The sequence below is a fragment of the Quercus robur genome, chromosome 2, assembly GCF_932294415.1.
Source record: "Quercus robur chromosome 2, dhQueRobu3.1, whole genome shotgun sequence".
NCBI classification, from domain to species: domain Eukaryota; kingdom Viridiplantae; phylum Streptophyta; class Magnoliopsida; order Fagales; family Fagaceae; genus Quercus; species Quercus robur.
Genome location: NC_065535.1, coordinates 31,267,996 through 31,339,893, shown reverse-complemented (window position 1 = coordinate 31,339,893; position 71,898 = coordinate 31,267,996). Strand labels below are relative to the sequence as shown.

The 71,898-nt window shown below is 34.6% G+C and overlaps 4 protein-coding genes and 1 long non-coding RNA gene across 8 annotated transcripts in view; 3 read left to right on the top strand and 2 right to left on the bottom strand.

The window, feature by feature from the left end:
* The first annotated feature begins 322 nt into the window (after nucleotides 1-322).
* On the top strand, nucleotides 323-12,158 carry LOC126713328 (uncharacterized). 2 transcript variants are annotated; one of them, XM_050413062.1, is made up of 5 exons: nucleotides 329-705; nucleotides 845-962; nucleotides 1,055-1,523; nucleotides 2,806-2,942; nucleotides 11,471-12,158. In XM_050413062.1, the coding sequence occupies exons 2-5, from the start codon at nucleotides 885-887 to the stop codon at nucleotides 11,933-11,935; spliced, it is 1,149 nt and encodes a 382-aa protein (XP_050269019.1). In that variant the 5' UTR covers nucleotides 329-705; nucleotides 845-884; the 3' UTR covers nucleotides 11,936-12,158. The 2 variants fall into 2 exon arrangements, with proteins under 2 accessions (XP_050269020.1, XP_050269019.1); XM_050413063.1 differs by lacking the exon at nucleotides 845-962 and having other exon boundaries at nucleotides 323-705.
* A 23,246-nt stretch (nucleotides 12,159-35,404) lies between these two features.
* LOC126713326 (endoglucanase 6) lies at nucleotides 35,405-41,256 on the top strand. 2 transcript variants are annotated; one of them, XM_050413061.1, is made up of 9 exons: nucleotides 35,405-35,931; nucleotides 36,076-36,288; nucleotides 36,715-36,915; nucleotides 38,731-38,820; nucleotides 39,036-39,200; nucleotides 39,356-39,640; nucleotides 39,803-40,151; nucleotides 40,252-40,332; nucleotides 40,452-41,256. In XM_050413061.1, exons 1-9 carry the CDS (start codon nucleotides 35,728-35,730, stop codon nucleotides 40,745-40,747), a joined length of 1,884 nt encoding a protein of 627 aa, XP_050269018.1. In that variant the 5' UTR covers nucleotides 35,405-35,727; the 3' UTR covers nucleotides 40,748-41,256. The 2 variants fall into 2 exon arrangements, with proteins under 2 accessions (XP_050269018.1, XP_050269017.1); XM_050413060.1 differs by having other exon boundaries at nucleotides 35,406-35,931; nucleotides 40,449-41,256.
* A 939-nt stretch (nucleotides 41,257-42,195) lies between these two features.
* Nucleotides 42,196-42,931, bottom strand: LOC126713327 (uncharacterized). The gene is made up of 2 exons (XR_007651321.1): nucleotides 42,601-42,931; nucleotides 42,196-42,495 (listed from the first exon to the last, which is right to left on the bottom strand). It is a non-coding gene; the product is annotated as an uncharacterized LOC126713327 (long non-coding RNA).
* Nucleotides 42,932-47,317: 4,386 nt separating this feature from the next.
* Nucleotides 47,318-51,213, bottom strand: LOC126713325 (probable protein phosphatase 2C 8). Of its 2 annotated transcripts, none has more exons than XM_050413058.1 (3): nucleotides 50,508-51,213; nucleotides 47,895-48,015; nucleotides 47,318-47,811 (listed from the first exon to the last, which is right to left on the bottom strand). In XM_050413058.1, the coding sequence occupies exons 1-3, from the start codon at nucleotides 51,015-51,017 to the stop codon at nucleotides 47,519-47,521; spliced, it is 924 nt and encodes a 307-aa protein (XP_050269015.1). In that variant the 5' UTR covers nucleotides 51,018-51,213; the 3' UTR covers nucleotides 47,318-47,518. The 2 variants fall into 2 exon arrangements, with proteins under 2 accessions (XP_050269015.1, XP_050269016.1); XM_050413059.1 differs by having other exon boundaries at nucleotides 47,895-48,000; nucleotides 50,508-51,209.
* A 17,902-nt stretch (nucleotides 51,214-69,115) lies between these two features.
* The window catches only part of LOC126713324 (receptor-like protein 31), a 5,268-nt gene continuing 2,485 nt past the window's right edge, over nucleotides 69,116-71,898 (top strand). The window contains exons 1-4 of the mRNA XM_050413057.1: nucleotides 69,116-69,451; nucleotides 70,166-70,320; nucleotides 70,603-70,820; nucleotides 71,384-71,898. The exon at nucleotides 71,384-71,898 is cut by the window's right edge and continues 95 nt beyond it. Coding sequence (XP_050269014.1) covers nucleotides 69,282-69,451; nucleotides 70,166-70,320; nucleotides 70,603-70,820; nucleotides 71,384-71,898 — 1,058 coding nt within the window. The 5' untranslated portion in view covers nucleotides 69,116-69,281. The remainder of the gene's footprint in view (nucleotides 69,452-70,165; nucleotides 70,321-70,602; nucleotides 70,821-71,383) is intronic.

Here is a 71,898-nt window from a genome sequence, read left to right as displayed (position 1 = left end):
TATGTGAAGTCTCTCTTAGATATTTAAATCTCGGCTCTTACCTTCCACACCCTATAAGTATTTATACTTATGGAATGAGTGGTAATATGGCTTAATTTGTTAAACCCCTTTTAAACTTTAAAACTTTAAGGTTGAATCTTATTTGAGAGAGAGAGAGAGAGAGAGAGAGAGAGAGAGAGAGAGAGAGAATAATAAGGACCAAAAAGGCCAAAAAATAAATAAAATTTTGAACATACATATTTTGCCAAATGCCAACCCAATTCGTTTTTCTTTTTGGCCTAAACGATCCTTACGAGAAACTCACAATCACACATAAACATTTTTCTAATGGGAAAAAATAAAAGAAAAAGAAAAAGTAGACAAGTTTGTTGATGTTGATGAATTTTCCATTTCATGATCGCAACATGCCAGCAATTTCTTTGGTGACTGCTACTTTCAATTGGGTACTTTTAGATTCATTGGTGAGAGTCATGCTGAAAGTCTGAAACGCAACGTTTCGGCAACGGTATTTATTTATTTAAAAAAATGGTAAAATAAATACTGGGTTTTTTGGCTTCTTGCCTTGGTAACACAGCCATCTCTCTCCCACCATGTATGAGTTCAGACTTCTCTGTTACAAAGCTGAGTCTATGTCCATGACAAGCATAGCTCTTTAGCACTGAGCTTATGCCAAAGTACACGCAAAGAAACGGTTTTGTCTTTCAGGTTAGCAATCTCACGTTGTCCCTTCAGTTCATATGTGTGTGTGTGTTTAAAGATTACATTTTTATGCTATAACAAAAACACAATTTATGATGTCTCACTTTTAGTTTGAACATTTGGGGTTCAATTTATTTGAAAATAGGGTCATCCTGTAGTGCAAACAAGTGGGTTTGACTTCAAATATGGATTCAAGTTTTGTTCTTTTAGTGGGGTTCATTGTGATCCTACTATTTATGGATTGTTCTTCTGCTGATTCGAAGGTAAAAAATGAAGAAAGAAAGTTAATTTGATTCTGTATTGTTTCAATTGTTTAAAGGGCTAGTGTTGGTTTAATTGTAGATTTTGGATATAGGTGAATGAAGGTGCAAACAATGGTTTGGGTTCTGTAATTCCTGTACCTTTGAACAAAAAGGATGGTTTGGAAGATGAAAAAAAAGATGGGTCGAACTTGGTTTCGAATCCCACTGTAGTTGACAAGGTAAAGGGAGACCAAGTGGGTGGATCAAAGGAGGATCTTGGTGCTAAGACTGAGATAGATAAGAGCAGTTCAATTAGCCAATCTGAGTTGGGAGAAGTTGGTAGTGTGCAAAAGGGTGAGGGCAGTTCGAGGAAGGAATTGAAAGGAAAGGGGAGTGGTGATGAAAAGCAGAAGTTGGGAGATGGGGCAGAATCTAAGGATGTGCCTAAGGATGTGGGCAATGAAGGGGATGGGGACTCTTCAAAGACAGAGAGGAATGAGGGTCGGGGTGAAGAATGTGATTCATCTAATATGTGCAAAGTTGAGAAGAAGTTTGTTGCATGTTTGAGAGTTCCAGGGGATGGTATGTATTGACATTTTGTTCTGAGATTGTTTCTGCAAGTTAATTGCTAATCTTACTCAACTTAGTTGTTTGATTGTGACATTTAATGTTATCCTCTCACATTTACATTTGAAGTTAACTCCATAATCTGGTCAAACTTAAAATACCTTGGAAGCACGGATATGGGTACGGGTATGACACAGTGGCACTACAATTTTTGAAAAATTAGGACCTGACACAGTGGGGATACGCATATATTTTAATTACTAAATATAAATTTGTCTATATTTTTTAGCATTTATTTATTTTTCATATAATGTTAAACATATATCAATTTAAGAGCAATAATGGATAATAAGTGAGTTCAAGACTAATAAATGATGTTTAGAAATTAGAATACAAACCAAGGATAAGATCCAAAAGGGTAAATAAAAGATTATAATTGGATAAGTGTTCAAGATTGAAACTAAAAAGAAATAAAAGATAAGTTCCTCTTCCATATCCTGCAGTTTTTCAAAAGAAAAAAAGGACATGGCTGGGACATGTGTGCATAAGTGTCCTGTGTCCGATAGAGGTACAACACCTCAAATGAAGTGTCTATACTTCTTAGTAAAATACTCATTATGTTAGATTGTTTTTGTTTTTTTACTAAATTCACAAGTTTCAACTATTGGACAGAATGTGCTGATCACAAGTTGTGGTCATGTGAAAGAAAATATTATTCCATGGTTGCCAGGTGTTGTTCAATCTTTCAAGGATGTAATTTTTGAAAAATGCCTTACTCTGGTACATTACCATCTAATGAACATGGGTTAGGACATGGTGGTAAATCCATAATCCCATATTTAAACACAATGAGATTCTTTTCAACCATTGCATTACCTCTGGACTGTGGCATCAATCTGTATTTTAGTAATTTATTCCAGAAAATTTTGTAATGTAGGAAAGAGAGTTTTTGTCTGTAATAAATTCAACTCCTAATTTGAACCATCTGTCCTTGGTATAAAAATCAAAATGAGGTGTCAATTAGCAACGAATTAGATGTCAAATCCTGGGTCAATTCCTTATTTGTGGACTGGATAATTTTAAATTTGTAGAGCCTTCTAAATCTAAGTCGGTCTGATTTATAATTCCATTCAAAATGATCATGCTGAATCATCTAATGAAAAATGTTTTCAATATATCATTCATATACGCTACTGTTTGGTCTGACATGCAGAATTACATTTGCAATTTCTTTAACTTTATACTTTTTGAAATTCTTATTAACAATCTGAATGTAATGATGCTTGCATTTCTTCAGAATCTCCAGATCTTTTACTTTTAATTCAGAACAAGGGAGAAAGCGCCCTCTCTGTTACCATTTCTGCTCCTGATTCTGTTCGGCTAGCGGAAAAAGAAGTTCAAATTCAAGAGAAAGAAGTCAAAGAACACATAAAGGTACTAATGAAGTCACTAATTTTGTTTTCAGTTTCAATCACAAATGAGCTTTCATTTAATAAGTTCCTAGACCTTATGGATATAAGGCATGCTAATACCTTTTTCAAAGGTTTTCCCTTTTTGTCCTAATCCGAATAAATCAAGACAGGGAGTGATCATAATGAGCCTTTTCCCTCTTCAAAATATTTTATTATTTAAAAATACATATATATATATATATATATATATGAAAAAAGACAATAATTGATTATGATGATATATTGCTTTCTGTGCTTTGACTTCTCCAAAGAAGTTGGAAGGCTGATTTTGGTTTTAATGATTGTCAATTTCTGATAAAAGCAGATTAAATTTGACATCCAGATAAAACAAAACATTTTTCAACTAACAACTGAACTTGGATATGTCAAGTTCCTTTCTTTCTGTTATGAGTTTCTCCTTAAATAGTTTTAGCTTTAGTTAGCTTCCCCATTCAATGGATTTGTATTGCATTTGATGTTGCTGCATGCCTTCTGGAAGTCTAATGGCCTTGGAGCAATTGGATGCTGGCATATGAATAGCAAAAAGAAATAGGGGAATAAATCCGACCATCAGCCACTAAGGAAGCTTAGTCTGTTAAATGGATGATTCAAATTGGTTTTATTATGACATTGAGAAAAATTCCAATGCCCCTTAAGGCCTTAATTATATGCATTTTCTGCAATATCTTAGTTATCCAAGAGCATGTTTACTAAGCACAATGAATTGGAAAAGAAAATTGAAGTTCTCTGTTTAGATAGTTGATAGGCCTTTAACTATGCTATCCTTGTTTCTAGTCTGGATTTGATAGTTTTGGTGTTGTATTGTTAGTCTTGATGATTTGTAAGCTAGCAATTTTAGTTAGGTGGCCTTTGAAGGACTCTTTGTGTGTATCAGTGTGGCTGTACTCTGCTGGCCGTGTGCATTTGCTCTTTGTTTGTACTGTGTTTGTTCATCAATAAAATGTCTAAATGATCAAAACAAGAAAAGAAAAGATAGTTGATAGGGACCTCCAATCAAAGCTGTTTGCAGAAGTAACCGAAAAATAACACTAACTGCAGTTTACATCTAAGTAGCATGGAAATAGAGGAAAGAAGATTCATTTAGAGTTTGTGTCTAGGGAAATCAAGACATTAATCCAAAAAAAAGAAGAAGCACCAGATGATACAGAATCTTTAAGATTTTAGGACTAAATTAAATTTATTGATGAGCTCTTGAAGGGTTCTTAATAGGGTCTGATATTTAAGTGGTTATTTAGGTTTAAGTAACAAAAATATTGCATCTTGAATGTGTTTGATAGCTGTTTGGTATTGAAACTGTAAATAGATCAAGATTCTCAAAAAAAAAAAAAAAAAAAAAGCAAATAGAACAAAAATAAAGAAAGATAAACACTAGGATATCACACCTAAGTTTTCTTAAGCAATCACACTTAGCTAGGAGAAGAAATCACACTCTCAAAGCTTACAATGAGCTGTCGGAATTTTATTAAACAATCTCATATCTATGTTATGAATGTTATTGACCACAATAGTTGCTTTTGTATAGGCTATTGCTAAATCATTTCTTGGAAGACTAGGACTCTAAATTTCCTATTCCTAGAAAGATTAGTTCTACTAATAACCAAAAAAAAAAAAAAGTACTTTGTTGGGAAATTTAGACCTCAGTTGATAAAATTAACAAGTTTTAAACCCAAGTTGCTAATTAGATTTATTATGAATAAATCTTGTTAAAACAAACATACATCAATATCATGTACAATGGAATAGTAAATAAGACAAGATATGATGATCTAGGAAAACCAATGAAATAAACTAGTTTCACAGTAAAAAACCTAGGTGGAAACCTTCCCGAAAAGTAATTCACTATAGTAAAAAGAAGTTTCAGATCTAGTACAAAACTTTTGTCCCTAGACTTTACAATCCCTATAGATGAACTTACATCAGAAACCTTCTATCGCTTCAGAACCTCTGAACTCTTCAATATATGAATGCTACCATTTTACACGGGTCCCAGTACGTAACTAACTCCAGCAACTTGAAAATGTTAGCTGCAAAGTTCTTCACTTCATCAACAATGAAGATCAAGAAGTACTTGGTTACAAAACCTTAAAGCGCAAAAGACGCAATAACTTCTTGTAGAGAGAATAAGGCACTAGGTCACAGTTTACATATGTTCTCTATGTATAATGGCCTTTAAAATAAGCCTTATATATGTCTAGGATTGTGAGAAAAGAAACATTACACATACATGTCAGCATGAGCTGAAAATCAGATTTGAAAATTCTGATTTCATAGATCTCGACAGATTCAGCTTCTGTCGAGCTTCGTTCTTAAGTCTTGATAGATAATGTTTTTGTTGAGGTATTTGTCGAGCTTTAATGAACAGCTTTTCTTCACTTGTTTCTTGGTCCAATCTTCATGGCTTTAATACTTGGCTTGAACAACATGTTTCTTGAAGTATTAAATCCATCCTAAATTTACCCAATTACAAGTAAAGTGCATTTTGTTAAAGGATTAGCCAATTACATAAAATATGTCCGTAACATACTTAATAACTTATAAACCAAAAAGGAAAAGGAATAAAAACCTCAAAATAAGACTTATGGGCATTTGTTACAGCTAAGGACAGCACATTGTATAAAATCTTGAATTTACCAAAGTGCCCTATTCTAATAAAACTTCATTAAAATGATCCAGCAGCCAACAAAAAATAAAATAAGACTCAATTCAACTTAAAATAACTAATCAAGGTCCCAAGAGAGCTCTCCATCATCCCAAACATCCCAAATTAATGCATGAGCACTAGAACTAGCTTTTCCTCATCTCATATAAGTCTTTCAACAGGCCTGCCAGATATGTTCCCCATCATCTCTCCTCAACTCCTCGATGCTGGTATTAAAAAAAAATGGTAGTGTTCATGAAGGTCATGATTGATATGTTGAAACTCATCAGGAATAATCCAAGTACACTTTGAAAGAGGAAAATTCTTCCACTTAGGCTGTGTTTGTTTTGGCTTCAAATCACTTTTGGAAATGCTTTTCCGTAAATGCGGGTGTTTAGGTATGCAAGGAAAATTGGGTCAAACGGAAAATCATTTCCATTGACCGTAAAATATGCCCTCTGACCCTGTAAAACCATTTCCGTTTGTATTTTACCTTCAAATCAATTCTGCCCCAAGAAAACAGAAGAGAGAGAGAAACAGCAAGGAAGAGAGATCGCACACCAGCACCGGCGAGCTCGCGCCACCTGAAGCACCACGAAGATCGCACACCAGCACCGGCTCGTCGCACCCTAGCACCGGTGAGATCGCACACCAACACCGGCTCGTCGCACCCTAGCACTGGCGAGATCGCACACCACCATGAGCTCCGATCCACATCCAAGCTACCCAGAGAAACATAACCCAATCCCCATTTCGGCAAACCCACACCCACCTTGTCCGATCCACACCCACCCGATCTTGTGCCGCCTGAAGCACTACCGAGATCGCACCCTAGCACTGGCGAGATCGCACCCATGACCCACCCATGCTTGATCTCTCTCTTTCTCGATCTACCTCTCCTTTTCCCTCACTTGTCGATCACTCTCTCTTCCTCCTTCTCTCCGTTTGACTGTGTTTTTGAATTGTGGAAATGTTTTGTTTTGATTTTTGTTTGGTTTTGTTTTTATTTTTGTTTGTTTTAAGTTTATATATTGAAATTTTCTATTATAAAAATTGTTTGGTAACTGAGAAAATGGGTGAGAAAATGTGAGAAATAGTAGGAAAATAGCATTTTCATAATGCAACCAAACACATGAAAACATTTTCTAGAACAATTTTCATAATGCAGCCAAACACTTGAAAATATATTCCTTTCCCGAAAATAGCATTTTCGGAAAATATTTATTTTCCGGAAAATATTTATTTTCCGGAAAATATTTTACATGATCCAAACACAGCCTTAATCAAATACTTGTACCCACCATCTCTTGTTGACACAATTTGATCGACAGGACATCTTTGATTTCTTCCATTATGTTAAGGGTTGGGGGCAATCAAACAATAGCGGGTGCCTCATGTTCATCAAGATTTTAATGACCTGGATACACTGTTAAATCTTTGATGTAAACACGTTACTAATGCCCATGTCTGACGGTAACTCAAAGACAAGCATTGGGGCCTATCTTCGTCACAATCTTGTTGGGACCAACATTCTTGGAATGTAGTTTCTTGTAATCTTCTTAAGAAATTGCTTAGGTTGAATACAAACCATAACCGTATGACTAGCAAAGGTTTCAAATTTGGCACTTGATCTTGCACTTGGAGGCAAAGTAATCCAATTAATGGGCTTTCTAGGTTGCAAACCAGTAACAATCTCAAGGGTTATATGACCAATAGTTCGATTAACAAAACTATTGTAAGCAAATTCTGCAATAAGAAGTGAGTGGTCCCAATTAGTAACATGATCACCCAAACTCCGATTTACATCTATTTGGATGTGGAAAGATTATAAAAAAGAAAAACCTCAAGCTTTCTATTCAGAATCCTCCATAAAGTCTTCCAAAAATAGCTCATAAACTTGGCATCTCGATCCAACACAATAGTCGTAGGCAGCTCATGTGATGCAAGGAGGACAATTAACTTTATTTCAGAATTTATTATTCTCTAGATTTCATTTTTGAATTTTGAATTTATTTAATGCTCTTGAGGAATTCATGGGATGTTATGGAATGTATTTTACTTGATTGAGACTGTCCTTTTGATGATATTTTTCGTTTCCCTTATTTCTAATTGTCCACCCTTTGTTCTGTGTCACCATGTAAACTAACAACTTATTGAAAGAAAATTTTAGCTATGTGGACCACATTTGATGTCTTTGAACATGGAATAAAATGTGCCTTTTTTGAGAATTTATCAACCACCTCAAATGTGGCATCATGGCCCGTAAAATTTCTTGGAAGTCTTTGGACAAAGTTCATACTAAGATCTTCCCAAGGAACATGGGTATTGGTATGGGTGTGTAAAGACTAAAGACCCGTATTCTTCTTCCTTCCCTTGGCTAGCTGACAAATGTGACAATGGGAGATAGCCTTTGCAACATCATGCTTTAAACGAGGCTAATAAAAACCAATCTTTGACCATATTGTCTTATCATGCCCAAGAAGATGGCATGCTGCCCCTCCAGCATGCAATTCTCATATCACTTGTCCTATAAGAGAAGTGCTGGGTATAAATAAGCAAGTTCGCTTGGAGGGGTAACCATAGTGTATAGAAAAACCCAAGTATTGTGCTTGCTGCCCACTCAATAACTCGGTGTATATTATGCTGAAATCTTTACAAGAAGGGTAGTCTTTACTCTTCAATGAGTTTATCAAATCCAATCACTTGTACTGCCAAAGAAGTAAGGATATAGATCACCCGACATAATGCATATGTTGTGCTTTTGTGCTTAAAAAAAAGGTGTATATTGCACAAAGCAAACTCACTTCCAATTTCAACCTCTTTTGAGAGTTTATATATTTTCATTGATTGAGTTTCCTTGTAATTGAGATGATTGTGTCAATAACAAAGAGTTCTTAAATAGGAGAGCGAAAGTTGGTTCTAGTCGTCATAATGCTAATTTGGCTCTGATACCAATTTTGATGTAGGATCTATAAGAATTCAGCACTTAATTTGATTTCTTGATGAGTTCTTAGATAGGGTTTGATGTTTAAGGGGTTATGTAGGTTTAGTTATTGTTATTATTCAAAAAAAAAAAAAAAATCATCTTGAATATGTTTGAACTATAGGCAATCACACCTAGGTTTTCTCTCGCCTCTTATAAGCCTTCACAGGAGGCTGCTGGTTATGTTCCACATTACTAACCTGTAAGAAAATAGTAGTAATAACATATTTTTAACTTATACATTTTGCTTTTCTATGGGGGTTAAGGCTTTCTTGTGGCTTATTTATACGCAGTCGTTTCTATGAAATGCATCCATAATAACTAATAATTTTATAGCAGACTGTTCTTCTTACTGAGATGTCAAGAGTCCTTTCTATCTTCTGTTCTTGATTTTCCCTCTTCCGTCAGTAGTTTATATGTATTTATGGCACTAGTGCAAGCTATTGCCTGCAAAATATCTTGATCAGATCCAAGTTATCTACTTGTTACCAGGGAATTAGCCACATACAACCTGACTCTCTCCCTCTCTCTCCCTCTCTCTCTCTCTCTCTCTCTCTCTCTCTCTCTCTCTTTTGTTGAGCTTGAGCACTAAACAACCTGTGGTATTATATGACATGATATAGATGCTTCAAGCAAGAGAAGAGATACAAGCATTTTATTAGCATTTGTTTAGAATATCTTGAAAATTCTAATTTTGACCCCAACTAGCAAAATTACCAGACTAACAGATTAAGCACTACTTAAGGCTGCGCTTGTTACAACATGTTTTCCACATTTTTGGGTGTTTGACCCAATTGAAAATGCTTGTCAAACCAAAAATCAATTTCGGTTTGATTCACAAAATATTTCATCAGGCATAAAACGTTTTACACCCCACAGCAAACCTAACCCTCCACTACAACCCTGCATCTGTCTTGCCGGAGAGAACCCACCACTGTCACCACCATTGCTCCTCCCACTGCTGCTGCCTTAGTCTGCTGACCCAGCCATCGCTCGCCTCTCTCTCTCATTAATCTGTAAGCCACCGCCCCCTCCACGCAAGAAATAATCCCTCTGGCAACAAACCTAAAACCAAATAGGGTCCAGTGACCAACGTGTGACCCCCCTAAGGTCATCCCAGCCCCCAAAAAGATTCGCTAGTCTATAGATCTTCAACTTTTTTTGTAGTTTTTTACTTGTAATATTTTTATTAGATCAATTTTTTTATCTGTCAAAATCAATTTGATCTGGTGTTTGATTTTGTTTTCATTATGTTATGTTTTGTGAGATTATACTATATTAAATGTTGGTATGGTGAATTTTGTGTTTACTAAGTTATATTTTGTAAAATTCTTGTGGATTTGTGTTCATTATGTTAGATTTTGTGAGTTTGTACTATGTTAAATGTTGGTACGTTGAATTTTGTTTTCATTATGAACAAAAATTGTTATTTCTTTTATCAAAAAAAAAAAATGTTATTTTTATTTGAATATAAAAGACAGGAATTTTTATTATTTATTTTCCATAAAAGCCATATGCTTGAAAATGTTTTCCAAAGCATTTTCATGAATGCAAAAAATAAAAAAAAAATAAAAAAAATAAAATAAAAAAACTGTTTTTCCTGAAATTTTCAACTTAAAAAATTTTTCATCAAAATTTTTTTACGTTGAAACAAACCCAAACTGGGTCCAAAACAATATATCAGTTAAAACATCACAGTAAATATCACCACAATCCAAAAGAAATAAACAATAGGAAAAAGAACACAAGGATTTTGTGATGAAGTGGAAAAATTATGAAGAATTCTTCAAAAGATAAACCGCTGCCTCATCCAAAAAAAAAAGAAAAAAAAGACAAACCACTCCGTTAAGTAACCTACCCACTAGGAGAATCTATCTGTCACCTCACAAACGACCAACTCACCTCCCACGGCAGTGTCCTAGGCTCTCGGCTTTTCCATAAATATACTCATCTGCAACCACCAGAACTCTAGTAACTCACTGATAGATTAGAGGGTAACAAAATTTTGAGGTTTGAATGAGAAACTCTGGAAGGAACTTACAAGGAGAACAACTGAACGAGAGGATCAAATTTGGTTCTCAAGGTATAAAAACTTAGGGAAGGATTTCTCAGTTTTGGCTTAAGAAAGAAGATACTCTTAGATTTTCTCGATTATTGGATTTTTCAGTAGAATTAGGATTGTAGAATTCGTGATCTTGCTCAAGCAAAGATCGAGCGAGGCCTAAGTTTGCTCAAGTGAGCCTTAAGAACTTCAACATCTTCAAACAATTCTTTATTAATGAAAACTTTGTCTAGCTAAAAATGACAGTTATTACGACCCTTATTGATACATGGATTTTGCGAAGCTAAATCCTAACACATTTGTTATGCTTCTTATCAGCTTTAGAATAGTGTATAAAATTGTTATGTGAATCATTCAGTGTATGCTCCTGGTGCAGCACCCATTTTTGGATGATAGCATTCAAATGCATATATCAAATTAGTGTTACTTTCTTTGTGCATGAAAATTTTGACATAAAGGGTTAATATTCATCTTGTCCTTTTAAAAATTTTTGTTGGCATGTTGTAACATTTAAGACAAGACACTTGATTCCTTTATGCACATTGCCGACCTAAATGCTTGAAATTTCAGAGATGAATGGCTACTATGGTTAGCAGACACGCTGACATGGAACATTTATTTGGTTGTGAACCTGAGGAGCATAGCATTTTAACTGGAAAGAGAGCTAATTCGCTTATAATACTGATGGGCTTGCTTGGCACCTTTTGCTCTGTTATCACCCATGTCATTTAGTACTTGAGAGCTATGACAAGGAGTATTATCAATGACTTATAGAGTGAGTTGTAACTTGATATCTAAATTGTGCAGGTGACGGTTTTAAACGTAGATGGAGGAACTGACAGTTTGATCACCTTAACGGCAGGAAATGACAAGTGCAGCCTTGATTTTAGGGATCTGATTGCACACAGTTCCCAGAAAGAGTTTGACAATACCCCCAAGTCCTTGTTCATAAGCTCCCTAACAAAAAGACCTGCTGTTGCACTTATCTTCCTTGGTCCACTACTGATACTTGTATCAGCTTGGATATGCATAAGCTTTAGGCGGAGGCGTTTATCAGGAAATGGCTCTAAATACCAAAAGCTAGACATGGAGCTTCCAGTTTCCAGTGTGGCAAAATCAGAGTTGGACACTAATGATGGATGGGATGAAAATTGGGGTGATAGTTGGGACGATGAGGAGGCACCAAAGACACCCTCAATGCCTGTTACTCCAAACCTCTCATCTAAAGGTTTAGCCTCGCGACGGTTGAACAAAGATGGGTGGAAAGATTAGTTGCATTAGGGTTGCCAGCAAACACTCATATAGAAGAAAAAGGAAGAGATGATAAACTTACTTTTGTTCTTTATCACACTATCCACTTTTCCTTCATAGTTAGCTTACAGTAATTCTAGTACTGCAAAAAAAAAAGTCACAACTTTTATCATAATTATTTTACGTGGCAAATTATAACTAACTACCTGTCATTTTTACATGAACTTATCATTTTTTTCTACTACTCATAGTCTGCCATGTGGATATTGTGGTTCTAGAATTTTTGGTTAGGTTATTGATTTTTGTTACCCAGCTGAAACAGTCAACAAGTTTTTATATTTTATGCTTGCACCAAGTGGCTTCTGGGTATTATCCTCTCAACATATATCCTTAGTAATTTTTTACAAAATTATTATATTATATTTTATTAATAGTTAGAAGTGAAAGATTTGAATCTTAGATGTCTCTTTAATGCATTAAGAGGTGTCAACTAATTAAGTTATAAGGTTCTTGGTAAATCTTTTTTATTTTTATTTTAATTTGCTAGAAGTTGGTAGTTATACTTATACCTAAAAAGGAAGTGGATGGGTTTCAGATAGTTTAACTGGTAAAGTCTATAATATTGAATAAGAGATCTGGGGTTCAAACTCTGTTTATACCAAAAACTGATTAGTGTCTTGATTTGATAATATAGAGTTATCATCAATAGTGGATATTATAAGTTGAAACTTTTTTTTTATAAAAAAAGTGGGGTTTTAAAAAAATTGTATGTAATTTAAAAAAAAAAAGAAAAAAAAGAAATAGCTATTGGTAAACGCACACTTAAGACATTTAGGGTCTGTTTGTGTAGCGGCTGCAGCTGCGTTTTTTTAGATTGGTTTTTTTTGGGCTGGTCATGGTACTGTTCATGGACAAGCTTAGTGATGAAAATGCATGAACAATAATTTGCAATAATAAAAATATTTTGCTATAGTGTTTTCAGTAATAAATTTTTAATTTTCAGCAAAATAAGCAATATTTAAACATACACTTAGTATGAATTTGAAGAGGTAAAAAATTTGAAAGAGTATTGATCTAGGTGATAATGGGTTAAAGACTTTATGTAACTACTAACTAGGCGCAATTCTTTGCAGGAAGCCCAATAACCCACTATAGAGTAGTAGGGACTGAGATGTTTATGAGCTTAACAAAATCCTCCACTTTCGGTTTCAATTTCAACTAGCTTTGGGTGAACTCATGTCACGCTCAACAGGGATTTTATTGGGTTGGGCCTGGAATGGCTTCACATATGCTAGGTTGGACCCCAGCTCTGTTATTTATTTTCTTATTGGGGCTCTAGGGTCTAATCCAAAGTCCAAACTATACTCTTCCAATTTGTGATAATAGTACTGAATTCTTCACAATTGATGAATTGGCTATTTAACCGTGGCGTTACTAGCATTTGTTTATCAATGTATTGCATCGATCCTAACCCATCTATTGCGTCAATAATTATTTTATGTATCGAGTATTTACGTCTTTTTTCTTTTCTTTTTTTTACGATATAGGTGGTTCACACACAATATATGGGTAGAGAAGTTTCAATTGTTAATTTTTTTTTTTGGAGGAATTAATCTCTTATGCTCTCTTCTATATGGATTCATGGAAAACTAGTAAAAGATCAACTCATTCATCTTTTAGAATTACAGATAAAATAACTTTGATCCTTGTCAAACTTCTTGAATTAATGGGAAAAAACGAAAGCAAAAACTAACAACTAGCTAGCTAGTTTGTAGGGTTCATAGCCTCCACAAATTTTAATTTATAAATAATAAAAAAAAAAACCATGAAAAAATATTTCCATAACCGTATTGATCATGATGATGAAAGCTTTAATAGCACAGCCATGTTCTTCCTATACATGTAAAAATAAAAAAATAAACACACAAATACAAAAGAAGGCTATGTATAGTATAATAAAACAAAATTGATTAGATAAAACTCGAAATTTTGCCGTCCTTTTGGTTTTATTGGACCGTCTACATGCGTAATGCATGTGTGCTTCTAAAATCTACTAGGCACGCAGATCGCGCTGACCATAGGATTAAATTTCTTTATTTGAATTTTTTTTAAGGCTATATGCTACATTATTATTATTATTATAATTATAAAGTTACTTGTTTATGGTAACACACTCTTTCCTCATGTCAAACATACAAATCCCATTTGATTCACCTTATTTATTCAGTTTACACGAGACAAAATGTTTTATCCCTAAATCACTTTCCTTCCAATTCTTTTATTTCTCTATGTTGTCCATTTTCCTAGTTAAGTTTAGTAGGTAGAGCAGAAGGTGAAATTCGAATCACAAACAGGGTATAATCACTTGAACCCTCTAGTGGTATAATTTTTTTTTTTTTTTATAGATATATTAGAACTTAATTCAAATTGGGTCAAGGGAAAATAAAACTTGTCCCACCCCTCTCTAAAATCTTGCTATTTCCTTCATATATCAGCTCAAATAATATCACAAATCCCAAACAACTAGTTTACAAATCACCAATCCAAACAATCACTTCAGCCCCCTTAACTTGAAATCATGGTTTTGTCCCAAATATAATTTCTAATCTTTGACATAAATAATCATTTACTAGTATCATAGACATATATATATATATATATATATATATTATATGTTAGGTGATATCTTGTGTATCAAATGCATATAATATTAATTTCACAGTCCATCCTACATGTAGTAAGACTAAGACCCATTTGCACCTATAAACCTATTACCTATGGAACTTATCAAACTAAACAGTAAAAAAACAGTTGTGGAAATTTGTGTATTTCTATAATAAGTTTTCTATTTTTACATATACAGCCAAATACCCTGGCAGTTAGGAGCCATGTGAAGCCGTAGCATCAAGTCAACCACGTGTTCCATTCCTATTGGACCACATTGACGGAGGCACGTGCAGTCTCTCTCTCCCTTTTTGGCTGCATGAGATGTCTGGGTTTTGAGACATCACGTGGTAGGCCCCACACAAATATTGTCAGGTCGCACGTGCACTCACATGAGCCTAAGATTTGTTGCCCTCTTGGGATCACGACACGTGTCCCTCATTGTCCCCGGATTCATCGGCCACAGTATCACCGTTGATTGCGATTGCAGAGAGAGCACCGTGGGCCCTCCGATTTGACGTGAATTGCGGAGGTATTGACGGCTATGATCTGTTAACATTACATTCTTATCGTATCCTCCTCGTCTTCAATTTGTCAATTCTTATTTCACTTTACTCTTTAGACTTAGTTCAAAGCTCCGCCGACGTAATACGACAAAGTTTTCTATAGCTATAATTTGATATGATTTAGACATTAAATTACTTAAAAAAAAAGATTTAGATATTAAATTATAAGTTTATATACAATGTAAATTGTTTGGAGAGATATATTATATTTTATTTTGTCTCTTGAATTATCAAAACCATTCCCAAATCGAAATTTCGTGACACTTAATTCTCTGTAGTCTGTTTTGATATTAATTTTAACAAAATTTAGAATAAAAAAATTAATTTACCAATCTATTATTTCTTTTTACAATATTTTTACAAAATGTTGATGTGGTCAACTTCTTACTGGTTTTTATTTAAACCTATCATTAATATTACTTTTTTCATTTATCAATAATTACACACCACATTAGCAATTTATAAAATTTTTTGTAAAATAGTTTATATTTCTAGCATTATTCTTGTTTTGGACAAAGTGTAAAATAAGATATAGTTTAAAGTAAAAAAAAAAATTGTAATTTTTCAAATTAAAAAAAATGTTTTTATGACAATAATTATATGATTGATTATTATTATATAATTTTCCAATACTTCTACGTTTTATAACTTACATCAAATGTCGTCATGAGGTGTTAATTGAGTTACAAAAACTTTTACCTGACTTATTTAACTTATTAATTCATAAACAACTTTTTAAAATTTATTCCATTTTAAAAAAAAAAATTTAAAGTCTACTTCTTGTTTATGTCGTTGACAAAGTCCCCACTCTTATTATTACTTTATTAGTAAAATAGTGTGCTTTTTCTATTTTTTTTAAATATAATTTTCAAGGATCTTATAACTTAATTGACATATTCTCATGCACAAAATGCTTGGGTCTAAAGAAAAAATATTCGAATTGCGAGATTAACAGTGTGTTCAAATATGGTATTCTAATTTCTAATTACGCACGATATACATCATTTTCATGTTCAGCAGAAACTTTTACGTTTTAATAGGTACAGTAATATTTTAAATCCAATAAGTTTTTAATATAGAAAGAAATCACCTCAAATCTCATGAGATAAGCTTTTAACGCAGATGAAAATTGAAACTCAAAAATCTTGTTCAGCTAAAAGAAAAACTTCACCGGTTAAAATATCTGGCATCTACTCTCCAATAGCAACCTTGGACACGCATAAAAGAGGCAGACTGCACGCAAGACATCAATGTCTAGTTGCAGAAAATCACAAAAGATTGGGCCCTAAAATCCATTACAGTTAGTGGGGACGTTAAGGACGTTGGTGTCGGCTTTTGAGCTTCACTTTATTAGTCTAGAAATCGCTTTAATCTGAATTTATTTAAATTCTAATATTAAAAAAAAAAAATGTAATCTAGCAAATCTCATTCAAAATGTTTTTTTTTTTTTTTTTTTAATCTTCGTTATACATTTTTTCAGTGGCCGCATGGCCCGCATGCATGAAGATCATAAACTATGAACTAATTTGGGATACTGTGCTCTTGGGGGGCTGAGCTTTAATTTATATGTGGATCTCTCTCTCTCTCTTAAACACTTTTTGAATTTCGATATTCATATACTATTAGTAAGTTTCTCATGCACTTTCCTCTTTCTTATCTGTTTGGGATTTGGTATATGAAATGGAAGTGCATGCCTCTTTCTTTTTTGTCGGAAGGTGCAACATTTAAGGCCATTTTTAGAGGTGTAGCTTTCTAATTTCTCTCTCTTAGTATTTCGTTTTCCTTCTCAAGCTCAACAAAGATGACAATTTAAATACCTAAACGTTATCCCCTTGTCACCTCAGTCCATATTCAGAGCAATCAATCAACAAAGATGAAAATTTGATTTTGAATATCAAAAAGTTAATTGGATTGATGGTTGCAGCCAAAGTCTATTTCTTTCCATTTTCTTTTTATTTTTTTTTTTGTAAGTGGGTTTTTGGCTGTGAATTTTTATTAGCAAAACGTACACTTAGAATTTTAGTTTAATGAAGACATTTACAATTTGGAAAATAAAGGAAGAAACTAGCAACCAAATGAACTGGTATGAGAAGAATGGAGTCCCTTGATATGGTGATCCCTTAATTTTAGCACTTGGCCACACCAAGGTTCCCAATCAATTGAGAAGTGGTCCTTAAAAGTTAAAAGTGACATGCCATGTTCGACCACAATTACTCTTTTGCTATGAAGTATGAATAGGCCAATGAAGTTGTTTAACATTATATATTTTTAGTTAGGAGGTCAGTGGTCACCAATTTTGTGGGTGCTGCATCCATCTATTAGAGCGGTAAAACAAGATTGAAATGGAAATCATTTTCATGGTGAAGTGATTTTCTTGAGTATATAAATGAAGTGGAAGGACCACCTTAGAGACACAGCTTGTTTCTTTTGTTGGTATAGCTCCAATGTCGTGCATTTTTTTTGCCTTTAAATCCCAAAGTGGAATCTTCGGCTCAGAAGTTGAGCGCATAGTTTTATGGAAGATCTTCATGGGTACTTTTCCTATATGCAAATTTTATTGGGCCCTGTTTGACAATAACAATCACACCAATGAATTAATTCCCGCTTGAAGTTACAAACACTTGCTACCAAAGATCATTGAGATTTAGAGAACTTATTGCCATAGTGAGATCATTACAAAGATCATTGTAATTTAGTTTCTAATAAGAGAATTTTTTTTTGTAGTTTATAGGGCTTACTAAAGATATTATGCTTGTAAGAGCATTCGTATCTGGTTTCTACAAAAAATTTCATTTTATCATCTTAAAAACTACTTTATCATTTATACCATATCATTTTACAACACATCTAATATTCCAACTTTTTTATTTTCCTATACAATACATTAAAATAATATATCATCCCAATAAAATATATAACCCAAAAGTGATTCAGGCAGAGAGAGAGAGGGAGAAGAAATTAATAAAATATGGAGTTCAAATTTTACAAGTTGCTACAATATCGTCTTATATGTAAGACGGTACTGTAATACTATTGCAATTTTTTTTGCAATTAGCAGTGTGAATAAAGCATGTCTTTTGCACTTTGATGGTAAAATATCTCAACATATGCAATATAGAAGTGCGAATGCGAATGCTCTAAGTGTTTCCTTGTGACTTTGTAATTTATTTTAATCATTGTTATTGAAGTTTGATTCAAGTTCTTCGTTGTTTGTCGCATTTGATTTGAAATAAGTTTACTTCTAATCAATTTAATGTTAGTATGATAATATAAGTTTAGATAAGTTTTTTGTAAACCTTCGAATCAGTAATTGTTTAGATGAATTAAGTTTTAAAAATTGGTTTGTTTGCTTCCCTAAGATCCAATGGGTTTAGAAGAAATTTAGAATTCAATCCTAGTACTTGATAACTTAGAATTTCCCTTTACATGCTTTCATTTTTCATTGTTAGTTGTATTTTTCACTAAATAAATAAAAGTCTCATTAGTATGGCATTTTAGAACTCCATCCATAAATCTATGGATAAAATAATTCACTAGAAAAAAAATTTAGTACTATAAATTATTATACAATTTCTTTGTTACAATTATGATGTAAGTCATGTAACAGAGTGTGAGTAAAAAAAAAAAAAAAAGTAAGTAATAGGCAACTATCAACGATTTGCGCATCAAAATTGTAATAAAAAGTTATGGAATAATTTGCGGTGTGATTTGAAATTAGACATTGTAGGACCTCTAACTAATACAATCGGTACTCACACTTGGAAAAATGGTTCATTCTGCACACTTCTTTTAATTTAGTTGTCAAACATGGTGACTACAATCGGTACTCACACTTGGAAAAATGGTTCATTCTGCACACTTCTTTTAATTGAGTTGTCAAACATGGTGACTACAATCGGTATTCACACTTGGAAAAATGGTTCATTCTGCACACTTCTTTTAATTGAGTTGTCAAACATGGAAGTCACCGACACAAATTATTCTGCAAGTTCTAATCATTTTGCAGTAAAAAGTAGTACTAGGTAAATCATTTTCACTCATATGGTTACAATGCCTTTTGACAAAATGAAAAAGACACAAAATGTAGGTTGATGTTCAGTAACAAGATGATTGAAAGTTGAAACTCATTTACTTAATTTTTTTTTTCCTTCTATCAAAATTCAAAAGGATATTTGATTGGATGGGATTTTATGTTGTGTGGGGTTACGGACAAGTACTAATTTTAATGTTTAAAAAGCTTGTTGCAAATCTAGTAGGTTTTAATTTTAATATTAGAAATTGGACCACACAGTGGGGAAGAGAAGACATTAATGTGATTTTCCATGATGACAGCTATTATGAAATTATGAAAATACAATGATAGTTTTTAACCAAAAAAAAGAAAAAAGAAACTACAATGATAGTTTTGATTGTGATTTGTGACTATTAGTCTAACATTTCATCATATGGTTTCTAGACAACCTAGAAACATGCACAAGACTGAATGACTTCCAGTATGTTTTTACTAGTTCAGTACACTTGCTTTTACCTAATTTAAGGTAACCATTTGTAATTTCACTTTTATCAACATGGAGCTGCATGTATTAGTCTGTTCACTACAACGTAGAGGCCACATCCAATCTTGTCTTTAAATTCTCAACTCAAACATAAGAAGACATAATGGGTTCTAGTTGACCGTATATTTATCTATGATAATTCAATTAATTTTATTGATAAAGTTTATTATCATCTAATAAAGGATCTATGGTTGAATTTAATCTGCACAAAAACAAAAACCTATTAGTATTTTTTTTATGAAAAAAACCTATTAGTATTTAGGATTAATAACAAAACAATAATTATAGAGCTAACACTATTGATTTAAATCTTACATATGTAACTAAAAAAGAAATACAAGACATTTTTGTTCTAATCGGCCCATTTTAACGCTTCATTTGTTTCAATGGAAAACTTTGTGTGAAAAGAGTTTTTTGTATTTTTCAGTATTTGGTTGTATCAGAAAAAATGAGTCAAAGGAAAACTATATTTAGTCAACATTTTTCTCAAAAAAAAAAAAAATAGTCAACATAAAAAGTATGGTTTATTTTTAGACATTATTTTCCACTAAATTTAATTATAAAAAAAAAAAAAAAAACAACTTTTTCACACGATAAGCTAAATAAAGGAAGTTCCAATTCATTTATGGTCGCTATTAAATATATGTATATATATATATATATATATAAGAGATTGTTTTAATGTTTTATAATAAAAAAAACAAATTTGTCACACGATAAGCTAAATAAGAGAAGTTCCAACTCATTTATGGTTGCTATCAAATATAAAAAAGAAAAAGAAAAAAAAGAGATTGTTTTAATGTTTTATAAAAAAATACATTTTGAAAAATGATTCATTTTCTAGAAAACATTAATGACAAAACAAATAGAGCATAAACTAAGGAATGAGAGTATGACCTTTTGTTTCAACCAATTCAGCCCCAAATCCAATTATTGTTGCTACAATCACGTATTGAATTTGTTTTTTTAATATGTATTTTGACAAATTATATTATAGACTAAGAATTTAAATATGAGAAAATTTAATCATCATTATCAGTACACAGTACCCCTGTTCAAGCATGGATATTGGCAGATTTTGCACTCAAAAAAGATCCAAAATACTACAAATTAAGAAGCTAGAAGCATGAGAGCACTCAGGTAATGGAGGTATTAAGTATTAACAATAATTTGCACCAGAGAATAGTGCTAATAATGGAAAGTGATAACATGATAAACAATTATTATATATGTGCACTGAATAATGGTTTGCAAGCTGGTACAGACTTAAAACAAGAAAAATTAAAAGTCACTAAGAAAAAGTGTGAAGCCCCTCGCAAGTCGCAACACATTTCTCCTTGATTAGCTCACTCCGTAATCCGTATGACCCGGCCTGTACCATATATGAGTATGCCTTGATTTGCGCTTGGTGTAAACTTTATGGATAGAGTCAATTGTTTCAATGTTAGTCTTGTTTGAGTTGTTTCTTCCATGTCTACTTGTTAATTGTCATAAGCAAAAAGAACAAGAAAACAAAACAAAAGTCTCAGTAGACAAAATAATATGGAAGATCCTTTTAATAATAAAAAGAAATAATAAGTTGAGGTATGTACTTTTCTTTTGGTGGGCAACATTGTATTTAACCATCAATTCAGCTTGTCCATGAGGTTTTCATTGTCATCACATGTAAACTTTTCAATGGAAATGCATAAAATGGTGAGGCATAAGGACAGAGTTACTTACCAAATTGTGGAGGTGATGTCAAAATTCAACTTGCCTTCTGATTTAACAAAATATAGTGGTATTAAAATGTGACTGTTTTTCCTCCAAAAGTGTTTGGGTTATGCGAAGTTTGGTTTGTGTTCAATCTTATTTGTGACCTGACTCTACTTGGAAGCATTACAGTATCACCAGTAGCTTATTTAAATTTTTGTAATGTTTGGACAGTGAACAGTGATATTTAATTTTTACCTACCTATTTTTTCAAATACACTTTCCAACAGATTCTCTATCATTTTCTCCATCTTATTTAAATATTATTTCTTTATTAATTCTTTATTCTTTTTTTAACAAGTACACATCTTCCAACATTTTTTTATTCAATAGCTGACTATTAGAATAGAAAAAAACATTTGCAATGTGAACAGTAAACTCTACAGTGTTCTCTACTTGTAGAGAAGCACTGTAGTAATTCTAATCTAAAAAATTGAGATGGAGAAGCTATTGGAGTGGGTTTTAGGGGTGTTTTCTATCTAAAATTGGCTTTAAAGAAGCCATTGGAGATGCTCTTACGGTTTTAAATGAGTGACTTTCTAAAGCTTGAGCCTACAATTTTTTGGCCAATTTTGTATCCACTATATGGTATATATATGTATTTGTAAAATGTATAGTAGCAGTGTATTTACCCTCTCCTTCCCTGATATAGTGAAATTGCTGCAATTCCATGAAAGTTAGCACATTACTGAACCATGTACATCTTATATTGTGGGATTGATTTTTTTTTTTTTGTTGCAATTTTTTCTTTATTTTTCTCATCTCATATATTTTTGGAATTAGGATAAATTCCTATCAAAAAGGCGGGAGAGAGAGAAAAACTAGCAATAGAATTTAAGGGCAAATTGTTGAATGAGACATTTTATTTGTTTGTGACTATAAGAATTTAAATGGAACGGAGCATTTTCATTCAAGGACAAAATGAAGGTGACTATCACAAATGCATAAACCATCTTTTACCAAGAAAATAGACTAAAAAATTTTCATTTCAAAACAAATAGAAAGATTTCATAGTATATTTCCTAGTCCCACAACTTTTATGATACCATTGAACTAGTCGGTTGGAAGAAGAGCAAAGGGAGAGATAAGGGGTCCCTCACACCAGTAAATCTCCCAAACTCATTTGTCAGTCTCACTAGGAGACATGCACATATCATATAAGATCTAAATTGGGACGTGTGTCTCTCAAATAATCACAGTCTAATTCGCACGTGTAATGGGCTTCGATTCAAAAGTTATCGGAGTTGTTGTTGATGATATTAAAGCACCGCGTGCATGAAGAGGGAACCACATGATGCACTCCTCTTTTTTCTTCCCCTTTTGTGTGTTAATGTGAAAAAAAGGTTCGGTTTCTATTGCATGCGGATAAGATGCCTACGGACCTAGTTAGTCCATTTACAATTACACCAAGCCACCACAATTATGAGGAGGATCAAATAATGTGAGCCATCTTGCTTTAAAGGCAAGAAAAGTTTCTATTATTATAGAAGTGAAAAGTGATTTTGGAAGCACAAAGTAAACGACATTACTTTTTGTGTTTCTTTGGATTTAACTTTGAGTCTAGTGTTCTAGTATATTGTGCAAGCGTGCATGGATTTGACTTTTGTTAACGAGTAGACTTATACTCATTCAAGAGGCTTTAAAAGTGTTTCACTTACATTGATAAATAGTAAAAGCTAATAAAATATGGATTTTAAGTTGAATGTGACTTTGCTCTCTATAATAAAGGAATTGATTGCATTATAAAATTCTACCTTAACAAATGCATAAAGGCACCCATTAACAAAAACCATTGATTATTCAACGTAGCACAAATATAATTTGTGTTTAGAAAATGTCACGTTTACTTCTGAATTGCTGAAGCACTAAATGGAAACTTCACTCCTTCTCTTCCCTAGTATAGTTGTACCTAAGCAATTTGGGATAAATTTCATCGCTTGTGGTTGTGGTCCTTGTGGATGGTCTTGATGGGATTTCATAGGAAGATGCTTTTGGAAATTATTCATCTAGGGCAAAGATAATTTTTCCAAATGGTATATTATTTTAAGCAATTTTGTACCTGCCTAATCTTACCATTTGTATAATACTTCCAAAGATGCCTGCTTCAATTTTTTCCCCTCTCTTTTCAGGATTTCTTTTTTTCTTTTTCTTTTTTTTTTGGGGGGGGGGGGGTTGGTTAAAAGAAACACAAAAGGAACAAAACAATAAATTATTTGAAATGATAGCTTTCTAATTCGGACTCACTAACAAAATAGTGAAATTTGAAATAATGGAAAATAGTACATACTTGATTCTTTTCTTACACAATTAATAACCATCCACTTGCATGATCTAAACTAGTATAGGGTATCATTCAGCCAAAATAACAAACAAACAAACCAACTAACGTGGCAAGCCCTTCTATCAAAATAATAATAATGTGGAAAACCCTTATCTGAATATTGAATAGAAGAAGAATAAAAGATTAACATGTTAATTAATATATATATACACACACTCCTACAGTCCTACTATATGGTACAAGTATTAAAAATCTACTTACAAGAGATATATATAATCACTTCTAAACCACCCGTGCCTTTTTGACATAATGAATGGAAGGCCAAACCCGTGATGTAGCTATGATTCTTAATTAACCCACACAACCAAGCTGCAGAGAGCAATTCGATTACCAACAACATCAATTTGTGAGAGTACCTATTTATTTAGAACTTTCACAAGGGTGGCCCATAATTAAGAGCGTCACCTGCAAATCTCAACCACCATAATCTAGTCTTGTAAGAACTCTGGAGCGAAAGAGATAGCAAATATGTTTCCAACCTTAAATTAAATACCATACCTAATTCCAAGTGATGCATTATACAAACTCTATGTCAAGTGATTCTGAGGAGATAAGATTGCACATTTTTGAAGCTTGAAGATTAATTAAGCGGTCAAAGAGTTTTAGACATTTTGTTGTTAAAAAACAAGCACAAAACTCCTTATGATTTTCTCATAAAACACAATACTCCTGAGACTGTGTGATATACTAGTAATATTTAACCATCCTATGATATTGTTTAATTAATAACAAAAAACTCTTTGGCAAACTAAGCATTAAATAACTAACGGTTTACACATAAAACAATATCGCAAAGGATTTAAGTATTACACTCAAAACTTCAAGGGTTTCATGTTTTACATGAAAATAACAGTGTTTTTGTATATTTTTCCAAAAAAGAAAAGTGTTTCCAGCCAAATAACTTTATGATCTCCATCAAGCAAAATATCCCCTATTTTTCATCTCTCATATTACAATTATAATTGAAAGCTAGGAGAAATAATAAATTGAGAGCTGGGCATTTTAGCAAATAAAGTTCAACCACATCTAGTTTCAATCCTTACCACTTCAAGGGTAAAGACAGGACTAAGGCACCATAGGGACACTTTAGGTGTCCTATAATAGTGTTGCTACTTGCTAGTCACTGTTGAAATGAACTTTCCGAATGTGATTCCACAAATCTAATGCATTGGAAAAAATAGTGTCTATCAAAGCCTGTGTGGTTTTATTCCTTTCACATTTAAAGATATTAACTTGTTGTGAACGTTTAGAATCTTGCTTTGAAGAATTTTAAAGCCACTTGGTACACTGGTCCTTCTGAAGAAACAAGAAAGAGACTCTGGCTAAAGTAAATGAAACACATTTTATGCCAAAGCACATGCTACCAGTCATTTTATAAGTCATTATATATCGTTTTCTTTACATGAGCTTAAATTGTATGGTTATGTCCTTATTGTGAGTGCCACCCCCTTCTTACTCTTTAACTTTTTATCCCCACCTTGATTCATTGTAATTTGTTGGTAAAGTGAAATACGTACTTTTCAACTTTTGATTGGGAATTGCATGCATCCACATATAAAGATATAATCTCCAAGTTGGCAATGACCCATAGAGATAAACTTAAAGAAGCAAAAACTTTCTTGAGCAGTAAGATTAGAATACTTAAGCATTTTAGATTCCTAAATCCTAGCCTAAGTTTTCAAGCCTAACTCATATGGTCAATGACTCAATGTTTGGCAGCTTATCCTATTTGTGCAACACACTTAGGGTGCAAATAAATCTAACAAGGGCAAGAACAACATTTTCTATTCAATGGAACCTGCTAAATTAGCTAGCTGTCCTCTAATATAGTTCGTTATCAACCAATATGAGTATTTAGACTTTGAAGTTTGAAATTTGTAGGCTTTAATCCACTAAACCTCATGCATATCCATATAAAAAAGTCGTAGAAATGTGTAATAGAAATTGCTAAATTAGTCAACTGTCATCTAAATTGTAGTTTATTATTAACCAAGATGTACAATTTGAATTTGAATTTTATAAGCTCTAATCCACTAGGCCTCATGCATATTGCGAAGTGGATTGCATTTGAAACTTTGAATTTAACATTACCCAATATGAATGCTCGAAATTTCAAAAGAGAACCTAACTCAAGGAAAAGCAATAAAGAGAGAGATATGAAAGTAATGTTTTGGGGGACAATGTTGGGGTCTGAACCAACAAAACTTCCACTATGAAAGCCCGGAAGACTTTTGTTTTTTTTTTCCTTTCCCATTGTTGGCGTCCCAAGTAGTAGCGATATTGTTTATCTAATTCCACTACCAAATTGAAAATATGCATTCACTCTTATTTGTTACTCCAACGTTTGTCCTCAAACTTAACTTTGCCTAAATCAACTTTGCAACATTCTTTCTTTATCATATGGGCCCATCCTAATGGGCTCTCATGCTGACATGACAATATGTGATTGATCGACAAGTTACAGAGCCAAAGCAGAGAAACAAAATTTTTCATAATTTCTTTCAGTGTGTTAAGATAATAAATTTTAAATGGAGTACCATAATTTTGCATCAATGAGTTCAAAGATACATTGTGGGCTATTTGGTTAGAGTGTTTTGAGCAATAGTTTTCAGTTTTTAAACAATATTATACGTATTTTCACAGACTTTTTCACTAACATGTATTTCTAAAAAATACAAATAATTTTACTAGAACAATATTACCAAGCGGCCCCACAATTTTTCACAACTATATTTGATATTTTAATAAATGTAATACTTAATAAAAGTAATGTCAGTAAATGAAAGTAATGTTATTTAAACACAAGTCACAATTGGTGTTAGTAGTTGTAAAAATATTATGTCATTAGTATTATTCTTTCAAGTTGAATTAATCTAGTACTCTAGATATACAACAAATTTCACATTTTTTTTCATAATTGTTAAGGAGTGGGTTTTGATTGGTCCACAATAAAAGTTATGTTAGTTGTGATTTAATGTGAAAGTGATATTGTACTCATCACAAATTACTACATGAAATATTAAATATAGTGAAATATAAAATGGACAATTTTGGCTACAAACTTGGTTGTAGCTTAAGACTACAAGTTCACTTAATATCTTTTTATTGAATATGAATTTAGACAAATCCACTATCAAATTACATTTTCTTTTTATATCCTTCATGCTTGCATAATTTCCAGAAAATCAAAGATTAGTAGCTATGTTATCAATTAATTGTTTAAATTACAAGTTTTTGTAGTCTAAAATTATATATAAAAAATAAGTTTTAAAATCATACATTAAATAACATCTGATTGGCACAAATGACATGTGTGTTAAGAACGTAAAGAACATACAATCTGACGATTATATTTTCAAAATACGTAACAATATTAAATTTTTTAAAATTAAATTATAGTTTAAGATTATAATCAAATTTGTAACTAAACTTTATTTATAATAAAAAGTTGTGAGATTTGTCGGTTTGAAACATTGTTGTTACTCATTCCATAATTACTCCTACAAAGTCCGTAATTATGGAAAACAAAAATAGTATTAAATTTATTGTTCAAGAGTAAATACCGGTCAGCCTTTTTTGGTGAAGGTGGTTAGTGGAGCGATTAAAATAACCTCCGACAACCGGTGACTGCAGTAGTGAGAAAACTGGGATGTGTTGCCGTAGCCGTAACAGAACCGGCGCCAGCCAGTTATTGCGGAGCCTTGCCTGTTTGACGTGTCAGGAGTTTCTGTTTTTTTACTTTATTTGTTTTTAATTTTTTTACTTTTCAAAAGTACTATTAAATTTTTTATTTTTAAAAAATACTATAAATTTTTTATCTTTTTCGGCGGAGACCGTTGATTGCGGTTGAGAATAAAGCACTCTGACATGGGACCGACCTTTTTGACCATATTTTCATTTGTTATTTACCTCTTCCTCTTTTTCTTTTTCTTTTTTCTTTTTTAATCTTTGTTTAGTCGTGGACTATTAAAAGATTTTTATAAATAAATTGAAAGCACACTGACCACTATTTAGGAAAAATTAGAGGAAAAAAAAAATTATATACAATGCTTTATTATTATTTTTTGAGAAGAGAGAACCATGCAAATATGCAATTTGATTTGACCTCTCTGTAACTTTTTTTTTTTACTTTTTTGGCTTTTAACCCGGTATTGTCGGTGCACATTGAAAATGAATTCCAGATAGGAAAATTAAATGGTGGTGAGTGTGGTTGGTCGGGTTGTCGGGTTTTCGAATCCTTGTTGCAGGTCAATCTTCTGTGAACTGTTATCATCTTCCAGGAACCAGGTTAACCACACTGCCATGTTTCTCTTTGTACCTCCCCTACTTGGCTACTTGATTGTCAACTTTCACATTTCTTATTGTGGTTAAGGATAAATTTCACTTTCTACTTTACTTATGGTATTTACAATTTCAAAGTAAGTATTTTCATAAGGTGAGAAAAAGTAATGACTTAATATGAAAGTGATTATCTATAGTCCATAGTTAACAAAGTTTAAATTGTAAAAAAACTTATGATATTACAAACTTAAATAATATTATTTAACAACTATGGATAATAAACAATTTGCTTCCCTTTTTAAATACATCATCAAATTTAACAAAATTCAAATTTATATAATCGCATATTTCTTGAAGAAAAAAAAAAACATTTTTGTTAAACTTGACTGAATTCTAATGATAATAATATTACTTAATTTTGAAGTTTTCATTGGAAGAAAGAAAAATGGTTTTATTTTAATTTTTAAAAAGGGAGGATAAAAATAGTGAAAGGATAAAAAAGTAAGAAAATAAAAAAAAATATTTGTGTTTTTCTTTTTGTAGAGATGATGGAAGAGTGGAAGGATTGAAAGAGTGAGAGTGAATTACCATTATTATTAAAAGTGGAATGATGAAAAAGTAGAAGAATGATGAAAAAGTAGAAGAATAATTTTGTAATTTTTTCTTAGAACTTTTCTCTCCCCATTTTCTTTCCAACATGTGAGAGAGGTGTTAAAATTATGTTTAAATGATTAAATTCATTATTTTCTAATAATTTAAGTTTTTTGGAGAATTTGTAATTAAACATGGGTTCAACCGTTCAAGTGATAGTCAAGTGATGATGAAAACCTTTATAGTACCCTATGTTTATAGGTTAGACCTCACTGAACCATTTCATGAGATACCTCCTCCCCGAGGAGATGCGTGAAAACAATGTCTTCCAATTGTGAGCAACCTCTCTAAGCAAGAGCATTGGTATACGCTAGAAATATTGAGGCATAAATAATGCTAGGGCCCCTTTACATTTAAAATTTTAAAGAACAAATGCTTAAGCAATTTGTGATACCAAGTCTGGCAACTGGCTTCGTAAGGTTTTAATTGAGGGGCCGGGACATTAGATGAGACTTGAGACAATAGAAGTAGAACTACTTTTTTTTAATGACCTTAACACTTTGTGGTAAGTTTCTTGAAACTTTATGCTTTGTAGCTATTGATTAGTTAGATCTGAATAACCTTATTAATACATTTGCTTTAATATTTTTTGTGAAGCTCTTACAATAAATCCCACGTTTTTTTTAAAGGGAATGTTTTGATAAAATGGGTAGAAGTAGAACCTTCTTGCTAAACTTAAAACAATTATTGGGATGTAACAAAAAAAAAAAAAAAAAACATAATTATTTGTTTTATTTTAAATTCATTTAATAAGAAATTATTTAAATTATGCAAACAAATTTAGCCAGACCACATGGGTTCAGCCAGCAGGCTCATAATTTTCATGATTGATGGACAGGGAAAATAAAAATATTTTATGTCTCAATGGAATTATTTGAATGAAGCTTCAAACACAGATATGTAACTGTAATAAAAGCTTTTACATGGGGTACCAAAAGATTGATGCGCATTATAGGAACATGAAGCATTTACTAGACGAAAAAGAGATGTTCTTCCAAGTACTATTGTTTCTGGACACTGGTCCATTGATGATAAAACCACCTTCTTCACATGTTGATGTTATATATAACATTGCCACATGCCTTTCACAGTCTCAATCACTCATAACAGGTACATGTACTACGATCACCTTGAAAACTTTTTGGACAGTAAAATTAGTAAATTCATTCTTGGTAGATGAAGGGGGTTGGGTATTTGAAAGTTGAAACAGTGACTATTGAACATTAGAAATTTGGAATTAGATGCATTTATGCCCCTCCTAATATAGACCAATTTTATTATTTTTAGGAGCACTAAGTGCTTGTTTGATTAAGCTTTCTTTTCTTTTTCTTTTTCCTTTTTAAAAAAGAGCTGTACACTTTTTAAGATTTAATCTATTTACGGGTATATTATATTTTTACCTAATCTATTGTGTTAAGTAAAATAAACCGTTAAATCTGTAGGTTCTAATTAGTTTAACTTACAAAACCTTTGATGGTTGAATAAAAGATTTAGATTTTAATTCCTGCCTACACCAAAAACAAATTGGTGTTTTGGTTTGACGATAAAGAATGCAATCATAAAAAACAGACGTCATAGGTTGAAACTCTATTAAAAAAACAAAAAAAAAAAACCATTAAACCTAAGCTATACCAAACCAATACTAATTAGTTTAGTTCGGTACCCAAGAATCCCTTCAAATTAGCAAGAATTCTCATGTTTGGTTGCGGATAGTTTAAGTGAATCTGGATTCCCATTTTTTGAGACCTATATATGGATTCCCTTTTAAAATGTGATTATCCAAGTTGTCATGATTTGGGAAGGTTCATTTAAATTGACACTTATTCTCCCAAATTAATACCATTTAGCTAATTAGAATATAATTTGATAAAATGTTTATATGTGTGTCAATATATATATATATAGCCTAAACACTTTACCATTTATGAATTTTTTTTGGATTTTTTTTCTACTTTATGTATTTTTATTTTTATTTAGAATTTTTAAGTCTTTTAAGAAAATACATATTTTTTTACCCATTAGGCATTATTTTCTAATAAATCATAAAATTATCAATTATTTTGGTATTGTATGGGTTAATGTAATACTACTATTTTAGTAAATTGGACTAAATTCACAATTTAAATTATTTTTATTAATTTATTAATAGAAAAACCATATAAATAATACATGATACATTTGACATTATATTTATAGCTCTTAGAATACTTCTGAAAAATAATAATTTCTATAAAATTTCCAGAGATAAACAAAACATGGGAATCTCACAATCCTGAAAATCTTATATTCCGAGGCATCTAGGTTTACAAGTATAGTTCATTTCTAGAAATCTAATTATCATAAGGCATATTGGATTTCCTAAAGGTTTTTAATGAGTGGGTAGTGAATCAATATTAAAAAGAATAGTAGAAGAGTAGTGAATCAATATAAAAAAGAATAGCAGAATCCAAAGCCATGCATCTAAGTAATTTACCTTAAATAACTTGGAATGAAATCTCTCCTCTTAGAGGAAAAAAATTATTTTTCCCCTTAAGATTGAGAAAAAAGAAGAAGTTAAAAGGTCATATACAAGACTAATACATAAAAGGAAAAATGATAGCTACTACTTACACAATTTGTTTCCCCTTGATTTTTTGTTGTACAAATGGAGAAGAGGTGAAGAACTCTAAGGTTATGTTACTTTCTAGATAGTTTTAAGAAATTACGGGGAAAAATTGCAAACTAACACCATTCCTCAAACAATTTCATTAGTTAACAACGTTTCCCAACTATATAGGAAACTAGCATCTCGAGTCTTTAAGGTTCGAGATCATTGTAGCAAATCGAGTCGTTTACAATCGAGTTCGATGTGGAACTCAAGTCTATAAGACTCAAGTTTCTTCAAACCCATTTCCCACCGCAGACCAATCCAAAGAACACAACACAGGAAAAAAAAAAAAAAAAAAATCAGAAAACACAACCCAGAGAACAGACCAAAAAACACAACCCAGATCAACAAACCTTTGGTGCCGAGATCAACAAATCCAAGCTTTGGTGCCGAGATCGTCAAACCCAAGCTGCTTTGGTGCCAAGATCGTCAAACCCAAGCTAAGATCGTCAAACTCAAGCAACTCCAGTGCCAAGATCATCAAACCCAAGGCTGAGATTGTGATTTTTGGGTTTGGGTTTTTCTGCTTCGATTTTGAGATCGTTATTTTAAGGGTTTGGGTGTGGGTTTTTGCTTCGCTCATGAGATCATTATTTTAAGGGAAGAACTATCTTGAGTTTTAAGGGCTTGATTTTTGGGTTGGGTGTCTGGGTTGGGGAAGAAAGACTCGAGTTCCACTTGAAATTGAGTTGTTTATACTAGATGTAGCACTCCAAAATCGAGCCTTACACAATTGAGATGTTAGTTTCCTAAATAATTTGGAAACGATGCTAACTAACGAAATTGTTTAGAGATTAGTATTAGTTTGCAATTTTTCCTGAAATTATGTGTTGTGAGTTCCAGTTTGTTAAATTAGTAAAGTTAATTGTCGTCAAATAAAAGTATAGAGTTCAAATCTTATGTACACTAAAAACCTATTGGTGTTTTGACCTAATTATAAAGAGAAATCATTATGGAGTGTTACCATAGATTAGAATTTTTTCGTGTCTATAAAAAATTAAACAATTATATGTGTTATGTGTGAAAGCAAAACTTCACGATTATCACATACTTGACAATATAGAAAATATGTGAATAATAGAGGTGTGTTATTCTAATCACATATAGTTTCAAATTTTCAATATACACATTTCATGTAAATAACAGAACAGTTATATATATATATATAAATGTATACATTCTGTTATGTCTCGTGTTTTTTCAAAACTAAAACGATCAATTTGCATGAATATAACAATTGATAGAGACTAGTTTAATTAACAGGCTCAAGCATTGGTGTACGTGATTTGGAGTAAACATGTGCATAATATATAATAATAATAATAATAATAATTATTATTATTATTATTATTAGTAAGTGATAATAATTTGTAAACGAAGAACTTTTTATATATAAAATTGTAAAATGTGGGACTTTTATAGGAAGCCAGCAATTTACTCGTACAGGGGAGTGCGCAAATATGAAATCAATCTTACTATTTGAGTTTTCATATTCTACTAAATGCAATTATACTTTTTGTGAAATTTCTTTCAAAACTATTTTTAACTAGGTGTCAAAAGCTTTATAATTTAACTGGTTGACACTTCATTTGAAATCAATAAAAAAAACTATATATATAGCTAATCTTAGCCAAAATATCAAAGGTAGAAAATGGATTTTTTTTCCAATAAAGATGCAAAATCAATATCAATACTTTCAGGACCACACATTTTCTCACACTCTTCCACAATTATTCTATGTAGTTGATTGTGAATCTGTGATAGATAAAGAGTAATAGATTCATATGAAAATGATGAACAACCAATTATAATTTGTCATGTAAAATAGTTAACAAAATTATGTTGTGTTCTTTGAACAACTCAACTAATATAACATATAATATTCACTTATCTCTATTCTATAATCTTTGATACATCTACTAGTTGCACCAGAAAATAATTTTGAAACATGAAAAAGCAAATAGAAAAAAGACAAAGTGGAAGATGTAGAACACCCAAAATCTCTGTACATGGATCTTTTACCGGCTTTACTTAGCTAGTTCTCTTCACATCAAAGGTACAGGTTTGTACATATGTGAGGGGAGACGAAATTTCAAAGTGGTACCTTCCAAGTTATGTACAAACTTGTTTGGGGAGGAAAGATTCCCAAAGATTGTAGGAAGGGAGGGGGAAAATTTCACATTTGGGGCACATCAGATACAGTTGAGTTCACGGACGCATTCACCACCCAATGCATTGTTTGGAGAACTAACATGGAATTTCAAGAGTTTAATCATAGCATAGGAATCATACAAAATCATTGGATTACTCATTCATGGTCAAACTTTTTTCTTTTTCTTTTTCTTTCATACTACTAATATAACCATCTTGGGTTAGGCTTAGGTCCAGGATCTAATAGTATTGAACCCGTTAAGATGATGACATGTGTCAACTTTTAGACACATGTCACCATCTGATCAGGTCCAGTGTACTGGACCTAAGCCAAGTCCACTATCTTGTTTCAGCCTTGCTAGTCAATTCGAGTTCACCTATAATTGAACTAATTTATCATATTTTTTTTAGTTTTAACCTATGATGTTCGTTTCTGATGATTGTGCTTATTATCATTAGATTAAGACACCAATTAGTTTTTAGTGTAAACGGAAGTTGAACCCCAGATCTCATATTCAATTATCAGAAACTTTACCTATTAATTAGAAATTATTACCAATTTACAAAAGAGAGAGAAAGAGAGAGAGAGATGGACTCACAATTTCATAAATGACAAGGCAATGCAAATTGCCAAAGGCACCAAGCAAATCAACAAACAAGGCTTTCGAAAAAAACGTAAATTACAATTAATATACTTTCGATAGTTCCAAACTGAACCCTAAAGTTTAAAATTATCTCTAATTTAACTTTAATTATTTCATTACTTTCAATCTGAACACTAGACTTTTTAAAAGTGCCTAGTAAATCCAAAAATCTAACACAAAACTTCAAGTTTTAAAATGTTGGAGTACGATTTTCAAAGTTCACAGTTCTATACGTTTCTATTTGAAAGTAGTGAAACTATAAAATTTAATTCATAACATTTTTAAACTCTTAGAATTCCCTTTTGAAATTATCCCTAAAACACAATTTTAAAATGTGATTTACCAAAAAGAGAATAAGGGGCATTATGGACAAACTGAAATGGGAACCCAACCCAAACTAAAGATTTTTTTTTTTTGGGAAGAAGAATCAAAACTAAAGTCTAAAGTCTGTATCTGAAACTTTTATTGACTCTTCTACCGCTGATTACTTTCCGCTTTTCTTCTTTAGGTAATTCTCCAATCCAACTTACCCAAATAAAATAATGTCTAAAACCTCAGACAACCATTAAACCCATAAAAAGTTTCCATCAATCTTTATGATTAATTACAATATTAAAAAGTTCAAAAACTTATTTACTTATTTTACTTTCTTGTTCCTTTATGAGTCCACATCTTCATTTTCATTCTTCCTACTCCACTATATACTTTCATTCTTCCTACTCCACTATATACTCTACAAATAAAAATATGTTACATTCACATATCCATCTATTTTATTAAATGCTAAATTTATGCCTTCTGTTATTTTAATTATCTAAATATGATGGTTTATTTATTTTAAGAAATTGAAATAATAGAAAACCTAAATTTAACATTTAGTAAAACAAATGGATATGTGGAATGTTTTATTTGTGGAGTATATAATGAAGCAAAAAAAATGGGATTTAAGATTTTGACCCTATCCTTTATTGTGGTAGCAGTAACTAGTAAATTAATTTTTTTTTTCTTTTTAACCAAAAATACATTAAATCCACACCGACCTGAACTGTATACAACCAGGGACACCCACATGACCCTGTCCTTTCTCAACCGTTTCCAGCACTCTAAAAGAGAAATATTTGATGAAAGAATTAAATTATTTAAAAAAAGTTTTGATTTTTATTATTATTATTATTATTTTTCTCTTTGCTGGTATTTCGGGTCTCGGTTCCTCAATATATAGACCCTTCAGCACCTCCCATTGAGCTCTACCCCTTCTCTCACTCTTCCCCTCTGTCTATCAAAGTTTCTTCCTATAGGAGCCTCTCTATTTGGTTGCTTTATCAGAAATTTTAACTGATAAACCATACCAACATTGCCATTTTTTCTCTAATTAAACCACATTTCTGTGGGGAGGCCAGCGAAGAGCTAAAGGTTTCTCCTTTTTTCTGTTATAGGAACTTGAAAAAGAGGAAAAACAATCCCATATTTTAGCAATTTATATAGCATTTGTTACTGAACGGAGCTGTCTCTGCATTTGGGTTCATTTTTCTTGAAATCTCTTTTGTGTTAATTGTCCATATGGAGAGTTTTGTGAGACTCATTTCCATGGTTCCTCTGTTTTTGCTTCTTGGGCTTCCTTTTGCTTTAGCTGGCCATGACTATGGTCAAGCTCTGAGCAAAAGCATTCTCTTTTTTGAAGCTCAGAGATCTGGTGAGCTTCCCCACAACCAAAGAGTCACATGGAGAGCTAATTCTGGTCTGCAAGATGGCAAAGCTAGTGGAGTAAGCTCATTTCCCACATTAAAAACAGAGTCCTTACATTTCCTTATTACAATTCAATGGGCTTGCAATACAAAGTTTGAAACTTTACTGTTGAAAACGTGTAACAAGTTGTTGTATAGTACTAATATGTATCAAAATGTGCAGGTGGATCTAGTTGGAGGGTACTATGATGCAGGGGACAATGTTAAGTTTGGTTTGCCAATGGCATTTACAATAACAATGATGTCATGGAGCATAATTGAGTATGGGAAGCAAATGGCTTCAAGTGGAGAGCTAAGCCATGCTATAGATGCTGTGAAGTGGGGTACTGACTATCTCATTAAAGCACACCCAGAACCTTATGTTCTCTATGGAGAGGTACCTTTCACTTTCAAAGACCTCTCTTTCTTCTTCACTGTTTCTCTCACACACAAAACCCAACTTCCCAACTTTATCAAACATTATTTATTCTATTCCAACAGTTCCCTCTTAACCCCTCACTTTTTTGCTCAACTTGTTAGCATCACTTTAAATCGATATAGTGGTTGATGGTAGCTTTCCTAATTAAAAGAAAAATGAATTGTCCAAAAATTGGATTTTTTTTGATTGGTATAATGGCATCAACGCCCAGCCCGTTTTGACCAATAATAATAAAATATAATTACTCCCTGATCACTAGAACTGCATCACAAAATTGACATTTTTTTAGTACCTTTTTACAATTCGGACCGGAACCCAACAATTTTGTGATGGTATTTACTATTTACTTTAGTTTTAAAATTAACTTTTTAATGTTATGGTTAGGTGGGAGATGGAAACAGTGATCACTACTGTTGGCAAAGGCCAGAGGACATGACCACCGACCGCCATGCCTACAAGATTGACCCAAGCAATCCCGGGTCGGATCTTGCCGGTGAAACCGCTGCCGCCATGGCCGCCGCCTCCCTCGTCTTCCGCCACTCCAACCCTGCCTATGCCAATGAGCTCCTAAGCCATGCCCACCAGGTTTAAACCCACTCTTTATTTTGATATTGCTTTTTCATAACAAGTTAGAATATGTTGCTCATACATTCAAATGGGTCTTAATAATAATTTATTTGTTCATTAATACATAACACACATTTAATAAACACATTTTTCTTAGAATTGATAAGTTATGCACGCATCCAATAACAATAAACTTTGACCTTATATCATATTCACTCAGAACTCGTTGGCTTGTTATGGTTTCTTAAAGAAGAAGAAAATTTGGTGCAAAGAAGAAAGGAAATTACGCTAAAACTTTGTGTGTAGACTTTAGCTTATTAGCTCTCCAACAAAAGAAAAGAAAAGAAAAGAAAAGAAACTGAGTGTGGACCACAATGGGTTAGCACATACGTTTTGTGCGCTGCGCCCAATGTTTTAGCTAGGTGGGCTATGGTGAGCATAACTGACTGACGCAAATTTCAGTTTCAAAGCCTTTTTGCTTGACCGCACATGAAAATGGTTAGTCATAGTTAATGAGGCAGTTACACTTGGTAACTTTTGTCAGAGCGGTCGTTGCCTTTGCCTATTGCTGCCATTTATTGTGGAATCTGGAGAATCAACCAGCTTTTTACTTGTCTTGTAACCTTAATTGTTGACCCCTATTAATTATTGCGCAAATTACGAGACAGGATGGGAAATTTCAACACCTTAACTTGACAGTCTTTTTTTTTTTTTTTTTTTTTTTTGAGAAAACCCTAACTTGACAGTCGGTTTCAATTTTCAATTCTTTTTTATTAAAGAAAATATATATGTGAGAGAAATTGAATCCCAAAACTTAATTTAATTGAAAAAAAAAAAAAACAAAAAACTTAATTTTCAATAGCTCATTCTATATACATGTTTTGTTTACTCCAAAAAAAAAAAAAAAGTCTATACATGTTTTGCAAGTTGTTTCTTGTATCCTATAAAAAAAAAAAAAAAAATTGTTTCTTGTAAAAAGATTTTAAGACTATTCCTTTAAGCTATAACATTAAATCATTAAATAATAAGAAGTGTTCAATTTTTTTTTTTTTTTTTTTTTTTTTATGCTTATAACAAATAGGGAGGAAATTTGAATCGAAATTATCTTTCATAATAGAAGTGTGAAATACCACAAAGTTGATATCCCATTTTTATATGTTGTGAAAGGTAAAATTAAAATTTCAAAGCAAGGTGAATTAGTTTAAGTGAGTATTAACACTTAACAGTAAACAGTCATGTGATATCCCATATATGAAATTAAGAATGGGGGTTAGGCTGTTGAGTCTCAATCCAACTACTTACTTAGAGTCTCATTTAATGTCACGTTGCAACTAGTTGTCTAGAAAAGGAAAGAATAAAAAAGATAAGGTAAGGTAACCTTTTGAAGAAGAGTTAGCTTCACTCACTTAACAATAAAATGTAGATGCACAATAAATTACACACCACTATTAGAAGAAGAAGAAGAAGAAGAAACTGGACCCCTACCAATACATGTCGTTTCTGCATTAAAATTTAATGCATTTTCGGCGCACATTTTGGATCGTGGAAGTGGGAGCTTTTGCCCGTCTATCACGGGCAGTGTCGGCTGACCGTACAGATCTACGTACTTTCAGATCTGAACCGTCCAGTTGTAACGATCCGAAAAGGTCGCGATAGTGATGGTCTTGTCTTGTCACGTGAGAACTCTGTCGGTGCTCTTGTAAAAGTCACTTATCCCCAAAACAACCTCACACTTCTCCTGATATTACATTGCATGCATTACCTTTACCATAGTATTTTTATTTTTATATTTTCTTATTCATAATTCTTTCTTCTTTTTTTTTTGGTCTTCAGCTATTTGATTTTGCCGACAAATACAGAGGCAAATATGATAGCAGTATCTCTGTGGCCCAAAAGTACTACCAATCCATCAGTGGTTACAATGTAAGTTTTTTATTTTTCACATAAACCATGTTTGGTGTCACAGAATTTTTAATTTTTAATAGCGTGACATTAAATACACTTTAAATTGGTAATATCTAATCTGAACCATATATTGGATTGATAAGAGAGGTTTTGAATTAATTTTGAAGACTTGCTAAATCTATTATAGTGTATTAGTAGCATGTTTATATTGATTTGATTTTTTTGGTGTGTAGGATGAGTTGCTATGGGCTGCTGCATGGTTGTACCAAGCAACTGACAACCAGTACTACTTGAACTACCTTGGCAAAAATGGTGATAATCTTGGTGGAACTGGATGGAGCATGAGTGAGTTCAGTTGGGATGTGAAGTATGCTGGGGTTCAGACACTTGTGGCCAAAGTAAATAATTCATGAACTGAACAACTTGATTTGCTTCTTCAAAAATATGTTGCATGTCAATAAGGACTTCATTGTATGACAATTTGTTAATCAAATCCTCAACCATGTAACAGTAGTGAAAAATTTGAATAAATGGTTTTTCTATTCTCTTGCAGTTCCTAATGCAAGGAAAAGCTGGTGGCTATGCATCAGTTTTTGAAAAGTACCAGGAGAAGGCAGAATCCTTCATGTGCAATTCCCTTGGAAAGGGCAGTAAGAATGTTCAAAAGACTCCCGGTGGCCTTATCTTCCGCCAAAGGTGGAACAACATGCAATTTGTGACTAGTGCATCTTTTCTGACTGCTGTCTACTCTGATTATCTTTCTTCTGCTGGAAAAAATATGAATTGTGCTTCTGGCAATGTTTCACCAACTGAGCTTATCTCCTTCTCCAAACAACAGGTAATTCAATCATATTGTGCAAATTCTACATTGTTTTTGTTGAATTGGGGCTTTGATTATATCACAAGTAATAAAGATTTGCACAAGTTAACACTACACAAAAACGTGTTATCAAGTTATGTGAAGCATATAATTGATGTTATGCAATGTTAAAACTCTCAGGTGGACTACCTTCTTGGGGACAATCCAAGAGCCACAAGTTACATGGTGGGATATGGGAACAACTACCCACAACAAGTTCACCACAGGGCTTCCTCAATTGTTTCCATCAAGGTTAACCCTTCATTTGTCACTTGCCGAGGAGGTTATGCCACTTGGTTCAGCAAAAAAGCAAGCGATCCCAATCTCCTTGTTGGTGCAGTCGTTGGTGGACCTGATGCCTATGACAACTTTGCTGATCAAAGAGACAATTATGAGCAAACTGAGCCTGCTACCTACAACAATGCTCCTCTTTTCGGTTTATTGGCACGACTAAGTGGTGGTCATGGCGGGTATAACCAACTCCTTCCAGGTAAATGCACTATAACATGATCATCTCTAAAATTCACTTTCTCACATTGCCTTATTATGAGCATTTAATCATGATATTTGATGGATAAATTTTCTTACAGCGGTTGCCCCAGCACCTAAGCCTAAGCCTGCTGTTACCCAACCAAAGCCAACTCCACAACCCAAAGTTACTCCAGCTCCAGGTACACTTTGACCTCTCATGGGCCTTGGAATTTACCAAATTTGTTTAGAGATGAGCTTAACTTCTTTTTAAGTGTGTATTGGAAAATATGGTCTAACTGAGGATTATGTTTTGCAGCAGCATCTTCTGGCCCAATTGCCATAGAACAGAAGTTGACAACTTCATGGATTGCAAATGGGAAGAATTTCTACAGATATTCCACTATTGTGACAAACAAGTCTGCTAAGACACTGACAGATCTCAAGCTTTCAATATCCAAGCTTTATGGTCCTATGTGGGGACTTACAAAGTCCGGTGATTCCTATGTTTTTCCATCATGGCTCAACTCTTTAGCTGCTGGAAAGAGTCTTGAGTTTGTCTACATTCATTCTTCTTCTCCAGCAGACGTATCTGTCTCAAGCTACACTTTGGCCTAAGAAACAAACTAAGATACACAAAGAAGGTTCACACAGTTATGGGAAGGTTCACACAGTTTCTGGGGTTGTAATGTAAGAATTGTGCAGCTATACAAATGCAGTCCAGAAAGGTCTTTTTCTTTTTCTTTTAAAATTTTCATCTTTACTTGTTGATTTGGGATCTTAGTAGGGTTTTAGATGAAAGTAGGATAAATAAGTCTGTAGCTTGGAGGGAGAAAGGAGCGAAGGGACGGTTTAAAAAGTGTGCTCATCCTCTTTCTTCTCCACTTCATTACTTATATAGAGTGATCTGAGAGAGGGGCAGTGAAAGAGTGACGATTGAGAAGTAAAGAAAATGACTTCTCAATATATTTCGAGTTTTTACTTTCTTTACTTCAAAGAAACTTTGGGTGTCAGTTTTTGTTGTGTGATGTTGTAAGCTTTGCAACATTTCTCGTTTCCTATATGTTGTAAGCTTTGCAACAATTCTTGTTTCCCATATGAATATAGTTTGAGTAACATTATCTCCATTTACTTGTGTAATTGACAAATTGTGATGACTTCTGTTAATGGCTTCATTTTGATTTCTTATGGTCTTATGGAGTTCATGAATTATCAATAGAGATAGTTACCAGGATATTGCTGATACCATGTTTCAAAATTAATTGCTCCTTTAGTAGTCCAATAATACAAGAATCCAACTTTTAGAAAATGTATTGTTGGGTGCCTCTTCTGTGGAGCTGATTAGCTCAACAAAGACAATTTACAGATAACTACTCAATTAGCAACATGCCAATGCGATAATTACTTTTTCATGTGTGTATGCTGATTCATAAATTGCTGATACCAACGGGGAAAACTGAAAAGTTACATGTTGGGGTTCCATGCCAAACTTGATGAAAGAAGTAATTGTCTACATGAATAGGACAGATGGTATAACACATGTATTGCTCCTATATCAACACACTTGGAACTGCAAAGTGTGTTTATCCTTAAGATGACAGAAATCACTTAAATTCCCAAACAGTCGGAAATAATTACCTTGAATTTGTGCTAAAACATTTTGGGTAAAAACTAATAAGTTACATGTTGGGGTTCTATACCAAACTTGATGAAACAAGTAATTGTCTGATTGAACAGGATAGACAGTATAAACACATATATTGCTCCTATATCAACGCACTTGGAAGTTGGAACTGCAAGGTGTGTTTATCCTTGAGATGACAGAAATCACTTAAATTTAAAAAACAATCAGAAATAATAATCTTGAATTCGTGCTAAAACATTTTTCTTCTGGTCATGAGGCATGTGGGTATTTATAAGGTGAAAATACACTTTTTGTCCCTATATTTTGGGTCGATTCTCAATTTGGTCTATAAATTGATTTCACTCTTAGATCAGTCCCTGATTTCAGAAAATTGTTTTTATTTTGATTCCTGCCGTTAACCCAGTAATAGAAAATGAATACGTGACAAACGAAATACACTGTTGGTTGACGTAGCTAATAAAATAATGGCAAAAATACAAAACTGACCCTCTGTCTTTCATAATTTTTCATTTCATTCTTCTAACTTTCATTTTTGCCAATTCAGTCTTCTAACTTTCAATTTTTTGTCAATTCAAGATTCCGTTACTACTCAGTTACTACTGCCGTAAGAACTGAAAAATCTGAAAAAAAAGAAAACATTAAGGGGAGTTGTCGTTCCCCTTCCCCTGAAATCAAAAGAAAGATATACTACGAACCTCATCTTCATCATCAAGCTCAACTTCTATGGCAAAAGAAAGAAAGTAACAAAATCAACATTGGCAAATGCTTTGTATAAATTATTTGTCAGAAACTAAAAATCAAACAGGAATTGAGCGTGAAATTGTACCGGGACTGTATCCAAAGTCCTTGAGGCGAAGTTCGAGTTCGGTGAGATCGGACTGGTTCTTCTTGTAGACCTCATTGCAGTAACCTAAGAGCTCTTCGAAAGAGACGGTGCCGAAGAGGTTGAGATCGTCGGTTGCGATTGATACGCGGCGTGCTGGATTGCTTGAGAGCGTCGCAACTGGACTCGACGTGGTTGCAGAATGAACTTAAGCTTCCACAAAAGCTTCAGATCGACTCCTCCATTCTCTCTCTCCCGAGCCAAATCTTTGGGTGATTTTTAATTCTCAGGGATTTCTTTCTTTTGATTTCAGGGGAAGGGGGAATGACGTCGTCGTTCCCCTTAATGGTTTTTTTTTTTTTTTTTTTTTTTAAACCACAAGCAAAAACGGCGTAGTTTTAAACGGCAAAAGTAGCTGAACAGTAACGGATCCTTGAATTGACAAAAAATTGAAAGTTAGAGGACTGAAATGAAAAACGGTGAAAATTAGAGGGTCAGTTTTGTATTTTTGCCTAAAATAATAATATAAAAATTATATTTAATATTTTTTAAATGCCACGTCAGCATTTAAATTAATAAAAAAAGCCAACTCAGAAAATTAAAAAAAAAAGAGTAAATTAAATTATAAAAAACCTTAAATCTAATTTAAACTAAAATCATTTCTTAAAAAATCAAAAATCATTATCTTTTTAATTCTTTAACCTCATCAGCTTAAAAAAAAAATCCCTACGCTATGAATGATTAATCTCAAATTCTCTCTCTCTTCACGCTCAATGGATAGAGTCTCTCACTCTCCACTATCCATGGCCAAACCTCACTCAACCTTCTTTCTCCACCACGCGCTGGAGCTCACAAGCAAACCAACGGCGAGCAGATCAAGCTTCTTCTCCCTCTCTCTTTCTACAAAAATCTGGTCTGAAGCTCTCTCTCTCTTTCAGCTTTCTCTCTCTTTCGGCTTTCTTTTTGGGATTAGGGTTTGATTTGGGTTTAGAGAGAGATGGGCCGAGATTGATGGTAGTTGATGTTGATACAACGGAACCCCCATCAAAGGAGACTGAGACAACGACGGAGGATGTTGAATTTGAATCGGAATTGGAGTCGAAGTCAGCTTCTTAACGTCACATTAGATCCAATCAAAGAGTCAAGACGATTGAAGAAAATCCACGACAAAGTCAGGGTTCCATTAGAGAAACGGAGATTCCCGTGGTTAAGCTCCATGTAACGGCGACCCCAGGCATCAATGAGCGTCGACGTGGCGTCCTCTCTCCAACAATCTTCGTGGACAGGTAATGGACGCGAGGATTGCGGAGTAGCAACGTTAGGTGCAGTTAAAGCTAGGGTTGGAAGCGGAGGAGTCGTTGACGGCATCAAAGTGTCCGTTAAGTCGCCCATGGTGGTGGTGGCGGCGAGATATGGATGAATCTATGTTGGTAGTGGTGGTGGTGTGTACGGGGTTTTTGTGGTATTGAGGAGAAAAAGGAGAAAAGAGAAAAAGGAGAGATAAGTATTGATGCGGCAATGAGGTGTGATTAGTGTTTGGTTTGAAAGAAAATCTTGATTTTCTGGGGAAAATGTTGATGATTTTCTGGGTTTGTGTGTGTTTGTTTCATAAGAAAATTTCTGGTTTTGAGTGGAAAGAAAATGCTGTGATGAAAATCTTAGGCATCGGCTTTTCAGATGTGAATTTTTTCAATGTTTGGTGAAATTTTCTGGGAAAGATGTTGAATGCCCAGAAATTTTGTGTTCTTGCGTTCTTGTGATCTGGGATCATGTTCTTGAGTTCTTGTGTATTCACGTTCAAATCTGAAACTATGTATTTTTATGTTTTTAATTTTGTTTTTATCTTTTTATAATTTTTTTCAAATTGATAAATTATTATTATTTTTAAATTAGACGATGACATGGCATGCTGATGTAGTTTTTTATTTTATTTTATTAGCCACGTCAGCATCTAATATGCCAACAATACATTCTGTTTGCCACGTATGTATTTTCTGTTACTGGGTTGACGGTAGGGATCAAAATAAAAATGATTTTCTGAAATCAGGGACTGACCTATGAGTGAAATCAATTTAAGGACCAAATTGAGAACCGACCCAAAATGTAGGGACTAAAAGTGCATTTTCGCCTATTTATAATATACTCTTTAACGGGTGAGGATCAAAGCAATGGGCAGGCACTGGATTTGTGGCTTGTGTCAATCAATATTGTAATACCCAAAAAAAAAAAAAAAAAAAAAAAAAAAAAAAAAAAAAGATTAGAAGGAAGGGTATTTAAGTAAATCTTTGCACTGGATTTGTGGCTTGTGTCAATCAATACTGTAATACCCGGAAAAAAAAAAAAAAAAAAAAAAAAAAAAAAAAAAAAAAAAAAAAAAAAAAAAAAGATTAGAAGGAAGGGTATTTAAGTAAATCTTTTGTGGGGTCAATTTGATAATTTATAATTATAAGGGAGTTTTTTTTAGAAAATAATATAGAGAGAGATTTTGAGAGAGGAGGCTACTCAAAGGACTGAAGTAGAGAATGATTGACTACACAATTGAGGTAAGAGCCAATAAATCTCTTTGTTGTCAAATCTAAGCTTTACTTGGATTTAGAGTATATTTTATGTTGGTATTTTTGGCTAGTAGCGGAATTATGTAAAAAAAAATTTCTATGGGTTTTACGACATAAGTGTAAATAGAGAAGGGTTGGAATTGGGCGATAAAATCCTTTTTTTTTTTCATTGCACGTGTTTCTTTGTAATATCGTTAATTCTAGTGCTTTGTTGGGCATGGAGTTGCTTTGGGTGCATATTACTCTTTTTGTGAATATTTATTATAAGAAGCAGTGGACTATTGGTTAGACCACCATTAGTCCAATAGCCTATTAGACTTTAGAGTCTATGGAGATAAGAGACAAAGGTTGTTTGTTAGAGATTGTACTCAGCTTTACAAAGTATTCAATCCTTATGAATGCTTTTAAGTTTTAGCCTAAAGAATTGTGTAAGGAGAGTCTCATGTTACACAGTGCTTGGGATTTTGTGTGAAACAAATTTCAAATGGAGTTAATACAAATGATAGAATGTGGAATATAGCCATAGAGAAACTGTAGGAGAGTTAATAGTAAGAAATTATTGGAGACTTTAGAAGTTTCTCATTTGGTCAAGTAACTTGTAGGTTATTCTTATTATTTGATTATTGAGTAAATGGTGCTTTAAAATTGTTAGGTGATATCTAAAGATTTTAGAGACAGTGTTAGGGAGAAGTTCTTGTGGTGAGCTAGCTGAGGTAAGTAACCTTATCCTAATTGGTTTTATTAGAAACTATGATTTCATATATATGATTATGAACAATCTGACTATGAATTGATTCTAATACCCAAACCAATGGAGGTTATTCATTAGTACTCTGATACCCAGTCAATAGGGGTTATTCATTGATACTCTGATACCCAAACCAATGTGGGTTATTCATTGGTACACTGATACCCAGCCAATGGGGGTTATTCATTGGTATTCTGATACTCAAACCAATAGGGGTTATTCATTGGTATTCTGATACCCAGCCAATGAGGGTTATTCATTGGTACTCCGATGCTTAGTCACGGGGATATAGCGTGATCATAGTCATAAGATTGTTAAGAATATGAATTACATTTGAATATTTGAATATCTTGAGTCCTTAAAACTACGTATGTGATTTTTGAAATGTTTGAGTATTTGAACTATTTTGTGTCACTAGAAATGCTTATGTGTTTTTGGAATCTATTGTAAGTTATAACTTTTGATATATGGAAAACTGACCATTTTCTAAACCGTCTATTATATATTTGTAAGATTAAAGTATGTGACCTTTGTGCGACTTATTATTTTGAGACTATGAAACTTCTTCAGTTATTTTGAAAACACATAGTATATTATAACTTTTGAAAACACATATTACATCTCATATTTTACAAATCTATTGCTTGATAGAACTTATTAGGACTTTGGTTACTTATTGATTTGTCAACTCACCCCCTTTTTTTTCCTCTAGTTTCAGATTGTGAAAAATAGCAAGTTTTGGGAGTTTTGATGTTGTGTTGTGAGTAGGAAAAGAAGCTTAGTGATTTTGGGATTGGATGGTTTTCTAATAGTTTTATATTTATTGGCCAATTGGCATTATGTTCATGAGGTTTGGATTTTGTTCCTATTAAATTATTGGAGATTTACTCATAAGAAAATTGTTGAGATATTTTGAATTTATTTGGTTTAATTTTTAGGATAAATTTTAGTTGCTAAGAAGGCCTTGCACACTTGTAGGGTGCTTACTTTATAAGCGTGTGGCAGTTGTCACGTGTCTATCTTTATACTTGGGTTCGGGGTGTGACAAATACCATTGCACCCAACAGGCTGGTATCAAGAATTGTGAATGTGATTTTGGTGTCATTTGCTGCAAAAGCATCCTATATAAGGCCATCGGCTGTAAAGAAAATTATTTACAGAGCCACCAAAACTTGTCCAGAGCTTCAGGCTTTAAAGGAAGGTTGTTGAGGAGAGGTATGATCAAATTTGCAACCGTTTGATGACTGTATACAATGGGAATCTCTCAATATTGCATCATTCTTCTTTGATCTTGTTGAACCTTCTAAGATCATTCGTATGGATTAGGCTTTCCATACATGCACCACTTGTTGAGAAGATAACAAGTGAGAAGCCTTCAATTTAGACCAAAGTTTAAGCCTAAAAATTTAAGTTTTAGTTTATAATTTAATTCAAAAGTTCTTTATTTTTACTCACGTGTATACCCAAACAGCCCTGTACATTCATTTAACAACTCTAGGCTCTCTAGCAGTACAACATTGAAGTTTACCAGAAAAAGAGATCAATGATATCATATCTATATTAACAAGAATTGCAGTAGCTCTACTTCTTCAACTCCACTACTATGACATTGATATTGTCACTTCTTCAACTCCACTACTATGACACTGATATTGTCATTGCTCCCCCGAGACATTGCCAGCTCTGCTAGAATTGCTGCAGCATCTCCAGCAGTAGTTTCACTCGACACCTCTGAAATCCTCCGCTTGATTTGGCCATCAAGACATCTTCTTACGACCTCGCAGGCAAACTTGTTTGAGACAACATCCCATAGACCATCACTGGCTATTACAAGGAAGTCATCTAACTCAGTTCGCTCTGTGACAGTGACCTCTGGTTCGGATATCACATATGGCCTCAAATAGTGATCTCCTGCATCATATCAAAGTCAAAACTATAATCAAACATATGAATATAGGAGGTGGAACAAGTGCATACGTAACTTGTGCACATACCTATAGATCTTGAAGTAGCAAGTACACCAAGGACACGAGAGCCATTCCAGTTTAAGATCCTTCCTCCTGCTGCTTCCACTCTCTCCATTTCATCAGCTCTGTCCGGCTGCACAAGAAGTAACTGTGATTCCCATTAGTTTTCCTAAGAAGGTTTCAAGTGAAATGGTTCAAGATAAAGTTCCGAGTTGCAACTCTGTGCAACGATAGGATTCTACAAATTTTGTCGGTATAACTCTGACAAGGGTGTTTTCAAAAAGAAGAAAAATTCGTTACATACGAGGAAGCCGATGGCTCCATTTAGCCCGTTAGCTTCACATGCATATACGGAAGTACGAAAGTGACAATGCCATTGGCCGCTGACCCAACTTCAATACCCGACGACATCTACACGAAACGACGGAACGAGAGGCCGACTGGAAGAAAGAGGCCGATGGGAATAAAGAAGCCAAAGGGAATAAAAGAGCGTGACAGGTCCAGCGTGGCTTTGCTTGGCCTCTACAAATATCTATGCAAGGAAATATCTTGTACCCCATAGTTAACCCTAGTCAAGGGAATCCCTATAAGAAAAGGATCCCGTAAAATATATGCATTAATGAAGATCTTCCTTACAAGAAAAAAACCCTCTCTACCAAAAAACGAATGTCAGCTCTACGTCACTTTAAAAACCCCAAAACCCTTTCAAACCGAAGTCCGCATAATTTATCACAGTTCTAGCACTCTAGAGTTGTGAAAGTTCTCTAACATAACTTTCAGAGGGTATTTGGCCGGTACCACACCGGTATTCTTTGCAAGGTCTTTTTTGTTTCTGTTTCGTAAATTCTGTCTAGAGCACGTGAGAACCGTGTGACTCACTGACAATTTTTGGCATCATCAACCTCTTTGCACTAGTTACCTTTAATTTTAGTTGCATACAGGTTGTATGCAAGCCTATGCACAGACCATGCGTCAAGGGAGTAGGGGTCTATTGTCCGTCCCATCTCACCCCCTTTCTTGATATGTCTCTTTAAAAGATTTATGCGAAACTTTTGTGTAAAGCACAATTCACTTGTTATAGCATTATGTTGCAACAAATCAATACCACCTTAAGTTACTGAATAAGAAAACTAAGGTTATACCACATAGTACTATACTTGGTCTACTTCTATATATTGGTTCACCACATCATCTTGACATCACAACATGCAAAAGAAAACTGCAGAATGATTCATATTGTGATACTGCTACATTCAATTCCAGTGAAATTGTAATCTGCTATGTGGATTTATAAAAGCTACTTAACACACACACACTTGTCTCCATCAATGCAGACTCAAACAATGAATTATAGCGTTGCATAACAAACAATTACTGCGACAATGACCAATTCAAAGAAGAAAAAAAGTGAGAAAAGAAGAATTTTAACACTTATAGGGACATTGTCATTGGAATAAGCTCCATATAGCACACACCTTTTGGTTTTCCAATATTTTAGGTTACTAAAACCTATAGTCATGCTCTGAATTCTGAAATGCTGACAAAATTTTCCCATTATGTATCCTAGCATCTTACAGTGTAAAGGTGTTGACTTCTAAGCTACTATCAGCTAAAAATATAAGGCTATTAGATACAGTCTAATGCTTGATGAAGTTCAAAATTGTGATGGTTGCATTATCTGGAACTGAAAATTTGCAATGACAAGCCACTTTGTGGGTGTGAAATGGTAATCCCTGTAGATTGGCAAACTCAACTAGAGACCCAATATCGACCCTAGTTTTAAACGGCTCCCTCAACCATCTTTTTTATTTTTTTTTTAGAGAAATAATTACAACATGTTGCTAATTCTGCAGTTCGAACTCTTTCCCCTCTAGACCCCAAACATTTTGTGCATGGGAAGGTGCCAATTCAACTACAAAGTCTTTGACTTTTTTTTTCTTTTTTAAATCATTGCAGTTCACCTGAACTCTATCTATATATATATATATATATATATATGGTCCATACCGATACCTTGATAGAAATTACCATCCGAAATCAAATTCAAACAGTTTTTCCCCCCTAAAATTTATATCGGAATCAAATTAATATTAAATAAATATATAAGTTATTACCTTAATTTTTTTTCGTTCTTATACCCATATTAATTAAATCTATCGTCACAACAAATTTCACTTCTTCTTTTCTTTTCTTTTCTTTTTTCCCCCAAACGATTAAGGTGACAAATTAAAATTATTATAAAAGTAATAATCTCATATGATAGTGACGTATTAATTACAATAAATATCATAATACAGATTCAACATTTTTTAACAAAAAAATTTCACAATTGTTAAAATAGTAGTGACCTAAGTAATGAGTCTATGAATGTGAACGATTTCAACTATTGTCAAGTTCATTATAAAGAAAGTTATATCCGTGACATTACTAAATTACCGATCCGTTTGGATGAGGAGGACTAGGAGAGTAGAGTAAACTCAGTAAAATTGTCCCAAATATAATTTATTTTTAGCTAACTTTACTTTCCTCCTCGCTCTCTAATCCAAACGGACCCAACAATTTGCCACGTAGGTTAAAATTTGAAAAGAAAGAATATGACATTTGTTTTCTATAGCATTTCACACATAGGAGCCACTTCACCTTATGATCACGTGACAGTGGCACGGCGACACCGCCGCGACACAGCACAGCTCTCGAGTCTCCACAATTAGCCACCACTACCTCCTCCTTCCCAACCACCACTACCACCGCCGTGGACCCCACCATCTCCACCTTCGCCCCACCACTACCGCAACCACCTCCAGTCCTCACCTCCTCATCCATCTTCCAAAAGCACGACCTCATCACCTTCTCCCACTCCACCACCACTCCCCCTCCCTCCACCACCACCTCCTTCTCCAGCAGCGCGTGCATCCTCTCCTTACACGCGCTCGCCACCCTGGCCCCACCGTGCCCATCGTACACTCCGAAAAAATGGTACGGGTTTCCCGCCACGGAAACAAACTCGTGCACCACCTTCACCGCGTCCTCCATCACTCTCTGCCTTCCGATCACCGATATCGAACCCGAAAACAACTCCGAGTTGAGCTTTACGACCCCGTTTTTGGCCTTCGCTTCTCTCTTTCTTCTCTTGTGTATAAATCCATCCATTTTCACATTGTGACCGCCTTGGGTGTGGATTCAAATTTAAAGAGGAAGGTAATGAGGGAAATCTGAGCCGTTGGATGCGCGCCACCTGTTGTCGTTAGACGGCGGTCTTTTAACGGGTGAGGTTGGATTTTTTTTGGGGTTTAAGGAAGACGTGGACGAAAGTGATTGTTTCGGAGTGTACACGTGGCATGATATCGAGTGCATGTGATTGGGGATTTTTGGCGGGAGATATGATTTTGGGTGATCTCGTATGGACGTACTTGTGGTTTTTAGAACGATAACGTGGCGTTTCGGAATTAGATGCGGTGCAGTAGCCAGTGGTCATTACTGCCGCACTGCGTGCCACGGAAACATCTCAAAAGAAGAGAAATGCTGGGGACTACAGGTACGCTGTATTTTTGCAGCAAAAGTAACAGGATACAAGGTGCCGGCAATTCTTAACAAATTCGAGAATTATTTTAAGGAAATTTGTATGAAAAAAAAAATAGTGTTTAAATAGTTTTTTTTTTTTTTTTTTTTTTAAATGTATTAATTTTTTTTTTTAAATGGTTTATTAAGAACAGCCGTAAACATAACATTTGCTAATAACCTATTTTAAAAAAAAATTTAACACCATTTTCATTGAAAATATAAAAATCTATCAAAATAATTATTTTACTTTTTAAAATTAAATTAATTAATTTATTTATTTACTATTTTAAAAAATAAATTATAAATTTTTTTTAGAAAAAATAATAATATTTTTTTTCCCGTAAAAAGTTTGTAAAAATATTCTACACCAATGCATCTGGAGTATTGGTTAACTTTTCTCAAAAGTGGTGGCTTAAATGAGAACCCATAATAAGAGATTATGGGCTAAAATTTGTTATAAAAATATTGTAAATAAAAGTCAATAATATATTGTCATTTAAAATTTGTTGTGAATATAGAGCATTCCTTTGAAAAGAATCTTAAAAATATTGACAAGGTTTTGTGTTATGCGTAATGTTTAATCTACAAAGTTTTCATAACAAATTTTAAGTGGTAACCTATTATGAATTGTTAGTTTGTTACAAAAATAATATTAGTGATGAGTCTAGTTTAGAACTAGTAAATGTCATCTAAATTTGTTATTAACATAGTATTACTTTTTGTATCATAGGCAAAAGTACACTTTTTTTTAAGTAATGTTATACTTACAAACTATTTTACAATATTTTTACAAACTATTGATATGACCAACTTCTTACTAGTTCTCATTTAAACCCGCCATTAACATCATTTTTTCATTTACCAATAATCATTCGCCACATCCACAGTTTGTAAAAAAATTTGTATCTCTAACATTACTTTTTATTTTTATTTTTTATATATAAGATAGAAATTCTACTCTAGCCTAATCTAAGTGTATATGTGTGTAAAACTCCTTGGTGAAAACTTGAAACCCAACCCTTACCTCACACACCCCAAAAGAACTTATACTTATAAAATGACCATCTCACCAAGGGTATGCGATAGTAAATTTTTTTTTCTTTTTTTTAGTAATGCTACAAAGACAAAGTATTTTACAACATTTTTACAAATTATTGATGTAACAAATTCTTACTAGTCTAATTTGAGCCCACCACTAATATCACATTTTTATTTACCAATAATTATTTAGAAAATGTTAAAACCACATCAACAATTTGTAAAAATAGTGTAAAATAATTTGTGTTTGATCATCTGTAGCATTACTCTCTTCTTCCTTCTTTATTTATTTATTTATTTTATATATATTTTTAAGATAGAAGCAGAGCAATATCTCCGGAAGATATATTTCTATTGGAACCATGATATTTCTTTAATAAAGGCAAAGGAGAGCACCAATATCAACACGCAATGCCATTAACTACCAAATAATACCATCGCATACCCTTGATGCGATGGTCACTCCACAAGTATAAGTACTTTAAGTACTTGTGGGCATAGTTTTTAGAATCGGACCGGATTGGGAGGTCGGACTGTGAAAACCAGGAACCGGGATGAAAACTGGTTTTTTAAACCTAAAAAACCGGATTTTTTGTTAATTTCGTGAACCCCTAAAACCGGGGTTGGACCGCACGAATCGGTGAGAACCGTGCAGTCCAACCCCTTATAATTTAAAAAAAAAAAAAAAAAAAAAAAACCAATTTAACACAATTTTATTCTACTTAATTAAATTATCCATCTCTTACAAGGAATAAAAAAAAATTATAATTAAAATCCTTCAAAGACATTCAACTTTATTTCAAATATTAATCATAAATTTTAATGTTTTCATAGTTATTATTTTATTTTATTAACTTTCTTATTTAATTATTAAATATATGCTTGAAAATCATTAAATTTCCCTCACATATATAGATATATTGTCAATTTTGCTAGTTTCATAAATTTAATATCTATATTTAGGCTTTAATTAATTATTAAATTAATTATAACATCATCACGGTTCAACCCCGGTTAAACCTCGGTTCAACCTCAAAAACCTTGAACCTCTCCCTTTTACGGTTCAATGAACGGTCTGGGTCTGAAAACCTTGCTTGTGGGGTGTGGAGGACAAAGGCCAATGTTCAATTCTCCAAAAGTTTCACACACATATACACTTAGATTAAGTTAGAGTAGAATTTCTATCTTATATATATATATATATATATATATATATAATAAAAAAAAAACTACCAATTAATGATTATTTCTTGAAGTTTTGAACTGCATTACGATAAAAATATTCTATTTTTGGGAATTCAACAATTATACAAAACATTTTTTTTTCTTTTCATTGCTTAATAAAAAAAATTCTTGAAACCAAGAATGTGATAATTTGAAGGTACAACTATATTTTTGCAAGCTAGGGTTACCCGTGAAATATCCACCATTTGTTGAAGCATGTCATTTGCAAAAAATTAAAATGTCATCATAAACTCCACACTCGAAACTCGACAGCCTTATAGTTTTATATAATTATAACAATTATTTTTTATGGATAAAAGATAAAAAGGCCCCAATTGATATATATATTGTAGGGACATGATTTTTAACGACCCAAGGATGACGTTGGGCTCGTGTGTAAAAGGCCCGAACAATATGATTTGTAGAGAGTGGGTTTGGAAAGGCCTACCTGCTGGGTTTCGGTCTGGTCCTGGTTTCATGAGCGATCATACAAAGATGGGTTTGGATTGTATAGCTGAGCCTTGCATCAATGTAGTTTGAAAGGTTTGACTCCTCGGAATTAGTCCGAGGAGCATTACATTCTCACCATTCCTCCTTTTTCTTCCTTCTTTCTCCGGGGGCCTCCTCCCCTCTCTTTTAGCTCTCTTTTCCCTTTTATACTAGTATTCACTTGCCCTTCTTCATCTACGTGTCAGTTTCTCCTTATTTGGGGTAATTACTCGTCCTATCAATTCATACGTCAGAGTGGTTGGGAAAAGCTGGATAGCATGGTATGGAGAATGGGCTTGTCAGGCGCTGGGCTCCACATTATGGTGTTGGCAGCTTTCTCGTTTGTGCTGCTCTTGTACTGAGTTTGTCATTTTCCCACAGACGTTTTGTGAGGTGTTGAGTGTGGGATCGTCCTCGGCCACATTCTTGGGCCGTTAAGGGGCTTTCGTCATACGTCCTCGGCAATAGGCTCCTCGGCTTGGGCTTTGGGCCCTTAATGTGAAGTGGGCTGGGATTTCAAATTTCAAGCCCCACAATAGCCCCTCAAAATCCTGCTTCCCGACTTTTTAGTTGGGGAGGAGGGTTTTGGTGATGTTGGGCCCGTCTCGCGATTTGCTCAAGTTCCGCACCTTATTGCTGTTTGTGTTCTTCCATTTGCATGGGACATGTGCCGAATTTAAGAGGCATTACTTTATTCTTCACCCGCGCAGTGTCCTTTTAATGTTTCAGTATTCGAGGCGCGCCTTCACGAGGACCTTTAAATCTTGTGGTGGTAGATGGTGTTGGAAATTGTGCCAGAGTTGCTTTGTCTGCAGCGTTTCTTGGGAATCTGCTCAAATTAAATTAAATGACACCTCCTTACCCCTTATATAAGTAGGATAGGTGGTTATTCTCTTGGCGTATAAACCCTTCTGCTCTCTTCAAAATCATAACCCTTTATCCATAACTAGTTCCCACCTCTAGTGTTGTCTTCCCTTAGTGCAACATGTCTGAGGCTTGGGTGGAGGCAGAGGAACTTCACCTGCCACAGAGGCACCGGACCCTTCCAAGACTTAAGGTGATGTGGTCTGGGCAGGGGAGGCACAGATTTAAGGTGTCCTCCAGCTTGGATATGGTGGGGACGGTACCCCACCCTCTTTCAGTCAAAATCCGAAGCAGGTTCTGGTCACACTAGATTTTTGGTGTGTCAGAAGAAAGGTTTTCCGCCATCAGCGCCGTCTGCGATACCGCAGGCGTGGTTCCGTGGAGGCTCATCAACTTTCGGTTCCCTGCACCTTTTCTTCAGCAGGGCTAACCTCGAGTTGGACTCCCGGCACCTTTTCTTCAACGGTGTCGACCCGAAGTCGGGCTCTTTTGCTGCCTGAGTTATAGGCATGTAAAAGTATTGAGGAATGGCTCCCCTAGACGAAGTTTTAAAGTGGTAGCACGTCTCTCCCCTGCACCTACTCTTCGGCTTTTTCTTAATTCCCTTGTATTTTTTCTTTTTTGTTTTGTGTAGTTAGTTTCAGTATGAGCTTATTTGAGCTCTTTCAATGTACGCTGTACTGTTCCTTTGTTTTAATAAAAGATGAATTTATTTCTTTTTATATACTTTTCCTTTCTGCAACAATTATTTTGAGCATGGGTATGCTACGTGTGTGCTTTCCTTTGATGATACTTAGAGCAGGAAACCTTGAAACAGAAACCTACTAATTCTAGTTTATCGATATTATCAAGCATAATAATGATAATTCTCAGTAAATTAAAACTCATATAACTAACCGGGATAATGGCCGAGTGCTTCATAATGCAGGCAAGGCGACCGTCCGAGAACGATAAACTCTAAATAATTCATCTGAGAGGGTAGCCGAGCAGTGAGGGACTTCGACTCTATTTTTGGCAACATATTGCCCTATATATTGCATCAATCCTCTTGGTATTGAGGATCCGAGGATAAACCGGGGAATCCATGTGGTTTAGGGATTAGCCCAACTATCAATGGGGAATTCTCCTCGGATAGATTCTAATGTCCATATGACATCCAGGCCGTGCCTAAACCCATGTTGTCTCTTCTAGGTAGTCGGTTTCCCAATAGCCTTGAGTCCGAGGACCATACAAGGCCTGGGTTCTGTCCAAAACTTGTAAATTTTCTTTTGAGTACTTGGTTTCCCCATAGGCTTGAGTCCGAGGACCATGCAAGGCCTTGGTTCTGTCCAAAACTTGTAATTTTTCTTTTGAGTACTTGGTTTCCCCATAGGCTTGAGTCTGAAGACCATGCAAGGCATTGGTTCTGTCCAAAACTTGTAAGTTTTCTTTTGAGTACTTGGTTTCCCCATAGGCTTGAGTCCGAGGACCATGCAAGGCCTTGGTTCTGTCCAAAACTTGTAATTTTTCTTTTGAGTACTTGGTTTCCCCATAGGTTTGAGTCCGAGGACCATGCAAGGCCTTGGTTCTGTCCAAAACTTGTAATTTTTCTTTTGAGTACTTGGTTTCCCCATAAGCTTGAGTCCGAGAACCATGCAAGGCCTTGGTTCTGTCCAAAACTTGTAATTTTTCTTTTGAGTAGTTTTTTCTCTGTATTTATTTGTTTTTCGAAGGTCAGCCCCTAGACCATAGCGGGGAGAGTTGGCTTGAGGCCGGAAGCCCCTAGAGCTGCCCGCGCCGTTGGCACTGCAGGGTGTAGCCCCTAGCAGAAGTTTATGTCGGAGCAACAACTGCATGTCGTCGGAGATGGAGGAAACCCCGCGAACCTTTACTTGCTAGAGAGTTGACTCTATCGCCACCTGGGCTAACGCGCAAGCCTTCCCACAGACGGTGCCAATTGTAGGGACACGATTTTTAACGACCCAAGGATGACGTTGGGCTCGTGTGTAAAGGGCCCGAACAATATGATTTGTAGAGAGTGGGTTTGGAAAGGCCTGCCTTTGGGGCGCTGGGTTTTGGTCTGGTCCTGGTTTCATGAGCGATCATACAAAGATGGGTTTGGACTGTATAGCTGAGCCTTGCATCAATGTAGTTTGAAAGGTTTGACTCCTCGGAATTAGTCCGAGGAGCATTACATTCTCACTATTCCTCCTTTTTCTTCCTTCTTTCTCCGGGGGCCTCCTCCCCTCTCCTTTAGCTCTCTTTTCCCTTTTATACTAGTATTCACTTCCCTTTCTTCATCTACGTGTCAGTTTCTCCTTATCTGGGGTAATTACTCGTCCTAGCAATTCATACGTCAGAGTGGTTGGGAAAAACTGGATAGCATGGTATGGAGTATGGGCTTGTCAGGCGCTGGGCTCCACATTATGGTGTTGGCAGCTTTCTCGTTTGTGCTGCTCTTGTACTAAGTTTGTCCTTTTCCCACAGACGTTTTGTGAGGTGTTGAGTGTGGGCTCGTCCTCGGCCACATTCTTGGGCCGTTAAGGAGCTTTCGTCATACGTCCTCGGCAGTAGGCTCCTCGGCTTGGGCTTTGGGCCCTTAATGTGAAGTGAGCTGAGATTTCAAATTTCAGGCCCCACATATATATATATATATATATATTTTTTTTTTTAGTGTTAAAGCTAAAATCCAAAATGTGGCGTGTGACCAAAATTTTTTTTTTTTTTTGGAGAAATGTGACAATTTTATTTGAGTTGGAAATTTGGGCTTGAGTCAAGGTTTCATTTAGAGGAAGATGGATATAAATTGAATTCATACGTGGGCTACAAGTATTGGGCTAGTGCCTAGTAGCTTTAGGTTTTTTGCAATGCTTATGGCTTATGGTGATTTGAAATTATTAAAGCGATTGCTAGTAAAGGAGTTATCAACCACTGAAACCAATGAATTTGACAGATCCAAAAAATAACAATTCAGAGCTTTATAAAAAGCATACAGTAACAGAAGTCCAAGTGGGCACCGCACGTGGTTTGGGTAGTACGCTTTGGCTGAGTGGACCGAGGTAGAGAAAATGAGTCGTCACCTAGTTTTATGGTCTAAGAACCATGACTATAGTGCCCTTACATGGAAGGACTTGATCTTACTACCAGAGTATAGGTTTGGAGTTTAAGTATAGTCTTGAGAAGGTGTTAAGCACCTAAAACTGCCCGACCCGTGGCTTGATTTTCACTTATTATGTCTTACGTCTTAATCTTATTAAAGGCACACTCAACATTGCATCTTAAACACACACACACACTAGCATACATCTAAGCATACAATATGACATTTCATCCCAAAACCTAACATATTTCTATCATGCTTTTCATACCATCACAATCCCTAGCATACATCTATTATGGTAATCATCTCATCCAAGGCAGCAAACAAATCAAGACAAAAACATGGGCATGGCAACAAGGTATCAATCATCAAATATATCCCAAACAATTAGACATGAAATCAAGCATTAAACAAACATATTCATCATGTTCATCAACCAAAATGCATGTTCATGTGAATGCATGACTTACCTCACTTACCTTACTGCATCACAGCACCTATGCATCAATGGATGGACATATGAATGCATGTTCATGGTATTAAAGCAAGAAATAAAGGAAAACCCTAATCTAGCATGTTAAAGGCAAACAAACAATTAAACAGAGAAACAGAGACTTAGAAGGCATTAAATGAGCAAAACAGGGGCATATGATATGAAAGAAACAAAGAAGCAAAAGTAGAAAAACTTAGATTAGGGTTTCTAGGTACAAGTACATGTGCGCATACATAGGCCCGTGTATCTAGGCCAATTGTATGCGTACGCATACTTCGAGCTTGCATACGCATGCAGAAACAGGCGCACACAGACATGCCCTAAAGAACCCAAACCCAGAAAGCAAGAATAGAAACTAAAAAATAACAAATCTAACAACCTAGCATGCTTTAAAATAGAAAACAACTAAAACCTAAACTAAGCAAAAGCAAGGAAGTGAAACTAAAAAGAGATTAAAAAGCAAAAATGAAAGAAATACCTCACAACAAAAAGCTCTTTGGCATGATTTTGACCGCCCCTCAATTAAATCTATTCACAACCAAACACAAATGATTAGTAAACGTCAAAACTTGAAGATCAAGACTAGAAAATGTCCCAATGAAAATAAAATTGACTTTGGGGTGTTTTGTGAAAAACTCCCTCTTGATTCACTAGACTATTTCTAGTGAATCTTAGGTTTTCCCTTAGGGTTTTCTTTGTGTGTTTGACAATGTACCATGTATGACTTTATATAGTGTGAAAATAAGGGTTTGGAACGGCTCTCAGACGATGTGAGATTCGTTTCAAATCTCAACATTAATGCAGAAAAACTTGTCTTTCATAATTTCTAGAACTCTAACTGCGTGTGCAGGTCCGTGCTTGTATATGCATGCAATAGGTCTACGTACGCAGGCCGAGGGTTTCCATGGCCTTTTATTTTTCAAAAATAAATTTATTTGCTCATAAAAAGTTATATTTTCCATTTTGACATCTTTCAAGTCAATTTGTAATTTGATTGGGCCCCAAACCAACTTTGAGCCTTAAAATTTTAGCATTATTGAGGAAATGGGGTCTGACTTCCGAGTCGTAGGAGATACAAAATACGGTGTTTACTGTTCTTATCCCATAAGAATTAAAAAAAAAAAAAAAAAAAAAAAGTTCAGAGAAACTTTTAGAGAAACTGCGAAAAGGATTATTAAATTTTATGTTGTGTTTACAGTTTTGAGAAACTGCGAAAAGGATTACTATGTTAGTAACTTTCACCATTTATGAGATGCCACTTTAATGTACAAAGAAGCAACAGCTTTGCATTTTGTGCTATTATACTACTCATTATTAGGGTCATTTAAAGGATTTTTTTTATATATAAATATTTGTTAATGGATAAATTTTTAAAAATTTAATAAAATTTTTTTGAAAAATATATAAGGTGTTCAAAAAATTAAATTTTTTTATTAAAAATATTTTATAAACCAATGCATATATGCAATAAAATAGCAAAGCCGCAAAAGCATAGAGTTCTTTTTAAAAAATACTCGGCTATCCTGTTGGTTTTGGTTGGCAGTGTCAACTTCTTGGGCTTATAAGTTTCTTTTTGGTCTTGTGCCCTTTCGATCACACAAAGAGTTTTAGGAAGAGCCCATTGAAAGATATTTTGTGCCGTGTTTATGGGGATGCGAAACGTTGAACTTGAAAGCTGCAACAATGACTCATCAACCATTTCGCTTCCTCAGATTCTCATTTATTTGGCCACAAAGGAAAAAATTAATGAATAGACTATTTCCAGCAAAATATTAGGCGTATGAAATGCGTTCAAATTTATTTAGTTAGTTGGACTCTTTTTTAAAGTCGAGTTTGGCAAACTTGACTTTGAGCTGGAAAGCAAATACTATAGTGGCGTTTTTTTTAGTGCCTATAGCAGCGTTTATAGAAAACGCCACTATAGTGGCGAAAAAACACTACTATAGTGTCTGCTTTCCAGTCCAAAGTCGAGTTTGCCAAACTCGACTTTCAAAAAAAGTCCAACTAACTAAATAAGTTTGAACGCATTCCATGCACCTAATATTTTGCTAGAAATAGTCTATTAAGCAATTTTTGCCTGCAAACAAAGTAGCTCACTCTTTATCTGGTGCTAGGTTGTCTTCAAACTTATCAGTTTGGATGGAAGAGGTTCTATCGTATGTATGAGTATCAGTTGAACAAGCCAATTTGGCTAATACTCATCAATGTAATTCTTGTCCGGTTTCTAAAAAAAGTTATTAAAAAAAAAATTTAAGAGCAATTGCACCAGTCAATGTAAAATATAAAAAATGGTTAATTTTATACATTTTTTTTCTGGTCAATGTAAAATACAAAAAATTGTCAATTTTACACATTTTTGTTCAAAAATTATCCATATTAGTGGGTCTATTATATTGTACATAGGCAAAATTATTACAGTAATAGTGTAAATATACACTATTACAGTAATTTTCTATTTTATTATTTAAATCAATTTTTCTCTCTCCACTTTCTTTTTCCCCAACTCTCTTCAATCCCAAAAAAAAAAAGAGGAAGAAGAAGAATAAATCAACTCAAATAAATTTGAGAACACTATCACAAATCCAACTGAAAATCAATCCAAAACAAAATCCAACAGAAAACTCATTCGAAAATATCAAATCAACCCAAAACCCACACCGAACCTATTGTCGTCGTTGCTGTTGAAGCTTAGGTGGAGTGCTCGCTGTTGCCATAAAAGAGAAAGTGAAGATTCAGGCCTTACTAACCTAAATTGGGTTTGTGATGGTTGGTTCAAGGGTCGGGTTTGACTTAGACCTGTATGCTAATGTCGAAAATGGACTTGGAGGTTCTTTTATGGAGTTTTTCAGTGTAAGAAACCCAATTCTCAAACCTACATGGAATCCAAAATAAAATAAAAGAGATGAGAGAGAAGGAGAGGATAGCGACCGCTGTTTGTGGCGGTGCTGCTAAGCTTCGCTACCATCGGAGGTGCTGAAGGCTTTGGAGCTCTCACTTTGGACAAAGGTCAAGGCGAGTTCTGGATATGGAGGATTGCGAGAGACAGAGAGTTTTAGAGATTGAGAGAAGATAGTTGGGCCGTGGAGAGAGAGAGAGAGAGAGAGAGAGAGAGAGAGTATTGTTCATTAAATATAAAGAGAGAAAGTGTGTGTTTTAATGTGGGTATGTGAAATAATTAAAGAAAAAATTTATTTAAAGAAAATAGAGTGTATAATAGATAATTTGATGTTGGTGTTTTTGCAAATTACTTGTTTAAAATAGAAAAAAGTGGATTCTTATATTAAAATAGACAAAATATTTTAAACAGACTGATGTGAATGCTCTAACATTTAAAAATTTTGATCTACTCTAAAAGTATTAGTCTATTAGCTTTAATTAGTAAGACTTATTATTAATGTATAAAAAGTATTTAGTACAGTGAGAGAACCATGTTAGTAGTGTTCAATGGTCCTCCCACAAAATAAAAAAAATGTTTAAGTGTTTTAATTTTTTTTTAATGAAAATAAGTGTTTTAATTTAATGACTCTTAACCACACGAATAACATATTTTAAATAGACCAAAATATCCTTCCATTGGATGGCATCCACCTATGTCGATGGAGGGCTAGCTAAACCAAAATCTTCATTGGCATTTACTCCTTGATCTCGTTGTAGTGGGTTATATCCTAGTTCGATCAAGTCCGATCCATCTCTGTCAAGGAACAAAGTAGGTTTGCCCACTTCAAAATCATGTTGCCTGAAGCAAAAACCCACTTCTCTCCATGACCATGGCTGCATTTTCCTTTTGTAGATGGTTTCGTGTGGACTTGATCGATTGCATCCTCAAGCTTCTCGATTCTGAAAGGTATATGGTGTATTTTGGTCATTTTAGTCTTTAGTGGCCATGTTAAGTCATTAAATTAAATTACTAGTTACTCCTTTTTTTTTATTAAGTGGGAGGACCATTAAACATGAAGGACAGGCTGAAGCGCTTTGACAAAGAAGAGGACACCCTTTCTCGCAGCACAAAGATGTTCAAAGAGAGTCATCACCCAACCGAGACGAATGAGAATGGAATGGGTAACAAAATGGGGAGTTACAAGGAAAAACTTGTGGGTGCAATCCCTGGAGCCTTTGCGCAAGCTTTTGGCTTTGATAGCTCAATGCAAGAGGATCTGGAGTTTGATATCGAGGAGGACCAAATCCATGATGGTGGTGTTAGTGTCTATTTCTCCAAAGAAGATAAAGTCCGCATGAGAGCACCATGGCAAAAAGCTCTTATCATTAAAACCTTTGGGAGGCGAATGGGGTTCTCCTTTCTTGTCAATAAGGTTCGAAGAATGTGGAATCCAAGTGGAGGTATGGAATGCATTGACCTGGGCTGTGATTACTTTCTAGTTAAGTTCGAATTAGTTGAAGATATGGATACTATCCTTAAGGGTGGTCCCTGGTTCATTGGATAACATTTTCTTGCAATCAGACAGTGGGAGCCAGAGTTTAAAGCATCCTCTGCAACTCTCTCTTCGGTAGCATTCTGGATTAGATTACCAGAGCTACACATTGAGTTCTATGAGCCAAATGCACTCCTAAAAATCGGGAGAGCTATAGGTCCAGTTCTTCGAATTGACTCACACACGGCCAATAGGGAAAGGGGTCGCTTTGCCAAATTATGTGTTCAAGTTAATTTGGACAAACCTCTGATAAGGAAGATATACCTTGGCAAACTTACATAGAGTGTGCTATATGAAGGGATTAATTCACTATGTTTCTCGTGTGGTAGGATTGGTCACAAATTAGAATCATGTCCATACATCATCAGAGAACACCCTAAGGAGCAAAATATGGAACAGAGTGCTAGTCCTAAAGATCTCCAAAATGCTCAAGGGATGGATGGAATAAGAGAGGAGGGGAAGATGCAGGAAGAATATGGTGAATGGGTAGTTGTCCATAGATGGAAAGCTAATAATAAGGCAAGGAACAAGCAACACATGCTGGAGATGAGCCAATCGATGGAATCAAACCCAATGCAAAGCTCCATAACTGAACCTAGAGCAGCGAAACATAGCAGGAAGGATGGTAAGAGGAAAACTCTGCACACGCAACCTGTTGTGTCACTGAGGGAGACCTACAAGATAACTATGTCTAATCATAGCAAATCAACACTTGGTAGGGGTGCAAAGGGGACGGGTGTTCACGCCAAAATCAACCAAAAAGATAAAAACTTAGTTGGGTTTCAACCAGTGGGTGTGGGCCCTAGCAATACAAGTGGGCTATTTGTTTTTAGGTCAGATGTAAAGCCTTTAAAGCTGGATGGGGCTTGCTAGAGCCCATTCTGTTTCTCAAGCCCCCCAAGCCCAAATCCTAACCCTAATACAACGAAGAAGGAGGAAGAATCTAATACTTCTGCTAGTTGCCAAAATGGAAGGAAAGGAGAAGTGGGGTATCTTTTACAAAGGCAAGGTAATTCCTGTGGGAGACGAGACCATTCGATGGATAAGACAGGATCCAACCGAGGTTTGGGGATGGTTCAAATTAGAGCTGATGATAACTTGGAAGAACATGTTTCTATTGACGGAGATAAGCAAGAGATTGGGGTATCTGCCATTGAAGGATGAGGCATGGAGCACAACTCTGAATTCGTGGTGGAGGTTCTTGATAGATAGACCACCAGTGCCAATACCACTGATGATAAGCTTAGGGCCATTAGCAACAGGATTAGACATGCTAAACTCGGAAAAGTTTCTGTCAGAGGCAGAGGCGGAGTGGACAGAGCTGGTGGTCACTGTGAGGAAGATATTGCAAGACAAATCGGTGGAATGCTCAATGATGGGCAATCTGCACAGGGTAAAAAATGATTCAATTTGCAGAGCCTGAGATCAGTGGCACAATACTAATCAAGGCAATGCAAAATATTTTGGGGATAATCAAACATCTCTATTCCAGGGAAAATTGGAGTTGAGGAGGGAGATTATGGAAGAATGGAGGTTGAGGGAATTGAGGATTCATCCTCACTGTCTTATTTTGATGTTGCCTCTAACCCTCATAAAATCATGAATATATTGATTTGGAATTGTAGGGGTGCAATGAAATTGCAATTCAGAAAGACAATAATGGATTTGGTGGAATGGCATTCTACGATACTTATGGTGATCACAGAAACAAGATTGAGTGTTGCAAGGGCTGATGAGATTATTGAAACTCTACCCTTTGATGGAGCTGTTGTGTTAGATACAATCGGATTTGTAGGAAGGATTTGGTTGCTCTTGCAATCAGATTTAGTCCACATGGATGTCCTGACTACTATAGAGTAGGAAATTCATGCATTAATCTGGGTAAGATCTCAAACTCTTAACTGGTTAATTAGTGCAATATATGCTAGTCCTAGATTTGCATAAAGATGCATATTATGGATTAATCTTAGGATGTTAGCAAACATGCATGACTTGCCTTGGGCTCTCATAGGGGATTTCAATGAAGTTCTTTTAGAGGAGGAAAAGTATGGGGTGAATCTGATATGTCAAAGAAGGGTGAGAACAATTAAAGAATGTATGGATGATTGTCATATGCTGGATCTAGGATTCTCAGGTCCAAAGTTTACTTGGTCAAACAAGAGGGATATTGGGGACTTAATTCAGTGCAGACTAGATAGATGTTGGGTCAACTCGGGTTGGAAAGCCTTTTACTCAACGGCGAATGTTACACACTTGACTAGAGTCAATTCAGACCATTGCCCCCTTTTATTAAACCCGAACCCCCCTTTTGGGCACTACTTCTAATGGGCCCTTTAGGTTCCAGACCATTTGGTTAAGCCATAATGAATTTCCTTCTGTTGTGAGAGATGCTTAGTTAGGTCAGGTCAGGAGAAGAATTTAGCTGGGACAATCTTAAACTTCTCTACCAAAGCTCAAAGATGGAACAAAGAAGTTTTTGGGAATGTCTTCATAAGGAAAAAACAAATCATGGTAAGATTGCTAGGAACTCAAAGGGCTCTAGTTGTCTGTCCCAATAATTTTTTGCTTAATCTACAAGATCAATTGACTGAGGAGTACAATCTAATACGCCAATTGGAGGAAGAGTTATGGGTAATGAAATCCAGAACAAATTGGATTATTTTGGGGAAGAGAAATACTTCTTATTTTCATATTTCAGCCCTCAATCGAAGAAGTAAGAATAGGATCACCTGTGTACAGAACTGTGATGGTGTTTGGTGTCACAATATTGAGGAAGTGAAGGAAATTTTCAATTCAACTTTTAAGAAGCTTTATAAGATTGAACAATATTTCTGTCCTATTGCCCCATAGTGGAGTTCTGATTGGTGTGCTAAACTTAGTCAGGAAGAGGCAAGAAGCATGGCTCACATTCCTTCAAATAGTGAAATTTGGAATACCCTCAAATCAATGAAGCCATACAAAGCCCCAGGCGTTGATGGGCTTCATGTTGGATTTTTTCAAAGATTTTGGCTGGTGGTTAGTGAATCGGTGAAGAGGGAGATCAGAGAGGTGTTTATAAGACATAAAATCCCTGAATACCTTAACCAAACCTTGATTGCTCTCATTCCCAAGCAACCTGGCCCTGAAACTGTCAGTCAGTATAGACCTATAAGTGTATGTAACACAGTTTACAAGATCATTTCAAAGATTATTGTTTTGAGGCTTCGTCCCCTCCTGCCATCTTTGATCTCCCCAATGCAGACATCATTCCTTGAAGGGAGAAGGGGCACTGATAATGTTATAATTGCCCAAGAGTTAATCTATTCTCTTAGGAAAAGGAAGGGGAAGACCAAGTATATGGTAGTGAAAATTGATCTCGAGAAGGCCTATGATCGTCTAGAATGGAGTTTCATCAAAATGGTCCTTGAGCATTTTGGTTTCCCTAAGAATATAATAATGCTAATCATGAGTTGTGTGTCTACAACAACCATAACCTTGTTGTTCAATGGAAGTAAATTGGACTCTTTTCAAACCTTAAGAGGAATTAGATAGGGTGACCCCATTTCACCCTATTTATTCCTGCTATGTATGGAATTTTTAGGAGCCCAAATCACTAACATGTGTAAGGAAAGAAGGTGGGATAAGATTAGGGGTCCTAGAAGTGGGCTGAGCTTCTCTCATGTATTTTTGCTAATGATTTGATGTTATTTGCCAAGGCAGACTACAAGAATTGTGAAGCTATTATTGAAGTGCTTGACAATTTCTACAATCTTGCTGGGCAGAAAGTTAACCTGAATAGGTCTAGGACTCTTTTCTCTCCCAATGTCACAAGAAGAAGGAAGAGACGCATATGCAGGAGATTGGGAATGAGTGCAACCAACAACCTAGGTAAATACCTAGGTTTCCCTATCATTCATCAAGGCAGAGTAGGTAATGCCTATAGCTTTGTGGTGAACAAGATCCAAAGCAAACTTGCTGGTCAGAAAACAAAACTTCTTTCAAAAGCTGGAAAACTGGTGCTGGCTAAAACTTTTGCGGCTCCTATGGCAGAATATGCAATGCCAATTTCTCCCTGTCAAAGTTTGTGAACAAATGGATAAGATTATAAGAGACTTTGTATGGGGTTCAACAGAAGACAAGAGAAGTTTGCATATGGTTAAATGGAGTATAGTGGCTCTGCCTAAAGAACTTGGTGGGCTGGGTTTACACAGCATGAAGGACAGAAACCTTGCCATACTAGCTAAGCTTTGTTGGAGGCTAGCCAATGAGCAAGAGGCCCTTTGGGCTAAAATGTTAGTGGCTAAGTACCTTTCCCACAGTAAAGTTATAGAGGAAGGAAAAAAGCTACCTTGCTTTAGTATATGGACTGCTTGTAAGAAGGGAGGTCCAATATATGTCAATGGGTTGAAATGGTCTGTGAAGAATGGGGAGACAATTAAGGTCTGGAATGATTTTTGGCTACCCTTAGGCACACTGCGCAGTCTCATCGAAGGACCATTGAACCGTGAAGAAGAGCATATAACTATTAAACAATGCTTTGACTCCAATCATGAGTGGAAAGCACAAAGCTTGTCATTTGAGATACTAGATCACATACTCAATGCCATTAAAGCAACTCCGTTGTCTTATAACCAAGAGACAGAAGATTCACTTCAATGGGCATATTCCAAGAATGGGTTCTTCTCTCTGAAATCAGCATATTTATTGGCAAGGGGTTTAAACCCTTTGAACCTTGACACTGTGTCGGTAGTGTGGGTGTGGAAAGTTGAAACATACCCCAAGATACAATTTTTTCTATGGCTATGTCTGCATAATAGTGTGCCTACCGGGGAAGTTCTGGGTTTAAGGGGTTTAAATCTTGACCCCATTTGTAGTTTATGCCACCAGAGCAATGAATCCATTGATCGCCTCCTAAAGGGTTGTGTAATAGACCAAGAATTCTGGTAGGAGCTGTAGTACCCACTTTGCATGAGGGAGACCTTCAAACTACCTCTTGGAGAATGGCTCGAGATCAACTACAAGAAAGACATCAAATCCAAGTGCATGGGCATCCCCCGGAAGGTTTTATTTCCTATAGGGGTGTGGCAAATATGGCTACACAGGAACAACTTTATTTTCAAGACGAGCAAGGTGGATTGGCTAAACTTTAAGAGGTGCATTAAAGAAAGTATAGAATTTTTCTTTATTGGCATGAACGCCAAGCTGCCTAAAGCCAAAACTATCGTTACAGTGGGATGGGAGAAGCCACCAGAGGGCTGGGCAAAGCTTAACTCAGACGGATTAGCTATTGGGAATCTTAGAAGGGCAGGGGGAGGAGGTGTGATCAAGAATCATGAAGGGGAATGGATGAAAGGCTATGCTAGGCCTCTTGGTTACACCAATAGTTGCATGGTAGAACTGTGGGCCTTAAGAGATGGCCTGATCTTGGCCAAAGAGATGGGACTGAATAATCTCATTATTGAACTTGATGCCTTAAGCGTAGTATTGCTCATGAACAATAATACTGCTAATCTGTTGATGGAACCATTATTAACTGATTGCAAGAACCTGGTGAGAGCGATACCCAACAAGCAGATAATTCATGCCTATCGGGAGGCCAAATAATGCGTTGATGTGTTGGCCAAATTGGGTGCAAGTAGTTTATCCTCTTTTGTTGTATTTTTGAATCCACCGCCGGTGGTGAAAAGTATTATAGCTTTTGATAAAGCTAACTTGCTATGTAACAGATTGGTTATTTCTTAGCTTAATGTAATTTCTATGGTTGACCAAAAAAAAAAAAAAAAAAAGACAATATTATTCTCTACATACACAAAAAAATTTCTCATTAATGTAAGATGAAGTCTTAATCTTTTCAAAAAAAAAAAAAAAAAGATGAAGTCTTAATCCAAAAGATAGACTCACAAATCCCTAAAAAAAAAAAAAAAAAAAAAAAAAGATCGTCTCACAAAGGCATCTTTCTCATAAATGTATTGTAGAATAATTTTTCACAATCATAGGAGTCCTCTATCCCAACATTTGTAATAAAAAATAAATTAAAATAAAAAACTTTTTTCTTGCCACCATTACTAATCGAGAATTTTAAATAATCCAAATCCTGGCTGCTTGGCGAAGAAGAATAGAAGAAGCACCAGCTGATCACAGTTGACATAAAGAGATAATAAGTAATAACTTCCTTCCCACGCATCAAAAATTACCAAACAACAAAAAAAGTCAAGGCTGAAGACCAAGAAAAGAAGTTCAGAACAGAGAGAGAGAGAATGGAGAGCGAATTGGTGAGACTGTGCATTGAAGCGGCGTGCGAGAACCGAGAGAGCGTAGAGAAATGGCGGAGGCAGAGGCGGAGTTTAGAGCGATTGCCATCTCACCTCGCCGACGCTCTTCTCCGCCACCTCATCCACCGTCGTCTCCTCTTTCCTTCATTACTAGAGTACCTCTTCCTCTTCTTTTCTTCTTTCAAAATTCTGAGTAATTTGAGTTATCACTGAATGAAATCGATGATAAACTCTCAAATTTTACCTTCATGTGTGCGATTATTCGAATCTGGACTCAGTTAGGGAGGAGATAATTTAGGATTTTTTACTGTATTATTAATCATTTTCTTTTCCTAGATTTTCTTGGCAATCAAACAGATCATTACGTTAGTGTTTGATTTTCATGCATCAGAGACTAGTGTGGTTCTTACTTGCTATATGTGTCTCATTTGTTAATCTGAAATTATTGTAGCTGAATTGATTTGTACTTTGCTTAGAATTAGGGTTTAGAATTTTTGGAAAATGAATCTATAAAAGTGAAGCCAGAAGATCATATAAATTTTTCTATAGCTTGTATTCGTGAATCGGAGGCAAAGAAAGAAAATTCAGATTGAGATTTTGGCATTTTTTTTTTGTTAGTTTCGGCCTTTCCGTATAACTCAACTCTCAAGTAGTTAAGCAAATCTTGGTTAAGATCATCATTCTGTTCATCACAACAAATTAGGAAACATAGGTTCTTATACAATATCGAATTTGTTTTCCTTTTGTCTTGTAAGATTGTAGTGTTTATCTTATTAAATTTGGTTACTGTAAGTTATTTATTTATTTATTTTATTTTTTAATACGTGCGAGATTGGTCTTTGCTAAACTAGATTTGGTTGGGATTGTAGAGTTTTCAAACATAGTGTGGAGAAGATTGATCTCGGAGGTGAGAACTCTGTGGATGCCGAATGGATGGCATATTTAGGAGCGTTTCGTTACTTGCGCTCTTTGAATGTTGCGGATTGCCATAAAGTTACTAGTTCAGCTCTTTGGCCTATTACAGGTATAGTTAACAAAAAAATTATCATATATTTGCAAGGAAGGGTTTTTTTGGGTCATATATGTATATGTAATGTTTCCTACCAATCACCTTCCCCAAACCCTGCAAAAATGGGAGCTTTGTGCACTGGGTATGACCTTTATAAGGTGCTAAGACATATTTGCCTTTAATTCTCCTAGATAGAAACTTGATTTATATGTTATTGTTTTCTAAATCCATGGTTTGACTTAATGACTGGGAATGCAAAGGATTCTTACATTTGGCCAACGTTTATGCTGTGTCTAGGGATGACTGGTTTAAAGGAGTTGGACCTTTCTAGATGCATGAAGGTTACTGATGCTGGCATTAGGCATATTATATCCATTTCAACGTTGGAAAAGTTGTACGTATCAGAAACAGGTCTCACCACAAATGGAGTAACACTTATCTCTTCACTTAAAAACTTGTCTCTCTTGGACTTGGGTGGTTTACCAGTGACTGATCAGGCACTGAGTTCACTTCAGGTACTTCATTGCGTTTTAATTTAATTTGTCAGATTTTTTATATTTAAAATTACATGGTATATAATTGTTTTCTCGTGTCTTTTTGTCCTTCTGGAACATGACTTATCCATGACCTTTGTTTGACATTCCATGCTTTTGTTTAACTTAAACCCAATATGCACATCAAACATCCTCAATATAAATGGATGTTTATTAGCTGAGTAGACAATAGTTTTCTGCTACAAAGAGCTAATGTGACATGATAAATGCATTCTAGAAATCAAGATGGTGTTCCGATTTTTGTGCGTCAATACTAGAGGGATCTCTTGAACATAGTTATTTGATCATTTGATTTCTTTGTCATAAGTATTTGCTTGTCCTCATTTAGGCAGGCCTAAAAGTAAATCAGTAATGTTTATGCACATTTTATTGGGTCTAATGTGTGGGATATTGGAGCTAGTTCAAATGTGTATTTTTTGCCGAATTGGCCTTTGAATTTCTGGAATTTCAGAATAATTTCTCACTTGCAATCAGTATTTTCATATTTAGAAAATCTGTATTGATTATATCTCTTGTTTTTTTAGGTACTTACAGAACTACAGTACCTTGACATTTGGGGAAGTGAAGTATCGAACAAAGGTGCTGCTGTTCTCCAAAAGTTCTCTAAGCTGAGTTTCCTTAATCTAACTTGGACAAATGTCACAAAGTTGCCAAATTTGCCATCTCTCAAATGCCTACACATGAGTAACTGTACCATTAGCTCTTTACTTGAAGGAGATGGGGGTAAACCTCCATTAAAAAAGCTTATTTTCTCTGGAGCTAAATTCGAAAATGAGGCTGAGGCCTTAATGCATATTGAAACGAGTTTTCTGTCCTTTTTGGATGCATCCAACTCTTCTCTTCAAAGATTCTGCTTCCTACCTAATATGGAAGCACTGAAACATTTGGATCTCAGCTCGAGCATTATGGGAGATGATTTAGTCAAACATGTTGCATGTATAGGAGCAAATTTGAGAAATCTAAATCTCAGCAAGACAAGAGTCAGCTCTGCTGGAGTTGGGATTTTAGCTGGACATCTTCCCAATCTCGAAATTCTGTC

Excerpts from the sequence above, each read along its gene's own strand:
- LOC126713328 (XM_050413062.1), top strand. The coding sequence starts at position 885 with ATGGATTCAAGTTTTGTTCTTTTAGTGGGGTTCATTGTGATCCTACTA. Across the intron at positions 963-1,054 it reads GTTCTTCTGCTGATTCGAAG|GTGAATGAAGGTGCAAACAA; the intron begins GTAAAAAATGAA and ends TTTTGGATATAG. Across the intron at positions 2,943-11,470 it reads AAGTCAAAGAACACATAAAG|GTGACGGTTTTAAACGTAGA; the intron begins GTACTAATGAAG and ends TAAATTGTGCAG.
- LOC126713326 (XM_050413060.1), top strand. The coding sequence starts at position 35,728 with ATGGAGAGTTTTGTGAGACTCATTTCCATGGTTCCTCTGTTTTTGCTT. Across the intron at positions 36,289-36,714 it reads CTTATGTTCTCTATGGAGAG|GTGGGAGATGGAAACAGTGA; the intron begins GTACCTTTCACT and ends TGTTATGGTTAG. Across the intron at positions 40,333-40,448 it reads CAAAGTTACTCCAGCTCCAG|CAGCATCTTCTGGCCCAATT; the intron begins GTACACTTTGAC and ends TATGTTTTGCAG.
- LOC126713325 (XM_050413058.1), bottom strand. The coding sequence starts at position 51,017 with ATGGATGGATTTATACACAAGAGAAGAAAGAGAGAAGCGAAGGCCAAA. Across the intron at positions 48,016-50,507 it reads CACTGTCACGTGATCATAAG|TTACTTCTTGTGCAGCCGGA; the intron begins GTGAAGTGGCTC and ends TGGGAATCACAG. Across the intron at positions 47,812-47,894 it reads TGCTACTTCAAGATCTATAG|GAGATCACTATTTGAGGCCA; the intron begins GTATGTGCACAA and ends GATATGATGCAG.